We start from the raw sequence: 71,324 nt of genomic DNA, 5'->3' as shown, positions 1-71,324 counted from the left end.
TTGACCTTTTTGCTTTTGTGCATTCATCTTTCAAAAGAAAAAGATAAGGTTTAGTAATCAGAAACAACTAGTATTTTGAGACTATGGAACCACCTTCCAGTCTATTCACTTTGCAAGCTGCTCAAGGATACTAAACATGTACCTGTTGCTCGCGCAACTTAAATGTCTTCATCCAGTTTTGAGAGTCACGTGTCCTCGAATCCTCCTCACCCAGTTGTTTGACAAGTATATCATAAGTTTTCTTCTCATGCTGCCATACCAAGTTCCAAAGTCAGTCCATTATATTTTAAAGTTGCCTACAACTAAACCGCAGTGAAATCATCTTTCAATAGATCAAGAGGGACAAATCTCGGTATGACATCTGAATTTCTGTTCAAGATATATATTTACTCAAAACTCAACCCATCCCAAGCTCCCACAAGTCCAATTGGTTTCAACAGTTGCCATTAACAGGTGATGGCAACTGAATGTTGCTATCAAAACTCACATTTAGAATATACATAATTATGAGGATCGTAATAACAATAAAAGGGTTTCCTACTGCATCTATTAGTGTGATTGTGCAAATTATGATTACTTTCAACATGGACCACTGTCTTAAATTTCAAATCAGGGGTCACTTGAAACTTGTGGAACATGGAACCGTCACTAATTTAATCTTTCTATTAAGAAGCATACCTGGTGGGAGAGCTTGAAGGCGCCCATACAATTAAATGCAATAGCAAGTGCATGATAGCATACAGCAGTTTGGATATGTTCCTCGCCCAGAAGCCTTTCATTCTTTTTCAAAGCCTCTTGCAAATATCGAAGAGCAGTGTCCATCTTCCCAAGATCCTGGTACATCATAGCAACATTAATGAATGTTGCTGCGACATCAGGATGATCTGGGCCAGATGACAAACTTAACAGGAGCAACGCCCGGGACATATGTCGTAAGGCGAGTTCTGTTTGGTTAAGTCCATGATAGAAAAGAGCCATATTCCCATAGCTGCAGTTTCAAAGATGTAGATGAAGGAAGCCAACAATTAGACAATTAGATCCAGAAATAGAGTGGAGATAGAAAGAGAGTCAGAAAGAACAATGATAGGATGGAGTTGACACTGATCATACTCAATTGTGGGGGGTGGGTGGGGTGGGGTGGGGGGGGAGAGAGACCAAAAGCAAGCAATTGCAAGTAAAAATAGAGTAAAGATAATACACACATGAGTTTGTGACATTACATCCACATTCTGTATAAATATATTCACTTATGACCTATGAAGCATGGATACGGCAAAAAACTCACTATGGCGTATCGTATCCGTATCGGATACGGATACGATACGCACTGGGTGCGTATCTAAGACCCTGAAAACGTATCCTTGACTATGCAGCGTCTGTTGACTTTGTTGATACGTCTTGGATACGTTTTGACATGATTTTGGATACGTTTTGGGGTATTTTGGACAGTTTATCAATTATAACCGAAAACTTAACACACCGAGCCGCACAACTCCTCTTCGCGTCTCTCTTGAATCTCTTCGCGTCTCTCACTCTTTGTTCAGATTGAAAGCTTGAAGCTTTAATCTCTGTGGGTTGAGGTTTAGGCGTGAATCTCTGTGGGTTGAAGCTTTAATCTCTGTGGGTTGAAGGCGTGAATGTTGAAGGTCGAGTTCTCTGACGAAGGTCGTTCGCATCTCTGTTCGTTGCTTCTTCGCTTGAAGGTTGAAGCTCTGTGGGAGTGTGGGTTGAAGAGTTGAAGGTCGTTCTGTGGGTATTATTAAAGGTATGTTCAGACTTGTTATGTAATAGTGTATCTGTATATGCATTTGCAGCTGCTGCTAACGCTTAACTGTCTATTACTCTGACAAGGGGTTTCAGCCAAATATAAGAAAGAGTAAAATTTGTTTTAACTGTGTTTGAAGGAATCATTCTGACACCAATCGTGTTCTTGAGTATATTTCTTTTTAGTTTACAAGGAGCTAGTGTTTTGTGTCTCTGTGTATTTTAGATACCCGAATAAGCTAGAGAAAGCAAAGGAATAAAAATCGACCACAGAAACCATAGCAGCTAATGTTTGTTGCTTCATAGTCAATTATACAACTCCTTTTTGAATGAATATTTATTTATAGTGGATTGACTAGGAATAATTTTTATCTTTTCTACTTTTTATATATGCAGTGGGGAAGAAAAACCAGGAAACACAAATACATGTTTTCCATGATAGTTGATTCCAAGCCTTGAAATAGCTAGTGTTGAAAACTCAATGGATACGGTTAATGGAGGTATTCTTGAGGTTGCCAACCTCTCTCTTGATGAACCGGACTTGGAGGGTGTAATCTTTGATGATGAGGATGAAGTTGATTGAAGTTGTGGAAGTTTTGGAAGCTTGTTTGTGCTTAAACTTAGTTTTAATTTATGTTGCTTGAACTATTTGTTAAGTAATTTGATCATTGGACTTATGTTTTGTATGATTGTTTGAATATTATGTCTTTCAATTGCTTGTTTCATTGCAATTCATATGCAATATTCATCAAATATATTTATTAACAATATATATATATATATATATATATATATATATTACATATTATTTTATAAATGTGTCTAAAACGTATCGTACCCTGTTTTTTTGAAAAAAAATGTATCCACGTATCGTATCGTATCGCACCCCGTACCCCGTACCCGTGTCAGTGCATCATAGCTTATGACAACTTTTCTTAGTTACATTCCCACTTTTGGTTTACTGAGACGGAAATAAATAGCAGAAGTTTACCTGTGAGCAGTGTCAGGGTGGTCCAAACCCAGGCAACGCTCGTTTATAATTAGCTCCTTGTGCTGTTGCATTATGGCTCCCGCCATGTCTCCAGCATGATACAGAACCATTGCAAGATACCTGAAATTTAGTACAAGGACACTTTAGCTCAATTTCAATCAGAAATAACCTTTAGACAAGGGTTTAAGTGGTGAAATGTACCGACAGCAGTTAGCAACCTCCCGATGCATTGGGCCTGTAACCTGAAATTCAGAAAGAACGAAATAATAGTTTTTTAGTCATTAATATCACAGAAAGTTTAACATAACAACCCAAGTGAAGTTGCATACCTGCTGAAGTATGGAAAAGGCCTCGGAAAATAATGTGTAGGCTTCACTCAACATTCCCTAGCAAAAAATAATTGGACAAATGATCAATAACAATCCCTGGCAAGAGATTATTTCCATCTGTTTTTATTGTGAATAATTAAACTCCAGAATATTTTTGTATGTTAAAATTAATTGTGTATCTAATAAACTCATATTGCTTTAATCTGAAATGCAAAGTTGCAGATTTTGAGTGAGATTTTGCCAAACCTAGAGATTCCTGCATGAACAGTTCCACATTATAAAATGATAGAAAGACCTTGATAGTTGAACAGCTCTTTACAATCCGAAGAATTCATAACTAAGGAAATGTGTTTTTTTCTTGGTCCTAACCAATTGAATACTGCTCCAGAGTAAATTTTTGGCTATCATTGGAATAGCATTGACATAATGGCGCTAACATATTTCTGGTTGAGACCATTTTCTTTATATCCTGACATTACCACATTTCACGACACCACATGTATTCTTGGAAGACTCATTTATAAACCACAAAGTTGGGTTAATACCTCAGCCAATTGGATTTTCCCTGTTTCCACAAGATCCTTAGCTTCTGAACAAACAGGAACAGAGTGTTTCACTACAGGTTGAAGATTCAAGATATCTGATATTTCAAAAGGTGCTGCAGATTTCAGATCATATCTGCGAGCTGCAATTGTAATGCCCACCTACAAGTGAAATAAAGCAAGTTGTTGACTACTAAGAAGCCAAGGTGATTTTGGAATCAGACTGCGATGAATTCATAATTACCTTTTGGCAAAGATTACGGATAACCGAATCTTTCTTTACATGCATCCTAGCATCCTTTGGCAACTCAAACTACAGAAAAAGAAAGATTAGGTTAACAAATATTTTAATTCACACCACTCAAACATGTCATATGTGGACTACAAGTCAAATTTAGGCGGTCCAATACAATAAAACATGGAAATGACCCATAAATTATATGTAATTAACATTGCAAAAGCACCCAAGAAATCATGTTTTTAATTAAGCAGGATGGGAGAGGGGGTGAACAGAAGCAAATGAAAACAACAATTTTCCTCATGTCAAAAGGTTGTTTTTCTCAACGAGTTAAAAGGTTATTCAGGAATTTCCAACTATATCGGAAGAGTGGAATATACCTCATATTTGAGTTTGGCAAATTCTTGAATGTCAGACCATAGAGTCTCTGAGCTAACATGCATATATGAAGATACACTCTTCCTTGTAGAAGCTCCAGCCTTCCATCTTCCTTGTCCCTTTGACCGTTTTCCCGGAGATTGATGACCTGCTTGTTCCTGAAATTAAAAGAATGTAAATGACAAAACCTTCCTCAAACTTTAAATTAGCTCAACCTATTGGTAATAATAAATTATTGATTCACCAATAGAAGTTCAAATTAATAGTTAACTCTACTTGGTTGCATTTTTTATTACTGACAGTACTTGGATAAAGGATCAAAACAATAAAAAAAACTAGCTGACAATGGGTTGACTATAAAGATGCACATATAACAAAGAAATACTGCTACTATTAATGTTGTATAGGTCAACATTGAATATAAAACATACCTTTTTGGGGGTTCTAGACTGAGAACTATTAGCAGCGACTTTTGAGCCAACAGCTTGATAGCTTCCGAAAAAACAGTTGAAGAAATGGCAGATTGCAGGCCCAATATCATGATCCTCTGTATCTCTTAAGACATCCTGCAGAACATAAACGATGGCCAATATATGAACCAATTCACACCAGCAACATAAAACTGTGTTCTTAGACAATCATAACCTATTGAGTGCATGAGCATAACAAGAATCTGATTGATTTTACAGTTACTAGAAAATGTTTGCAGAAGACACAAGATGACAATCTTGAGATAATCAATCCAAGGCCACTTATTTCAATCAGGACCTCTGATCAAAATAATAGGATCAACAGTACAAATTAGCGACATTAACAGAAGGCAACAAACATATTGATGATTTTTTATGGCCTTTGGTGTTAAAATGAATCCAAATAAAGCATATGTTCTACACTACAACCTGATACAATACTTCAGATACAAACTGCCGGTATCAATCAGTTGAAAGCGGCAGTTTAAGTTCAAAAAGTAGAGAATGATTGACAATGAACCAAGAGCGAGGGCACAAGTGCCATATTTACTTGGCATCAAAGTTTATTTATATACATTGCAAGGAACTTTTTTATTCCATCTCGTCGTATTGGGGACGATACAGATGATGTAAAAGGAAAACAGTTTGTGTATACATAGGAGGAAAAAAGATGATGTAAAAGGCATGTATAACCACTACACTAAATCAAATTCTTGGCCACAAAATAACATATGACAATGATCAACTGTTGGATATGTTTGCTGGTCCCCACCAACACTACACTTAGCAAGGAATTTCATAACAAGAGGTCAAGCAGAAAGAAACGCATATTACCTTAAGAATGTGCTTGGCTGATCTAACCACAATCTCATTAGAACAAAGATCCCAAAGATGAGGTAAATGCCTGGTCCCATCAGCCACCTGTTAAAATTTTCCAAAATATGTCAGAAGCAAAATTTGACTCAGACATTAGCCCTGGCATATTACAAATAAAATAAAGTACTACTTAAAAACCAGAATTCTTACTTTTCCAATATAACGAACATTAATTCCATGAGCATGGAGTGCTTCAGTTAGTGTCTGCCCATCCATGGGTGATACTTCAAGTGTGCAAAGATCTTGTATGAACTTCGGAAGAACAACCTCAGTAAGATACAAACTGGCTTTCCTCACATTTTCTTCATCTGTTGCTATCTCCTGGAAATACAACGGAAAACATATCATATGATATACCTTTGAACTCAGGAGAAAGTAAAACGGACAATCATATAGTCCGAGACTTACCTCCGCATTTCCAGCCAACTTAAACTCAGTGAAGACATTAGGGTTGAAAAGAGTTTCCTCACGTGATTCAGAGCTTTCAGCTGGTGGTGAGACAATTTCTTGTGCATCAATGGTCTTCTCTTTTTCTGCGATGTCCTGTGAAGAGCACAAAATATTCAACCTCTTAGATACATTGTCAACCCCATGTAAGATTTAAAGAAACATGTAGAACTGTAGACACGACTACAGAGATAACAAAACGCCAAACTAGATTTAACAAAATACTCTCATCATAAGCTCACTGTTGCTAATAAAAATAAAGTTCAACAAAATACTGCCATCATCCTCACCTGGTTATCGTTTGGCCCATCAGCGGTGACCTGAGCCTCTCCTTCACATTTAGACTTAGATTTTGATTTCTCTGCATCAAGGACCTTCTCCCCAATAGACCAAAGGCTCATATTAGACATCCATGAAATAACCAAGACATACTACTTGTGTATATATCAGATATCATGAATTCATGATTTACCTGGCAATAGGAAGTAATTAGTTCTGGTCTCAAGATACAAAATCGAGACCCAGATCCAGTGAAGTTTGCATCACGAGGAGTTACTCTCATCAAGTCAAGAAGATAATGCCTGAAAGAGCAGAATTTAGTATTGTGTCAGATTTACTAAGCGAGTGCTATATGAGCGTAAACATCTGATATTGGGGTGCCCCAACTACATACTTGATAAGAGCAGCACTTTTTGTGTGTAAATCAATTAATAAATCAATAAATTCATAAAATTTTGTGAACAAAAGATTTTCTGGACGGAAATTGTCAACAAAGAAGCTATGAGAAGTCAAATATCATATATGAAGAAAAAAGAAAAAGAAAAACTACCTGTCATCACTACCAACAATACCCTTGCATTCAACTGGTGCAGCTAACTTGAAAACATTTCCAGATCCATCAAGGACTGTGTGTTCTTTCAAATGAAGGCGTTTAGCAGCCTCCACCACCTAACACAGTAAACATTAGCATTTGCACAAGAAATTCTGGTATTAAGGAGTGTAATGAGGGTTTTCACTTAAAAGGATAAAATAAAACTGGCAGTGGAGAAATAAGCCATGCTTCGGATGCATCCTCACCTTGGAATGAAAATCCTCATTCCAGCATATCTTTTTCCCATTATCAACAGAACCATATAAAAGAGAGTCTGATTTATCCCCTTGAAGAATGCCTGGCAAAACACTCTGCAACAGAATGCATGAAAGATTGGTCAAGAGAAAACAATCAGACAACAAAATTGTTCTTTTTCAAACATAAAAAATTTAAAAATACGGAGTGGGGCAAAATGGATCCTTTATGTTGTGTACAAAAGACCAGATCTCCAGCTGAGCAATTAAAACCAGTACTCAAAGGTAACTTTCCAAAAATCGTAAAGATGGATTTTTGTCACACTGGTGATGACCCCACAAAATAATATACCTCAGACTTACAAGGGGAAAAGGCATATATTGCGGTGGAAAGAAGGATAGGAGACACAAACTCGGGCTCTTATGTCATCAAACAGACCTCTTTTTTTTTGTGTTTTGGGGGGAAGGGCAGCGTTTTTATCAAAACACGACTTTCGTACATAGTTCTGCCCCAGGAATATAGAAAATAGAAAATATACTGAATGATATCAGATTTGTGACACACCTGAGCTACTACTCTATGGCCTCTGTAATCAATTATGGCCATAGCAAGATTATAAAGTCCAGGGACATCAGCTTCCTGGTATGCCTTGGTGCCTTTCAAATCATTATTTGCAGAAGCATAAGTAGCCTGCTCAGTCTCACCCAATTGTGTCTCAGCAGCTGATTCCATGGCATCGTGGCATTCCCCTGCGCATGACGCGTCACATTTTTCCCCATTGGGGATTTCACTCTCTCTATGCAACAAACTGCCAGTAGACTTTTCAGAAGAACTGCCTAGAGAGCCGGTGCTCCCCATTTTCGAATTGGAAACTGACATATGGTTCTTAGACAGCTGCTCAAGATCCGCATCAACAGCGAAACTGAAGAAGATGTTATTGTGAACATACCTAGAGCCAAAAAAACAAAACCAAAAATTTAGATTTAACTCCATCTTTATTGAGTATACTAACATGATTGTACGAACTAAAAACTGCTTCACCATAAGAATTTAATCTAGAACCAGAAGCATAAGAGTATATTGCATACAACCTACCAAAATAAAGCAATGCCATACTATGTTAAAGATAGAACAATACTACGGGGTCCATGATAATCACAATATTTAGCATAATTACCTATGAAGAAAAAATAAAGTAAAGGATATTGGCAAATGTCATGAAAAATAGTGTCCCTGTTTCTGATTGACCTACATTGATGACTACATGATTTCCGTACAGGAGTGCCCAATGATATACTTTATGCAAATAATAAAAGGTAGCAATAATTAGCATATCGAGGAGCTGAGCATTGTCTTAAAATCATCAAATACTAAGATAAATTCAACACCATCAACGCAGGTCAAAATAAAAAAAAATATTGTTTGCTCTGTTACTAACGGAATTTCTTCATGGAAAACTTGGTAGTTAAAAAACAAAGACTATGTCAGACTAACATGTGGAAGCACTCGGGATCAGTTGGATTTATAGGTGGTATGCATCTGCTGATAACTCCAACAGCACCACTGATTGCTGCATCCACGAAGTCTGATGTCACTTTGTAGAGAGCCCTATCCCGCAAAATTCTGCAAAATATGATATTAAGAAGAGTTAAATATACAAGATACCAAAAACCATATTTAAGTGACAGAGTTACTAACAGATGGAAAAATGCTAGGACATTGCATACCTTTCCTGAGGAGTTGTATGTGGAAATTCCCTACAAGATTGCAACTCCTCATTCCAATCCCTTTGCATACCAATTAGCTCACTACCATAAGAGAGGGTCAGTGCATCCTCTGCTCTGGCTGCATCACGTTTGTGATCTGAAAAAAGAAGATCCCCTTAATTGTATTCATGTGTGTAGATCACACAAATCAGAGTTACAGTAACACCCAAAGAACCAAACTGAACTTATTTGAAGACATGGAGGCCATGACATGGGCAACCAGCCAAAAAAAAAGTACTAGGCAGGTGTAATATGAAAGACATTGTCAAACTTGCTCAAGGGAATAAAGTACATGAGAAAAACCTTCTACAGCTCCAAGATCATTATTTTTAAAGTCAAATGAGGTTGAGCTCACCTGGAACTGGATGTAACCCTAACCACGAATTTGGTGGTAACAGAGATTGCACGTTTTCAAAAGGATGTGCAGAAGCTCTCCGCTCCAAAATTTCACGAAAAGCTGCAAAATAAGAAAATAGTAGAAGGCAATTGATTAACTGCTGTAACTTTGAAAATTAAAGATAAAGACCAATGCAAATACCTTTTTGGAACTTAGAGCTGATCTTTTGCAAAATCCCGACAAGTGTGGTCGCTTCTGGATAACTTTTGCTTGGCCTGGGATTAAGGGTATTATTTACGGAGCTTGAATTGACATAAAACATTTTTGTAGTCCCCGTAATACAAAGCTTATTACCCTCCAACGTTACGACATCCAGATAAATCAAATCTCCGACCAGCCTAGCAACAAAACACCAACCGGCTGTTTAAAAATTTTAAATAGAAACAAAAAAAAAATGTATCAAAATATGTGTGGATTTATGCAATGAAATACAAGCAACTTTCTCGGTTTACCTTCTATAGCTTGGTGGAGGATTGAAGGATGAAAACACAATACTCTCTACGCATTTGATCTCATTTGAGGGTGATGAGAGCAAATTACTCAATGCACCAGCAACATCCTCCATAAAACCCAAACCATCAAGCTCAGGGACCTCAGTTTTGATGGTATCTACATTACAGTAAAATCAAAATTTGTCTAGTTACAAGGACTTCGGAGTGTCGATATAAGGTATGATTTTTAATAATAATGATAATAATAAACAAATAAAACGACTGAATTCATATTAAATGATGATGAATCAAATACAGTATCACAAACCTCCAGGAGTTGCTACTTTGTTCTGAGCTGTCTCATATTGTAATGCAAGCGATGTTGATAGCGACGCATGAAGTGTGGAAAGTGAAAGTAATTCTCTGGTACGATGAACATGAGCCCTTATAGATCTATCATCATATAAAGCTGCCAGACGAAGTTTCAAATTAAAATATGCTATAAAATCCTCAATAGAAACACAAAGTTAGCCTCCCAAGAACCATGATCTTATTATACCTGGAACCATTTCCAAGGAGCATCCACCAATAGTAATGTCAGCAACTTCAGAGATTTCATTAAAATCTTCCAAATGATAGGTTGAGCCATCTTTGGTGTGTAGCAACAAGTCATAGCATGTAAAGAAGCATGTCTCAGGAGCATCAAGCAGAAACTGTCTTATATCCATAACAGAATCTCCTGGGTTCAACTGCAAATCACATAAATAAATCAGTAATCTCCATACTATATTGACAGTATAAAAAGAAAGAGTGGGATTCTGCATTTTGTATCCAACAAAATAACCTACAAGCAAACATATCATCAAAACTAACTCACTTGTAGTTCTAGCTTCTCGCCACCTTGTGTCTTGACAGAGACAGGGTAAAGATGAAGGTCACCTGCACTCTCAGAACAAACCACAATGAGAAGGCAACTTTTCTTTGATCAATGAGATAGACAACTAAAAAGCATTGATAAGTTGGGAGGTTCTGTCGACTTTAGTAGGAAAACAAATCCAAAGATAACAATAGATTCACAGCAAGCATATATATCCATATGTAATCATTTGCTGATATGTTCATGCAGTAATTGTGTCTACTACTATACTCGACGAGGATTTGAAGTGTGGAGCATATGTTAATTTGCATATAGTGCTTGGATCAAATCTTAACTACGTATGGATGTTTACTATTTTGTACCTATCTCAATATAAATACGCAAACATAATTATAGTAAACAACTACATGAAGATTTACAAACACGTGCATATCTATGTAAATGTCAAAAGGTTTATTCATATGGCGGCGTGTACATTGGTTCTCATTGCCGTTACCATCGCCTTAATGTAGTTGGCGTTATGTTTGATTGAAATGGACAAAAGGCATTAATTCTACATTAATACTGCGTCAACTAGCAGTAACGGTTTGATATAGTGGAAGACGGCGTATTAATTAGAAGATCTTTACTATGGAACAACTATTATAAAACCCAAATTAGCAAATTCACCTTGCTTAGGTTGGCCAGCTGAATTTTCAGTTTCAGATTCACCTTGCTTTGGTTCGACGACTGCAACATTAGTTTCAGAATCCTTTACCTCCAGCTTGTCACTAGTTGACTCTTGCACAGTTGGAACACCATTAGCATTGGCCTTGACAGACTCTGAAGCACTCGACTCATCTTTTGAGTTGTCTTTCACAGGAGCATCAGACTGGACCGCCGAATCAGACGAACTTGCAGCATTATGTGATCCTCTCCGGTTCCTCCCTTTGTTCGATTTTCCAGCCATTTCCACCTCCTATTCTGCAAACAATTACCGACAATCAACACTCACCTCATACGCACCAAACACCAAAAAAAAAAAAAAAACAATATAGATATTGCACTTGGTAAGAAATTAACTTCCATAAACACAGCTATTTCATACAAAATCAAAGCTAACCCTCGAATCGTTCCTACTGATTTCAAAAAGCATGTTACACTATGAGAGAGAAACATATACCAATTTCTGAAGATAACTATCCAATCACACATAAAAATATCACTTTCAGACTAAAGTTGTGAACAGAAAATTTTGAATAGACAAGAGCTCAGTCTGGCTATCGGAGATGAAACAAAAACAATCCAGGCTGTGATAAATATTCTTCTTAATTCATTCTGCAAATGATTACAAACCAAAGCTCTTCAATCAAGAGCCCGCTACTGTAACCCTAACCGTTCACTTTCATAATCTTCAACAATCAATTTCAGAACCAAATGAGGAAGAGAGAGAGAGGATTAAATACCTAGAAGAAGGCTGGAAGAAGCTACTGAGGGTTTTAGCGAGGTTAGGAAATGGAGGAGAGTGACGATAAAAAAAATCCTAGCAGCACATATAAAACCAGAGAGATAGAGAGAGTCGGAAGCGATGAATACCTAGAAGGTAGGAAGGAAGCTGCGGAGTGAGTGAGGTTTTAGAGAAGGAGGAGCAGAGAGAGAGAGAGAGAGACTGGCGGCTTCTTCCCCTTTATTAGAGAGAAGAAACAGTATCTCTTGGCCCCGTTTGGTATTTTTGAGTTTCCGGGCTAAACCCTGCTGCTTGCTTTTTATCCCTTTGGTTGGGCTCTCAACCCGTAGATCCGGCCTGAAACCCGCCAAAGATAAAATGTAGCATTCCCAGAATACCCCCGTCTGATTTCGTAACCGACGCCATCGTGTCTTCATTCGTGTGGTTAGTTTGGGGATTGCAAGTTACCTTACACGAAGTCCCAAGCAAAGCTTGTTGAAATGAAGTGCCTTCTTTGTTGAGTTGTGTTCTTGGGTAATGTGGTGTCATTTATATTTTAATATCTAATCAGTGGAGGAGTCAGGTCATTAGAGCATTAAAAAAAATAGTAATATCAAAACATAAAAAGTCCGCATAAAATTTTTATCTATTACAATGGTAATTGTTCTCGACGAAATCTCATATTTTAAGATCGTTTCATGAATAATAATCGCAGCATTTATACTAAGGAAAAATAAAAAAGTGGCCGTGGCAATACTAAATTGTGTAATGAGGCTGCGGCAATATTAAATTGTTTAATGATTGGTTGCGACACTAATCTTCACAAAAAAAAATAATAAAAAAAAAAGTTAATTACATATAAGTGCATCTTTGAATGTTTTTTTAGCCATAAGGCCACCAACTAATTTTTCCCCTCATAAGGTCACTAGATTAAAAAAAGTGTTATATTTTGGATATAAAAACCAACATATTTACATAAATGCTACTAGAGTAAAAAGTCAACAATCATTTTCTCTCTCCTCTCCGACGAGGTCTCCGGCCAACTTCCGGCGAATCTTCGGCGACCACAAAAGCTACTGTGATGAGATTTCCGGCAACCTCCGGCGAGGTCACAAAAGCTACTATCACTAGCAATAAAAGCTACTGTCACTAACAACAAAAGCTACGCTGGTGAGACTGAAAGCTATTCTCAAAGATTAACAAAGATATGAAAATATAAAGGATACAACCAAAATAAAAAAGCTACTGCAATTGAGAAATGAAAACATATTCAATGCTACAAAAAATATGCAGGGTTCAACAATGATATAACTATGTAAAGTTACTACCATAGTTGTAAAAAAAAAACTACTACCATAGTTGTGAAAATATATTACAATAGTTGTATAAATCTACTGTCAAGCTCTACCACACTACGCTAACCATAGACATTATTTTGACACCTTCAGCATCAGACTTCATTTCAACATTTCTTGGTTCGCCGGATAATCTATTAGTCAATGGAGGCTTCAGTACTCAAATTCACATGATTTTCGGAATCTACTACTACAAAGGCAAAGGGAAAGAATTTTGCAAGAAGATACAACAAAATATTAGTATTTGAAATGTAGACTAAAAACAAGCAATCTAAAAATCTACTGACATAGACACAGAAAGCTACTATGACACATGTACAAAGTTACTAAACCAGTAATAAAACGCTACTGACATACATACTGATTGCACAAAACCAGTTGATTATCCATATTGATAGTGTAACAAAAATCCCAAACAAGAAATGCTAGAGATACGAAATCATAGCAAAAAGAAAATTAAATTTCATTCAGAATCATGATTTTCTAAATTTGATAAGCTATTAACAAAAGACCACTTGAAATCAATCAAAATAAAAACAAAAAAGTTACTGACATCATATTGAAAAGATACTAACATAGATATAGAAAGCTATTATCACTGTGTTAAAAAGCCACTATAACAGTTATAGAGAGCTAATGACTTGAAATCAATAAAAATGAAAACAAAAAAGCTACTAACATCAAATTGAAAAGCTACTAACATATGGATAGATTGTTATTATCATTGTGTTGAAAAACCACTATAACAGTTATAGAGAGCTGCTGACTTGAAATCAATCAAAATAAAAACAGAAAAGCTACTGACATCAACTTAAAAATATACTATTGTAGCCATAGTATGCAATTTGACAAAGAAAAACTCATCAAAACTAAAGCATACTTACATCAACTCCACCAATGGCAACACAAACCCATACAACGCCAGCTCGGCCACTGTCACCAAGTAAAACCTGCATAGGTAACGATGCCATGTCAGAACATTCTTGTATGTAAGATAAGCAGTCAGATCCAACATGATAATGGCACACTAACCATAAATACTGGAAAAAAACAAAACACAAAGTCAGAATAAACTTAGCATTTTACCACACCCGCACCAGGAGCGTGATCCACAAGCAAAAGCCACAGAAATCTTAATTGTAACTTGTATTCATGATACGGGAATCTTAAAACACATGAAAGGAAGAGAAAAAAATTAATCAATTCGATAACATGGAAATAGACCCACAGATGAGAGTGTTACACAAGTAAAGGCTAGCTACAAAAATCCAATTTAAGTTATATTCAGGATTCTAAGTTCTTAGTGGCCGACCTAGTTTCTATTGAAGCAAGTTACAGAAGAAACCTATAATATCATGAATTTGACTCGACAGAATTCTTAGAATTGGTCAAAAACCAAAAAGAGAATTGAATCTTAAAACGAATTGAAGAAAAATACAATCAGTTCAACAATTATTCAAATAAGGCCATTCACATCATAAGCTTCCAAGCACAAAACAACAAAATATCACACAATACTACAAATAAGATGGCAAAACACTACAGTAAACAAGATTAAAGCAAATTAAAACTGAAAGTATCCATCTCTGAGTCCAAAACGCCTACAAGCAAATCAAACGAAAGAAACAGTGAATCTCAATACCTACTTGCAATATCTGCCATATTCCCATCACCGCCGGAGTAGTCGTTGTAACGTCTCATATCTCAATTTACTCGTTTACTAGTCATTTGGACGGTAAACGACACCTACTTTCACTTTTTACTTTGTTTCGGTACTTTTAGTGACTCTAAAAAATTGACATTTGTTCGGGTCAAGAATTTGAGAAAATGTTCTTCATCGAAGTCATAGAGGACGTTAAACCGAGCGCGTGCATATGTGGTACGTAAAAATCGGAGTTCGTATGTGAAAGTTATGAGCGAAAATGTAAAAGTTACTGTGGTGAGTTGTCATTTTTGGAAACCTACCTAGTTTTCTCTCTCTACTTCCCCGATCCTTTTCTCCTATTCGGTCTGATTCTTCCTCCTCCGATTTCTTCCTTCTTCGGCCGACCCACGACGGAATCCGGGCACCGGCAAGCTCGCCTCTTCCTCCTTGTCACATCTGTGGTGGTGTTTTGCAGTGATTCAGCCGGAGGAGCTCGATTTTGAGCCGTGAAGTTCACTGTAGCAGATCGGAACTTTCGTCTATTTTCGGCGATTCCGGCCGTCTCCGGCCACCAAACCGGCGTCGAAGGTTCGGTTTTTGCCAAGGATCATTTTGCCCCTAGCCTTGAGCCACGATTTGCAGTGTGGAGGTTGAATCGACAATTTCAAATCCTAGGGTTCTTGGGTTTTTTTCTGGAAAAACTTCACCGGCCAATTTTGATCACTTACAGGTAAAATTGGAACTTGTTGTAGTTGTGAAAAATGTTTGGACTGTTGAGTAGGTGGTGCTGCCAAAATTTGGTGGGCATCGGAGCTGGTGGAGGTGGCTGCGGCGCCGCCACTGTGGGCGGCGGCTGCAGCGTGTAGGGCAGTGTTTTGATTCTAGTTTTTATTAGCTCATTAAATCCTATAAATGTTGTAGAGCTTTGTATGCTAAGTTTGGTGAATTTTGGAGGAGTTTGGAATTGTTTGTGATTTTCCGAAGTTCGGGGTTTTGTGATTGAATTGTGGGAAATCCGGCAGTCAGATTTCCCTCGTTTTCATTGTGGAATATGTAAATCGAGGAATTGGTGTTATGGGTGTGATTTGGGTTGAATCCGAGAAGTAATGGAGATAGGGATTTTCGGGTTTCGTTTAGGTTCGTAATTATTTATTCGAATTGTCGTTTATGGAAGTGTACTTGTGTACAGGACGATATATCGGGATACCGCTTGACGAAGGAACTCGTTTGCGTGGTCGCCAACCAGTACTGTGAGTGGACGTTTGATTTTGAATATTGATGCATGCCTTTATTTCTCTAAAGTAATGCTTTATTTAATTATCATCTTTTATATTTTGAGCATATGATGAATTGCTATCGGTAGTGATTTTGGTTTTCAGACTATGAAGTGATTTCGGATTTGTTTGGGTTTTGAGATTTATGAAATATTATAAATTGATTTCGGGAATGAATTTTTTTCGGATTTTAAATGGAATTTTTGTCGAGGAAACGGTTGATCTAATTATTCTTTTAGCGTGTGGGACACGCTGTTGATTTATGTGACTTTTTACAAGAATTTCCAGGTACGGTTGGGAATCGTACCCATGTTTTATTTTTATTTATTTGCGGGACTTATGGGGAAGCCTTATATATTTACTAGATTTGAATGGTTTCTACCCACCATACCTGGGTCGTCATTTAGTTCTCCTCCTCACCTGAGTGTAGTCGAGCCTTATTAGTACTCCTCCCCGCTTACTGTGTGTTTGCGGGTGAGCTTAGCAGAGCATGGGATGCTCCAGAGTGTGGGACACTCCAACCCGAGCCTGGGAGGCTCTCTTCTTTCGTATGGTGATACTTCTTCCCCATATCTTATCGTTGCTTGACTAGCGGGGCTAGTCCGATTTTCATTGTAGCCAGCAGGGCTAGTCTTATCTTCTTGAGAAACGAGATTTAGGTTTTACGATATATTTTTTTTCTAATGTTGTGACTAGCGAGACTAGTCGGTTTATCGTTTTGAAATTCTTGGATTTAAAGCTAAATGTGTTTTCTTATTGTGCATGCATCAGATTTTTAAGAGAATAAATGTGGGAAAGTATGAAATCCTTTTTCTTTTAAATTGTTTATTTTTGTCCACTCATGCTAACGTTTTTCGTCTACTTTCCCCTGGGCCTTTCGGTTTCTAATGCCCAGTTTGCAGGCGTTATTAGTTGAGGTCGGGCGTACATGGTTCGAGGCATAGTTGACAAATAGCTTCCGCACTTCTTCTTTTGGCTCTGATCTATTGTGGGTTAATGTTTTGGGTAGTCCACTTTAGGGGTGACTCGACCAGTTCTCGGTAGAGTTATCTCTAAGGTGGACTCCGCAGGGCCACCTCTGATTTCAGGGTGAAATCCGGGGCGGGTCATATCAGTCGTTGACCTGATGCGGCAAGTCACTACCTGAGGTCGGCTCCGCTCGAGATATTAGAGATGTCACGGCCAACGACGAACTCGACCTCACCTCACTCTTCGATCAAACTGAAACTCTAATTAACTCGCACAAGGTCGAGTTCACAGAGAAACTAGAGAGAATCAAAGAAATTTGAGTTTGCCTTCAGTGAGGTAGCTCCGATCGGAGCTTCTTCGTCGTTGTCGTCTTCTTTTGGCATGGCGGCGCCGTTTTGAGGTTTTGCATCGCTTAGATAGATCGGAACCTGATTTGATGAAGGTCGTTGATTCTGCTTTGATGAAGGTCGTTGATTCTACTTTGATGAAGGCCATAGTCATCTTGGCCACCGGTGCTGGAAGCCAGAGAAACAAAAGCGACGAGTGGTTCGTCAGAGAACGATAAGGAAGAGAGTCGCAAAGAGAGAGAGAGAGCGAAGAGAGAGAAACTGATTAATCTGATATCAAGTAGTTTTTTTTTAGGTAAAAGGGTAAAATCATCAAGGATGGAGAAATTGGAGAATGGAAGTGGCCTTATGAAGACAAAAAACATTATGTGGCCTTGTGGCTAATTAACGTTTCAAAATGACACTTATGAGTAATTTTCTAAAAAAAAATATCCAAGTTATGGAGGATGCCCATAAGCTTGACCGCCTAAGTAATCGATGATGGGAAAGCATTGAAAACCTCTATTCTTGTTTACAACCACTAGCGGCATTAGGGTTTTGAGAAGAACTCTCGCTCATCTCTCCTATGTCTCACGGTAGTCTCAAGAAGCGACCACCCCTAAAAAAAACGTAGGCGGCGCTAGGGTTCCTAGTGCTTCGCACAAACAGCGACTTTGCTTCGCGCTCAACCTTGCACTCATGTTGCAAGGCAACGTTCTAGTCTGGAATTGCAGGGGTGTTGTGTGCAACGAGACTCAACACGCCCTTATCGATCTTGTTCAGTTGAAAAAGCCAAATTTGATCTTTTTGGCTGAAACCCTTGCACAGTCATCACATATTGCATCTCTTGCAAACAAGCTTGGGTTCGTGGGGCACATATGCGTCCCTCATGAGGAGGGATCACAGGGACTTGCGCTGCTTTGGAACAATGAAATTCATGCTGATCTTAGAACAAAATCTCCTCATCATATTGATGTGGAGATTAAAGACCTCGGTAACCCAGAAAAGTATCTTTTCACAGGCGTGTATGGCTTTGCAGCCAGAGGTGAACGTAGCAGAACTTGGGATTTACTTCGTGCCCTAGCTGCAGAAGATTGTCACCTACCTTGGCTCATGGCAAGTGACTTCAATGAAATTATGTGCCAAGAAGACAAATCTGGGGGACCCCCTCGTGCAGCTGCTCCAATGGCTGCCTTCCGGCAAGTGATGACAGATTGTGGCCTGGTGGACATGGGTTTCCTGGGCAGTAGGTTTACTTGGTCCAACAAGTTTACTAAGGAAAGGCTTGACAGAAGCTTTCAGTCAGTTTCCCTCCGAACCATGTTTCCTTATAGCAGAACGGTGATACTTCCACCTAACGACTCAGACCATTGCCCCATTGTGGTGGAACTGAGAACTGATAAGAACAGGTTCAGAAAGCCTCGTCGACGATTCCTATTTGAAGAGATGCGGCACGGGAATGAACAATGTTCTGTCATTATTCAAAAGAATTGGGCCATCCCTACAGTAGGTAATATGCTACAACAAGTGGGTCGTAAGATTTTGGCCACTGGAAAACAACTTATGCAATGGCACAGTACTGATTTTGAGCAGAAAAAGGTGGAATTGAGGGAAATCTAAGAGAAATTGGCAGATATCATGCGGCAGCCTTTTGCACCGGAACAGTATGAGGAGCAACGTCTCCTCCATGTAAGACATAGTCAATTGCTTTCCCAGCAAGAAAAGTATTAGAGACAACGATCTAGGGCATGTATGGTTGAAGGATGGTGATAGAAATTCAGCCTTCTTTCATCGAAAGGCTAACAACAAAAGAAGTAGAAATTGCATCAAGGGACTTGCTAATGAGGCTGGAGTTTGGCTGAATGAACCTACTGTAGTTCAGGGCATGTTAGTTGATTATTACAAAACTATTTTTACAACTGAGGGGACAGATGATAGCGCCCTCTCTACCATTTTTCGTGCAACTCCAATGAAGGTGTTACCTCACATGAATGATGACTTGCTACTGCCCTATACAGATGAAGAAATCAAATGTGCTTTATTTCAAATGCATCCCTCGAAAAGCCCGGGGCCTGATGGTATGTCTCCTTTCTTCTATCAAAAATATTGGCATATAGTTGGATTTGATGTTTGTGTTGCAATTCGCAATTTTCTGGAAAAGGGAGAGATATGGGCAGCCTCTAACTTCACTCATCTCTGCCTTATTCCGAAAGTCAAAAACCCTACAGTTGCCTCTCATTTTAGATCTATTGCGCTCTGTAATGTTCTTTACAGAATAAGCTCCAAAGTCATTGCCAACAGGTTAAAGAAGTGGCTACCTGAGATTATTTCTCCCCTACAAAGTGCTTATGTCCCAGGACGATTGATATCAGACAATACATTGGTAGCAACTGAGGCTGCACACTTTATGTATAAACTGCGGACTCAAAAGGAAGGCTTCTTTTCTCTCAAGTTAGACATTTCAAAAGCATATGACCGCCTAGAATGGTCCTTCTTGCGAATTATGTTAACCAAGTTGGGTTTTGATGTGAGGTGGATCAATACAATTATGAAATGTGTGGAGTCTATTACCTATGCTATCCTTGTCAATGGTAAGCAAACTGAGATCATTACACGGACTCGGGGGATTAGGCAAGGTGATCCACTCTCACCATACTTATTCATCCTATGTGCTGAAGGGCTTTCGGCTCTTCTTTCTCAGGCAATAGAAGCAGGTGCTATTCAAGGTTTGAAGATGTGTCCTGAAGCTCCTACGTTGCATCACTTGTTCTTTGCCGATGATAGTTTCCTTTTTGGAGCTGCAAATATTCACGAATGTCAGACTATTCGAGGAATTCTCAATGTTTATGAAAAAGCCTCAGGACAAAAGATTAATTTTCATAAAAGTAGTGTGGTTTTTAGCAGAAATGTGCCGGTTGATATGCAATTTATTTTGGCATCTATTCTTGAAGTGCAGAGAGTTGAAGAGCATGATAGATACCTGGGTCTACCCCTGCGTGTAGGCAAATCCAAGGTCGAAAAGTTTCAGTACATCAAAGAGAAGTTGACCAAGAAGCTGGTGAATTGGAAGTCAAAGATTCTAAGCAGTGCAGGTAAGGAAATACTTATAAAAGTTGTTGCCCAAACCATGCCTCAATATGCTATGAATTGTTACTTATTACCTAAAGGTCTATGTGATGACATTCACAAACTTTGTGCCTCATTCTTCTGGGGTGACACTAATGACAAGAAAAAGATTCACTGGAGGAGTTGGGAAAGGCTATGCCTAACCAAAAAAGGAGGGATGGGCTTCAAAAATTTATATGCCTACAATCTTGCCATGCTAGCAAAACATGGCTGGAGGATTATTTCAAATCCCGAATCTCTTATTGCTAGACTGTATAAGGCAAAATATTTTCCAAATTGTTCGTTTTGGGATGCAGAATTGGGAGATGCTCCTTCTTTCTCTTGGAGGAGTATCCTTGAAGGGAGACCGGTACTCAAAGCAGGGGTTAAATGGAGAGTTGGGGATGGAATGAATATAAATGTGTGGCAGGATGATTGGATTTCCTAACTGTCCTCAATATCAAGTTCGAAGACCTACAAACTGCCATGTTGAAAAAGTAGCAGATTTAATTAACTCCAATGAGAGGTCTTGGATCACTGCCTCGGTGAGTAGCCTCTTTCCTCCTGAGATTGTTGAACACATTTTATCTATCCCTCTTGGTAGACGTCCTGTAAGGGACAGATTGTATTGGAAACCAGAGCGTAGGGGTCTTTTCACAGTTAAGACAGCCTATTGGGTGGCCAGCGAGCATGAATTGGGTGATGTGTTGGCTTCTACATCAACTAGGGATCCGTTTTCTGAGCTATGGAAAAGACTTTGGAAAACCAAGGTTCCTGGAAAAGTCCAAATATGTGTTTAGAGGGCATATCACAACTTGTTACCTACCAGAGACCAACTTCTCACAAAGGGCTATGAAGGAGACTCAAGATGCTTGTTATGTATGCATTCAGTTGAAGACACTGCTCATCTCTTTTGTAAGTGTCCAGTTGCTGTTGAATTCTTTTCTACTCCTCCTTTTCATCTGCAAAATTCCTTTCTACCTAATGTTGTCTTCAAGGAATGGATGTTAGAAAGAGCATTAAACCTACAAACTGAGGTGTTTGAGAGGCTTTTGATGGGTATATGGTCGTTCTGGAAGAACAGGAATGGTATGTTATGGGAGAATCAGTCAAAACCAGCTGCTGATCTTTTTCTAAGTGCTATGACTTGGCTGGATGAGTTTAGGAAAGCTCATGCATCTTCTGAGGTCAAACGGTCACAGGTCATAGAAAGATGGCAACCTGCACATGGTTCGACAGTTAAGATTAATGTGGATGGAGCTTTTCTGCCATCATTTAATCATGGGGGCCTTGGAGGCATAGTTCGTGACTCAAATGGCCAATTTATTGCTGCCTTAGCTCACTCTGTGCCGCATGTTTCTTCAGCTAATCATGCAGAGCTGCTAGCTATAAGAGAAGGCTTGGATCTTCTTCGACAATTGAATATTGGTAAAGCCATAGTTGAGACGGATTGTCTTGTTGCAGTCCAAGATATCTCATGCATTGAGGCTGCACTCACAGGCTTAGGCAGCATTATAGATGATATTCTGATGATATTACATAGCATGCCAGATGTGCAAATCAAGTATGCTCCTCGAAGCTGTAACAAGGTGGCTCATCGTCTTGCTAGCATTGGATTTGAGTCACCTCAGAATGAGACTTGGCTCTCCCATACTCCTAGTTGTATTGCTGATATACTACTCCATGAGAGTAACCATTTAAACCATTAATAAAATGCTTACAGTTTCTTTCAAAAAAAAATCTCTCCTATAAAACCTTTCTTTCAACTTTTTTCTCCTCATCATGTACACAAATTTAATGCCCATATATATAGAGTACATGTTAATAAAATATTCTTTTTAAATGTTTTCCTTGTTGGGACTTGCACATAGCTATACACCATGAGTAAGAAAGAAATACATTGATTAGAATTAATGAATATCAGAAAAGTTTTATGTTAGAAATGCTTTTTTGTTTGACCAATTAAGGTGAGGGTTTTTTTTTTCCTTTTATTTAGTCTTTTGTTATAAAAAGATTTAAATTTATTGTCATATCATTCTTAATATTTTTGAGATATATATACATATCTCAAAAATTTTAGTTAGCGCACGAGACCCACCTTGTCCCATGCTCCCTTTGTCAATATATTTGACTATCTATCATTAAATTTCTAAACATTTAAAATTAAACATATTATTCTAAGACTTTTGAACAACCACATACTAAATCTATCAAACTAGCAAACCTTGGATTTGCGTCTAAGGGTGGTGACATCAGTTAATTGAAGTCGATCTCATATATTCCAAGCATGTGGGTGGTCATTCGCGTCATCAACGTGGCATAGAGCCCTAGTGATGTTGGTGTGTTAATTTGTGGTGATTTGCAGCCTTGCAGATAACGACATATTAAGGCGGCAGATCATTCGTCCAATGTATTTTAAGGTCAATAGCTTGGTGATCTTGATTGATTTGCTAATCAAAATGGCCTGACTAGTTTGTACAATTGTAGAGTCGATGGTGATTTACGCAAATTAGCCATCAAATTTCAGTGATAGTTCGGTAGTAATTACTGAGATTATTAGCATAAGGGAGAGACTATTTAACTTTTGATTTTGGTCGGCAACTTGTTACCAACGGGTTTAGAAGATGAGAACGATAAATTATTTACCATATACTAAACGTCAGTTAACTGTTCAAAAGCCATTTTACTGTTCATAAGCCGTTTGCTGTTCGTAAGCCGTTGTGGTGTATCGCTGGAGCTGAACCGAGCCAAATTTATTATGCGCTTCGCCCTCGGTATATATGACAGAAGCCTCTATCTACACCAATCTGGAAGCCTCTATCTACACCGACATAAGCCTCTATCCACATCGACATTCACTATTCCATATTATCAGGTTTAGTGATCGATCAAAGCTTGATAGAGTTTGGGTTCTTCTTGCAAGCCATAAGCAGCAACCCAATTTGGTCCAAAAGAAAAGGCAGAGCCCAAAGCCTAATAGGACTGGCCTAGCCCAGTTCCAGCCTCCACCACCCTATGCATAAACATAAGTAGATAGTCTTGTTTGGAAAAACACCAACCCCTTGAAGGGATTTTCAGTAATCACTACACCAATTTCGGAATCAGACAACACATATCAGACGACAGCAAACATTTTAACTGTCATCTAAAATAATCAGACGACAGCAAGAAATATTCCGTAGTCTAAGTTTTCGAATCCAGCAACAGTTTTTTCTTGGCTCTTGTGCAAAAGCATTTCAGACAATGGTTGATTTTTTTTATGTTGTCTGAATGAGTCAATTCAGACAACAGTTATTACGTGATGTTGTCCAAGGTTCATTTATACAATGGTTTATTTTTGCTGTTGTCTGATTATTTTCAGTCACACAATTGTTTTATTTTATTTTAGGTGTCTGTTGTCTGATATCTTTTAAGTCAATGTCTGCTGAAAGATGTTGTCTGAATGTTCTGATTCACACAACAGTTTTTAGTTTTATGTTGTGCCACTCTCTTTCAGACAATGTACTTGAGTTGATGTTGTCTGAGTTTTAGGGTTCAATATGCTGGCGCTCTAGAATTGGCTTTTAAGGCTCGGTTAAATTTTCAAAATTCACTTCCCTCCGTTCGACCAAATTTTGGTGAAATGTTAGAGCAGTATATAAAGGAAAGGGAACCCTAACATTTCCTCCTTTTCTCCTTCTTCCTCTCCCTGGCCGCACACGCCTCTCTCTCTCTCCTTTCCTCTTACCTTCTATTCTCTTTCCCTTCCACTTCTCTCTGCCATCGTCGGAGACCACCATTTTTTGCAACCAATTCATGACACCACCCTTGGATCAGCTCCTCTGCTCGAAGATGGTAAATGGAATCGGAGTTCTGCAATTCAGGTTGGGTTCGTGATAGGGAAGCTCAACTACATCTACCCAAAACTTAATCACTTTCTCACCCATCCTTGCTGAGAACAGAGAAGTCAGACATGGCCATGGGATAGAAGCCATTGATATTCTCATCTCCATTCTAGTATCAAAAATCAAAGGTTTGGGCTTTGGAGTCTAGATTGGGATCAGTTCACCGCTATGGTAAGCTCTTATACTATGCAGTTGGTATTTTCGAATTGATCTAAAGGTTGGGGGAAATTGATAAATGTTTTTGAATCAAGGTATGGAATTGAGGAAAGATAGAGGAGTGGAGCTAGATTTTGATCGAAAAACTCTGGCAAGTGAAAGGTTGGAGTTGTGCAGTACGTTAGGTGAAGGAGAGAGATTTTGGGTGAAGGCTCCTTGACTGGGTATTGATCAAATTCAGGTAATTATGCCTTCTTATTATGAATTCAGTTCCTATTTGGATTCAATTGGAGTTATTAAAGGGAATTGGTGTTGTGGTAGAGTTGTCCGAAACGTTTGAATTCATAATCATGTTTTGAGTTCATCAGTTGATTTAATTATAGTTGGTTTGTTGATTGAGAGTTGGAGTTGGAATAAGTTGGGTTCTATTGACATTGGAGAATTGTTACTGAAGGCTTAATTAACTTAGTTGGAATTGTTTTGATACTTGAATGAGATTGATGTGTGGTGATTGTAGATTACGTTGGAAAGCTTGTATGAAGATGTTGCTGGGTCTTTATTTCTTGTTGAGATGATGACGTTCTGTTTGGACTTCATGAGACAAATTAGCTCAATTGTTCAATTGTTTGTTAATAATTAAAGTGAGACAAGTTGGCTGGTTGTTTAACAATTAGAGTGTTATATGCTCTTTGTTGGAGTATGGGTATAAGCTTTATTAAAGGTTGCCTGGAGGTAGGGTCATTCAATTGTAAATTTGCTTTGGTGTTCTTGTAATTGTAATTCTGGAATGAATAAGGGATACATATATGTATAATTTTCTTCAGGGATACATATATACATATCAGGACTTGAACAACTTTGAAAGTGATCCGGAGGAGTTTGCTAAAACCTTGTGTGCATATTTAGGTGTTCATGACCCTGAAGATGGTGTAAGTCGCTGCATTCTATATCATTCTTGTTTAACAAATGCAATTTTTTTTTTCATTAGTAAATGCAAGGCGTTTTGGTTAAGGCTTTTGGTTTGTGTCAAAGTTGGAACCTTGATCACTTTTCAGTGTGCTAAAAGAAGTAATTCTTATTGCAGCCTGCTATTGCTTTTGCAATTAGAGAACAGCTGTATGAGGTTAGATTTTATTGCTTTTTTTGTACCTCACATGAGGTACATTGTATGTGCGATTAATTTAATGAGTATTTTAGTCTTTGTTCAGTTATTGTGGGGGAAGTGGTGAAATTGAGGTTGTGTCCTCTATGAATGAGGGCTTGGGGAAAACTGTGAGGAATAGAGCTTGGGGAAAACTGTGAGGAATAGATAAGGCAAGGAAATTTTGAGGGACTGACATTTTGTGCTAATCTACTTTTTATAAGAGCTTTAGTATTTGATCATAATGCTCTCAATACCTTGACAGTTTATTAATTGCATCTACTTTTCTTTCCTTGCAGTGATTTTGCTTACAACTATCTTGAGAGATCGAGCAAATTGTATTCTTTTTTCATTATCATGTAAAGCTCATGAAACTTGAAAGCTTGTTAAGCTAATGAAATAGATATAGGCACTTGGGCAAGCTTAATTCCTGTGTAAATGTTAGGATGAATACTGCTGATGGAATGAAATGGTTTTTGGAATCAAAGATATGTTGTTCAATTGTGTATATCTTCTTTTCTATCTCAGACAATTCAATACCAATCGCAAACCATTGTCTAACAAACGAACATAAAGAAAAAAGAAAGAAAAAACTGTTGTCTGAAGCATTGACATATAATAGCTTTAATAGTTTTCCTGTTGTCTTGTTCAAAGTCAGTCAATAGTATTCAATTACATTGCTGATCTACAAGCTTCATTCAGACAACAGTTTTTGTACAAATCAATGTTCTCTAAATATTCATTACACGTTAACATTCTTCCAGGGTCTGCAACTGAAATTACTTTGCACAAGAGTTCTGGTACAAATTGCTGTTGTTCTTCATGGTATTCAGACAACAGACGGTGTAGTAGCTGTTGTTGTAGTAAACTTTGTTAGACCACAATTTTGTGGTATTGTCTGATTCATGTATCAGACGGCATTGAGATAGACAACAACAATGCCTATTATCAGACGACAGTGAAAAACTGTCGTCTGATTGAAAAATTGGTGTAGTGAATTTGACCCTGGATTCCCTCCATTTTCTACTCTCATACTCTCGTACCAAAAAAAAAAAAAAAAGACATTTATAGAAATTGGGAATATGCCACTGAGCAATTTGATTTCACTTGAGACAAGTGCATGTACCTAAGTGGGTCCCATCATTTTGCAGCCCCCAAAAACATAGTCAGACTGAGTGAGTGAGCCAACAAAAACCACACCCAGTCCCCAAAACGTCGTCGCCTCGCTTCCTGGAACTTCAGGTTCTTCAACCAAGCCTTAGTACGAATATAAAGTTGGTAAATTTGTAACCGGAAAGAGAGACCAAGAGTAGAAAAGGGCAAAGGTTTTATCTTTTGTTTCATTCAAGTAATTTTCATTGCTCAAGCACAATACTTTACTTTTACTTCTTATTTTCATTGTTCTTATACATTGGTTCTGTGTAGCTAATAGATTGCCAAGGATTATGAGAAAGCAAAGGAGGCGCTCGAAAAAGCATCAAAAGGACAAGAGTTGATCTCCTTGTATCCTCATTTATATAATTGATTTTTTTTTTCTTTCGATAATCTGTGTGACTGTTCTCTTGCTGTATTCCTTTACTATGAAATCAAACCCTGGATTGCTGCAAAGCATATGGAGTGACAGGACCCGCCCCAAAATTTCACCATGAAATCTGAGCTGGCCCTGCGAGGCCCACTTATAAAAAAGGTTTTATCAAAAATTCGGCAGAACCTTCCCTAGAAGTAGGCAACCCAAAACCTATAAGAACACATTTACACTTCTAACGATTCACCCTTAATCTCCTGGAGCCACCTTGCTCCTGAAACACAACTCGACATCCATGTAAAAGTCAAACCAAATATAACAATTATCCCAATAGGTAATCAGAACATTCTAGGAAAACAAATCGAAATACATTACAAGTAGGTTAAGCTAGTAACCTACACAAAATGGTAGCAGCGGAAGGATGTTATGCCTCAACTCCTAAATATGCCGAACCAGCAATACTGCAAACTAGGCATTTGAAACCAAAGGGCCGAGGGAAAAGTATTTGAAAATATTAGAGTGAGTGGACAAAAAATAACTAAATCAAAATAAATGAAATGAATAATTTAATACTTCTCCTCTTCAAAAACACTTTTAAAAATCAAGCATGTGATTCACTATAATAAAAGAAAAAGCTTTAAATCAACATTTATGAAAACGTTTGTCGAACAGAGAAGCCAACAATTCAAGGCTCACACATATATTCGCCCAAGTGTACAACAATAGCTCAAGGGGTCCACAAACATACATGTATACATCATTACATAAATCTCTGAAAAAGACAATCATTATCTAGGCCTCCAATACATCCCCTCTCTCATGGAGCCACTGCTACTTCTACAGCCACCAGTACATCCCTCTCTCATGGTATCTCCATTTGAAGACTACTAGTTCATCCCCTCTCTCTTAGCGTCTCTGACTCAACTATATAGCTTCAAGTACATCCCCTCTCTCCTGGTGCTACACTCCTATGAGACCACTAGTCCATCCCCTCTCTCTTAGTGGCTCGAACAAAATAAATCACAATTCAACAAACAAACAAATATAGCAAGTTAGACAATAACTAACATCATCATAGTATCACCAAGAGTATAGTTCTCATAGTCAAACCAATTTTAGAATCGAACATACCATTTATCGAAGACAAATCTTCGAAAACTCAAAGTCAAACAAATGGTAAAAATGAAATCTTTCCCAAAACTCCGAAAGTCAACATAAAAAACAGATCACAATTAATTCTCCCAAATCATCATATGCTCAAATTATAATCCAACACCAAAATTATAATATAAGATCCAAAATCATTTTCCAAAATATTAAAGAACCATTTCACAAATATTTAATTCCGAATACTTAGAATCGCATGCAATTCAAATATATATATATATAGCTAAATCCGTCAAGTGTGGGTATCTTTGTCGAGCGATGGCTCGGCATGTCGTCCTCGAAAGCAAAAGGGGGGATTTTGAAACCCTAGAATTTCAATCCTTCGATTTGTGCTCCACACTTCAAATTGGACCAAGAGACTTTGAGGGATAGTTGTATGATCCAAGAGCTCAAAGACTCAACAAGAATCGTCGCCGGAGGTGGCCGAAAACTTGAGTTCTGACCAAAACCTAAAGAACGGCGACGCATCGATCTTCTTCTCCTTGCTGCAGCTCCCATGGTCCAAACCAAGCCACCAAATTGAAGAGGATGGCGAGAGCTTTCCAACGGTACCTGTGGCGTCACCAGACGGAGGAGAAATCGCCGGAAGAAGATAAAGGGGTTGGGGGGGAGGGGAAGAGAGAAGAGAGAGAAACTCAGGGTAAGTTTCCTGAAATGGAAATTGTATATACCACCTATATCACATATCGCCAAGCATAAGCAACGACCTCGTAAGTGGCCCCCGCGACATGGTTAGTCCCGCCTACGACATGCCTCTGGTAGACCAACACCCGAGCTACGTTGCCATGGTGGAGGTCGGCCGGTATTTAGCCGGGAGGCCACTCTCCCATGCTCTCCAAGAGGCTTCAAGAGAAGCAAATATATGTATTATTATCCCACATCGGAAATATAGAATAGAAGGAGACTTCCTTTAGCTATAAGGGGAAGTCCTCCCCTTCTTGGAAAGGGATGGGATCCATGATCCCCATACTTGTATTATTACAAAGGCTACTTGGCCTCACTCATAGTGAAATATCTAAGTGGACGTAGCCTTGCCTCAAGGGCAAGGTGAACCACTATACATGCTTGTGTCATTTCTCTCTCCCCCTCTACCTTGCCTCATACTTAGTTCTTGTTTCGTATTCTCACACAGAAACATAAACTTACCACAGTAACTCCTCCTTTTATAGAAAACTTACGATGAACAGTAACTTTTACATTTTTGATCATAACTTTCGCACACGAACTCCGATTTAAGCATACCACGTGTCAACAGACTCAGTTTAACGTCCTCTATAGCTTTTATGAAGAAAATTTTCTCAAAAATTGTAACACCTCAAACTGCACCTCATCAGTTTAAGCACATCACAGTGTCACATGTCTCTAAGACATAAACCGAATGTTCAGTTTACATCCTAAAAACCTGCATGGCATTTTTAATAAATAACCTTTCTTAAAACGCGTAGAGGAAACGTCGAAATACTTTTGAGGTGAAAACTCTTTAAATCATTTATTAACTCATTCGTCTAAAGTGGTTCTGATTCAACACTAGGATAACAAGACTTGCCACATTTCAATACAAGATGAAGTAAGGACTTCTCAATTTCCGGAATAATGACATTCAAGAGATAAAGGTCAAGGATCTACATGGAACCTGATTTCCGTTACAGCTGTTCACTAATATCCATAAACCCAGCTCCGTTTGCTACAGTCTCATCAACAATGCATAGTACCTGCATCCACACTGTTGTAGGGGTGAGCTTTTGTCCTCGTTGCTTATTGGGAAAACATCTCGACTAGGTTTAAAAACAATATAGTATTGCTTTGTGGCCATTGTATAAAAACATACTTAAACTTTTTCATTTAAAGAACGACAAACTTTATAATGTTTTTCAACTTGAAAATCGATGCATGATGCTTAAATAAATATGGCGCCAAATCCAAGTATTACCTGATGGCCGGTCCCATTGACCCACTGCATGACCTTACCTTAAATTAATTTATAACCAGGTCAGCGTAGTGAGAGAGTCCACTACCTAGCTACACAAACGGATAGGGTTACCCTTGCGATCGCGCACCGTCCGACCAGTGTAGCTATCCCTCTGGAGGTTAAGGGGATAGAACCCAAGGAAGTCAGTGCCACCCTTCGCTCTCAAGCCATCACATCTCTCACGGTTTGGTTAGTACGTGTTGCATTTTAACATAACCAAACCACACAACTTAACATGCATCGTTTTATAATTAACATAATATAAGAAACCACTAATCGAGGAGAGTCTCGAATCCCTACTTGGATTTCGATGCTCTTCTTCACGTACTTTGCGAGTCGCAAACCTTCATTTCCCCGAGTAACTAGAATCCTAATTTATGACATTTCGATTATTAATCACTCATTGGATAAATATTAAAATTTCGACGATTAAATAATCGTACGATCAATCTTTCCTAGTTTGACCAGGAGTTGACCAATCATGACTAGTTTAAAAAACAATCCTAATTATCGAGTAATTTACTTGAAATCAAGATATCAACCAATTATATCAGATGCACCGAAGTTTACTAATAAAGGCACCCAATAATCTTCTTCTCTACTTACTATTACTTTCTTTCCTTTTTCAACATCAATTTACTTGGTTTCAATCCAATCATTACAACAGTCCATTACCTACGCTTCTCAAAATCATAATAACAACTTTGTTTCTATTTAAGGAAAACTGAAATTGGGAGAGAATTGAGTCGTGCTTTTGTTGATAATAAGGGTCTCTTTATATAGAGGATTACAAGCATAGAATCAGAGTCGTAAATGGAAATATAATTGTACAATGATTGGATATCTACGAATATCTCCGAGAATATATCTAATATTAACCCTATTACAACTTGCGCAAGTAACCTAAGAGAGTTTCTATTGAGACCTCCAAATCTGCTCACTTGACCTCACTCTATTATAAATTATTAAATGACATATATAACCTACTATAAAATGACTATTAAGGACAATAATTATACTAAAAATATTATATTTATTTTATGTAGACTTTCCAATTCAATAATATTAGATTGTATCCCTTATTATTTTCCTTATATATTTTCATTTTCCAATTTCACTCCATACTCATTAAAGCATTCATATATATATTTAATAAGAATTAAAAATATGATTAAGATCATGTGACATAAAAATGTATGATATATATGTTGAACGCATATTGGTGAGGGAAAACAAAATAAATCCTCTTATGATTTATGACCTAAATCTAAGTCAATCCATTATATTTTGGAAAAAAAAAAATTAAATAATTAATCATGTGGTACAAAAAATACAGAAAAAAAAACATTAAAAAACAAATGATTTTTTTTTTAGAATAAAAACAAAATGATTTCTTCATTTTTTTTTGCACAGCTAAAATAGAAAAAAAAAAAACATAATAGTTCATGGCATTTTCTTATTGATTAGACATTAATTTTTTTAACTCAAGTTTGATTAAGAAATGTATATTTAGTTAAGATTTATAGAGTGATTAAATCATTGAAATGACTAAATTTTTTATTTTAAAGATAATTAATAATTTGTTTGCAAATTATATGAGTGAGGTTATTTGAGGAAGTTTAGTGAGGTTTAGTGAGTAAATTTAGTATTTGAAAATTTGATAAGAGGTGTAAAAAGCATAGAGGTCAAGTGAGCAAATTTGGAGGTTCCAATAGAAAAACTCGTAACCTAAAGTTTGAGCCAGACACATCTTCTGGATTTACTTGAACACTCCCTCTTGTGTCGTCCAAACGCGGTACTCCTCTTGTTGCCTCATCAAAAACCTTGCCGATAACAAAAACCCAGTGGAACAAAAATAACCTCGGTCGAAGGAGAAAAAGAGTATAACACCATTCACATGTAGACATCTTCCCCTGATGTCTGCGTCTCCCCCTGATGACTACGGTCATGGGAGTTCGGATAACTTCCACAAACGATGCTACCAACATATTTCTCGAAAGTGGAATTAGGCAATGACTTAGTGAACAAGTCTAACACACTGTCCTCAGATCAAACATAGTTCACTCTGATCTTGAGGAGAGTTTGTTGTTGCTGATTATGCTTGGTGTCATTGCATTTGATGTAGCCTTGCTTCATTTGTTTAAAGCAAGCAGCATTATCCTCATAAATGCTCATAGACTTATTTGTGGTAGACTTCAAACCACAATTGCTTCGAACATGCGTAATTATGGATCCAATCTATATACATTCACGAACCGATTTGTGAAGAGCAATAATCTTTGCATGATTCAAAGATATAGCGACCAGGGTCTGTTCTATAGACCTCCAAGCTATCATGATCTTACCCATGGTGAACACTTAACCAGTTTGAGATTGACCTCTGTGTGGGTCAGAGAGACACCCAGCATCAGCAAAACCTTCCAAAACACTAATGTTGTTTTGGGATGGGGATAGAGGACGCAAGCTAGTGTTGGCGGCGTTCCTGGTGTGTGATGGGTCCAAATCCATTATCTCTCTGTAGGGATAGAGTATGCCCATATCAATTGTACATCTCAAGTATCGAAAGATATATTTTACACCAATCCAATGGCGCCGCGTTCACACAAAGGTATACCTAGCGAACAAGTTCACTGCAAATGAGATGTCCAGTATTGTGCATTGAGCTAAGTACAATAATGCGCCTATTATACTTAAGTAGGGCACTTATGCCTTTATCACATCTTCGTCATCATCCTTCAGATGAAGAATATCATTTTTAGGATCAAGACTATGGATGACCATGGGCGTGCTTGAAGGCTTGACCTTGTCAAAACGCCTAAGCATCCATCAACACGATGCTCAAGTTCCAAACCGAGACATAATCGTGTTCTCCCAAGATCATTCATCTCAAATTCGGATTTCAATTATTCAGCGGTTTCCCTTAACTCTTTAAGGGCTTCCAATGAAGACCATGTTACCAACATGAACCGCGATAAAATCCCGGACTTATCATAGAAACACGAGGGCATTCATATGTCCTTTTCCAATCAAGTGGTCAGTTTAGTGAGTGTTTCAACCTCTTTGCAAACGTGCTCCGTGGTATAGAGCCATTTGACTTGGGTGAATGAAGTTCACTATGAACCTTCATGTATATTCCTTATCTAGATCCTCATAGAGATACGTAGTGACCACATTCGTAAGCTGCATGTTTAATTATTCAAAAACTACCAAACTGACAAGGTAGTGGAGTGCAAAGACATCTGTTACGATAGAATAATTCTCATCGTAGTCTATTCCATGGCGTTTTGTGAGGAGCCTTGCCCCATAAGGCGAGATTACCATCTATTTTCCTCATCACGCTTTCTAACGAAGACCCATTAGTCAATAGGTTTTATGTCAGGAGGTGTCAGCATCATTGGCTCGAAAAACCTTCTTTTTTGTTTGAGAATCCAACTGAACCTGGATCGCATATTTCAATTTAGGCCAATTTTCTCTACATCGGCATTCATTCATCAACGGAGCGTGGTTCGATATCATCAGACACAACAAACTCATGTATGACCAAATGCACAAATATATCATTAATTATGATGGAGTTTATATCCCATGTCTCATGTCCACTAGTGTAATTTTCAGAACGCTCTATATTCACAGGATAGGTTATGATGTTGAGGCGTCCCCCAATGATAACCTTAATCCAGAACATTCTCATGAGATGGATTTTGAGTGTCAATGATCAAAGGATTGAATTGTGCCAAAGTATCCTTCAAACCCATGGGCCTCCCACACATCCTAGTTAGGGCCATGACCTATAACGCCAGAGTGCCACTCTCTACGGCGTCGGTGCCATACCTACTTCCATGTACGGTGGCATTACGTCCTCTTATAGGGACGTCCATTCTTGCAGGCATATTTGCAGCAGGTATATGTGATCTCGTCACTTTAACGGAGATCGAGATAAGACATAGTGGGGACAGAACACGACAGTAACCTAGAGTTTGGGTCAGACACATATTGTGGATTTACTTGAATAGTTTCTCAATTTTGCATTTCATAACTACTATCCAAGAATGAAACCAAGTCTAGTTCCTCATTCTCATAACACGGTTTACAGTAAGCATCAACATGAACAATTGGAAATTCAAACATTGTCATGATCCTCAGAATTTCCAAACATAACTCAACTTACCTTAATACCAAAAGAAAGCCAAGCAGTACTTTAAATTTACCTTTGATTTCAAACAGGACCTTCGAGCGGAAGCATCCTAACAAAAAATCAAAAACTCGGCTACTCTTCGATATTCCACTGCCCAAGTCGTGAAATTAACTTGACCCAGCATTGATTAGTGTTCAAGGATGAAGACCATCATCGGAAATGGACCCAGAAGCATAAGGACAGCCACTGTGAATAGTATCCCCATCAAAGCCGAAGACACCAAAATCATCCATCCATCAAAACTTAATCCAAATCAAAACCTAAATATACACAAACGTAGAGCACTACGAGAGGACCAATTTCCATACGTCATACAACCCCGAAGATCGTCGGAAATTGCATAAGCTTTGCCAGGAAACTCGAAGCTTTCGGGCTTCAATTCTTCTTCCACGATCAACGATCGGACAAACCCTTACCATAGGGACGTCGGGGAGGATGAGATGAAATGTTTGGCGCTGGTGCGACGATCAGAGGTGGCCAGACGGCGAAGAACCGTCCGGGTCGCCGTCATGGGTCTCGGCCAGAGAAATGGGTCGTGGGTCGAGGTTTCTGATTGTTTCTGGAACAATCTGGGACGCTGATTCAATCTAAGGGCTATTTATAGCCTGATTTTCAATTAAAACGGATGGTGCTCAAGAAGCGGTGGATAATTTAGTGGTCCAGATCACGTCATGACATTTTCTTTTCATTTAAAAGGAATTTCCATAATTCCCAAACTTCAGAAATTCATAATAAATAGTTTGGGTGTCCTAAAAATTCCTCGAAAATTCTCACAGACTCGTCGCGTTGTGTACTTTATTATAAAGTCGAAAATTTGAAGATTACACTTTGCAAAAAATTTCAATAATTATTCTCGATGACCTTAATAATTACCGAGATCGTAAAATTTATTCCGAACTATCTCACTTTATCTTGATAAAATTTTCCGGGGCTCATAAAAACTGACCTGAACAAAAAGTAAATTTTTGGTCCTCTAAAAGTATCGAAACAAAGTAAAAAGTGAAAGTTGTTGTCTTTTACCGTGCAATTGACTAGTAAACTGGTAAATTGAGATATGGGACGTAACATGGAGTCTGCTGCTGCTTTAGCAAAGGAGTTAGGCAAGTGGAATGAAGTGCTGATTTTTCCATGTTTGTTATTCTCTCATATTGTGCATACCTTTGAGGTACGATCACAGCTTGAGAGGTTTGGCCTCTTTTGTGTTCGGTACGGTTTTGTGTATCTTACAGTTTATATGTGAATGTATTTCCTAAATGATTTGAAATGTTGAAATTTACTATAGTGCCCTCGAAGATTCTGTGCTCGAAGAAGCTATTCAACTGTACATTAAGGCATGCAGTATTCACTATTCTTGAAGACAATGGCAAAGAGCAAATGGCCTTTGATCTATATTGAGATGTTACTAGTGCTTATATAAACTTCAAAAATAAGTTTTAGAATGAAATACCATATGTTATTTACCATTTGTTGTTTAAGTTATGCAATTATTATTTTAATCGATTAAGAAGATGCAATACATAATGGCCGTTAGCAAATTCATTATGGTAATTATGATTTGGTGTTAGCCAAATAGCCACCCTTAAGTATAAGGGGTACAAGTAATAATATAGGGATTTAAGAAAGGTTGTCGAACCCACGAGGATTGAATTCCTTTCACTAGCTAGGGTGTTAACCTAAGGAGAGCTAGAATATGCAAATGTACAATCACACACCTAAATTCACAAGGAAATCTAGGCTCATGGTGAGTATGTGCATTGTGGTGGTAGTGAAATTATTTGTTGGATAGAGTGGTGAACCAAATTAAAATAAATGCTCAAATGTAAACTAAACTACTCTAAACTAAACTAGTAATATAATGGATAAAGTTAGGGGTTGTATTGAAATTCAAATTCAAGTGATGATATTCTAAGTTTTCAATTACCCTCTTTGCATCCGGATAAGACTACAAAGGCGTAAACTCCTTTAATGTTATCAATTCCAACCGGATAAGTCTAGAATTAACTACCTAAGAAAAAATTAATCCTATTACCGGTTAAGTCTCTATTCATTGTTCCTAGATGCATAAAGCTTTGAGTTTGGATAATCATCCAAGCAAACCAATCCTAGATCTAGGTGATTTTAACTCACAACCTTCACGTGCATATAGAGGATGCTATCATGCTATCAAAGCTCAAGGTTAACTACTCCTTAAACATTTTTTCATGAGATGACAAACACAACACATTCAAAGTAGTTAACTTTGAATGAATGCATTCACTTCTTGAATTAGCATATGAAGATGAAAATAACAAATAACTTCAAATGTAAATTAAAATATCAATTCATACAAGTTTGACTAGGGCTTTCAATTCAACCCTAGCCCCAACAAAGTAACTATTCACTCATAATCATACAAATTAACGTCAAATCTATAAAGTTCATCAAGCTAAATTAAAGAGTTGAGGAAAGAATGAACTAGTTGAAGCTTGACAAATCAATGAGTAGCTTCTCCTTTGTTTTCCTCCTTCAATGCTCCTTGAATCCTCCTTGATGGTGGAATGGATGGATGATAAGCTTCTTGATGGTGATGATGAATGGAATGATGATGAAGATATGATGCTCCTTTGACCAATTTTAAACGGAACTGATGGAGTAATGGTGGTGGTGATGGAGGTTGAGGAGTATGGATATTATGAGTTTGGATTTTGAGAGATGAAGATATTGATGAAAAATGTGGTTAACAATACACAATGACCATATGTAACGGGCATGATCGATTTGCGTCACCGCTTATGAAGCCTTAGAGTAACTGACATAAAGGTGATCAAGCATTTTTGAGGAGCACAAAGTAACCAGTAATCTTATACTACTTGGGTTGTATTCGAGCAATTCAAGATCCAACCCGAATTTATTCATAAACCTTTGGGACCACTCTACGCAGAGGGGGCTGCCCCAAAAGCAGCTAACATCAGAACCCTAGGACTAACAGCCCAAAGCCAATGATAAAATTTGGGTTTCGATGATCTGGGACACAGGCTTATGGTTATGGTTCTTAAGAGTTCGTCTGCTTTGGTCCAAGTTTTTGACACCCTTGACCACCTTCGATCTCTTGGGAGTATCACCTCGGTTTGGCATGGAAATCCTCCTAGGGTGTATCTCTCTAGTTACGACCACGTTTACAGTTACATATATAGTTACAGTCATTACCACATTCGCACTGCTCAAATGACATATACAGTGTAGTTATGGTTATTCATGTCTTGATTACTTTTCGTTTTAGATGCACTTGTGCATTTTGTTTTGTTTCACTACTTTTCATTCAATCATCTTGCACTGTATAATGTTCATTATCAGAATGGTCGTCATTCCTTAAACCAAGAAAAAAAAAAAAACGAATTCATAAAAAGAATTATTTTTTTTTGAGTGAAGTAAATATTTATTATTTGGTGAACTGTTGACTCTTGAGTGGTAACTTGGTAAAAGTTACATATGTTGAGCCCTACCAATTACCAATGGCACCCAAGTCTCTGGCACAAATGGTAACATCTGCAAAACCATTCATAGAGGTTCATTTCTCAAAGTATGATACTGAAGCACTCCATCATCTAATTGATCTTTCTCTTTCCTTTGTTTATATGACTTTTTTATATTTTTTTTATATTATTTTTTATCGAGATCACACTGTTCCTCAAAGGCTTCCTAGGCCCAGAGACTAATCCGTGCCGAGGGATCATGTCAGAACGCTTCATTCCCCTGGCCACTAAGAATATATTGAGATTTAACTCCAATAAGCGTCGGCGGGATTCGAACTCGGGTGTGGGGGTTCCACAACTGGAGACTCTTACCAACTCGACCACCTGTAGTGGTTTTTGTTTATATGACTTATCAATCGTTCCAACCAAAATTAACATAATTATTTGCATTCATTTCTCACCGATTCAATCCTGTCTTTGCTTTCTGAACCATAGACCTCAATTTGGGTCTCAAAGCATCAAAACTCCTGCATTGGTACTGAAGGTTAGACCCCAATTCGGGTCCAGTAACGGTCGGTTCCTCTGGGCTCGACGGCTAAAACCCACTCACAGGTTCGTACTTAGAGCCATTGACGGCTCAGGTAGCTCTAATAGTGAAAACCCTAATGCCCACAATGATGAGAACTACAAGTATACCATATCAAAGACCCAGTTGACAAGTTCCACGGAATGACCAGCTCAGTCTCTCCCATTGTTTTCAAGGTAACCTTCATATATCAAATAGGGGTTTATATAATGATGGGTTTGTTAGAATAATAGTTCTGGGTTTATATTTATAGCCAGTGTCTGCACATTAACGACAACTTGATAATAATCAGATACGACAACGAGTGGGATCGAATTTGGCAATTGGTTTATGTATTGCAACTGCATTTTTGGTGGTTGCTCTGAGAGTATTCATGGTCAGGAAGTCGAAGAACAATCGTCAAGGCTCCGTAGCTGATCTTGTCAGACGTGGTCAGCTTAGGTCCGATAGAAGAGGCATGTATGATTCTCAATCCTTTCAACACACATCTCTACAGAAGATTACTGTGAACACTGTTGAATTCTGATTGTTTGCGTATGTTGCATTGTTTCGATACTTGGATGATGCTCAATCTGACAGTTCGAAGCCTCTCATGTACGATGACCCATTCAATAATCCATTGGTTAAAGTTGGTAAGGGAAATTCGACTATAGAGATGTGTGGAAAGGTTTATCGCCTTGCCCCAATTACTCTTACGAAAGAGGAACAAGCTATCCATCGAAAGAGGAGGTCGCGGGCATACCAGTGGAAGAGACCGACAATGTTCCTTAAAGAAGGGGATTCGATGCCTGCTGATGTTGACCCGGACATAATTAGGTGGATTCCTTCCAATCATCCTTTTGCAACCACTGCCGGTGACATTGATGAAGACTTGGCACATACCAATGTGTATCAGAAACATGGTGTACCGTATCGAATTCAGGCTGAGCATGAAGCACTGCAGACAGTAAGTAGTACATTATGGTTGTGACTCGAAAAAGAAAAGAATCTTCATGACTCTGCCTATTGCAATAATGCTCTACTTCATAATTTTTTTGTGATTTTGTATGGTAGGAGCAAAAGGAGAGCAGGTTAGTGATGGACTCTAGCAATGCTACAGATCCTGTGAAAGCATTCAAGTCGGGTCCCAAGTCACCCGAGCATGGGGAAGAAAACCTCATCAGTAATGAAGGTGGTGACTCCAAGCCACCCTTATCAGAATGTGCCTCAAATTCCTCCGGTAGCATGTCATCATCCGAGGAAAGGCATAAACCCTGAATTTAAATCTGGGCTTCTATTTCTGCCATTCAGTGATGATTGGAATTCTGAGTTGTAGTTAGCAGGTCAAGATGTCAATTGCAATTGCAACTTGATGTAGCCACTTTAGATATCCGGTTTTAAAAGTTCAGGTCGGCCTGTAAATAGGATGTAGTTTCATCTCTGAAATAAACTGCTTTATAGATGACAATTTAATATTCTAGAATGGTGCACTCTGTTTATCTGATTTCACTCTCAAATGCCCTGACTTAGTATCTATCATCAAACTGAATCATGCACCTGTTTGTTGACGTTGTTACCATGATAAGCATGTTCTTGATGGTACTTGGATGATTTGATTTGCCCTTTTGCGGTTGCTTGTTCTTTCTTGCTTACAGCACATGGTGAGCAAGAAAACATTGTAGTGATTTGCATACTCAGTTGGGTAAGCCATGTGCTATCTACTACTTTGCTAAATCCTGGTGATAATTTCATATCATAAGGGGATTGAAGAGGTAAATATATATTGATGATGTCACTTGATCTGCCGGTGCCTAAACATTTGGCAAAAACTTCTTTTTGCAACAGTAATTTCAGCTGCATTTAGCCGTCGTCAGTGTAATAGATTCATTTCTTGTATATTAGGCTCGATAATTGAGGTTTGTAGTTGTATGACGCTCACAGGTACCTGCTGTTACATTAGTTTTTGGCATCCAATTTTCAGACTATGGTTACATAATTTGGTCGGTTTAGTCCCTCTTGAATGTAATGGAGGTCACATATAACAGTCGTGTTTAGGTAATCAAGGGTGAAGAATAATGAGACGAATAAACTTTTCTCTCATATAATAAGAAGCGTGTGATGAGGCACCTGTGGATAACTATGATTATCTATGATGTACTCTACGAGGATATTTGTAATGATGCTAGAGGTCAAAGTTTTACGTCCCCCTCTATGCATCCTTTATTATCTAATAAAATAAATCAGGCGTGAGATGAGCCTCCCAACTTAATTGGGTTTCAGACCTCTTTAAAAAAAAAAAAATAAGGCACGTGTGTATTTATTTTCCAAACAGTGTGATTGAACCAGCAAACATGCCTACAAAATCCAGCATATTTGACTGTAGAATGCCTTATTTAAATAAGGGCAGTGTTGGATGTGTTCCCACAGTTATAAATCAATCATCTCTTCTAAGCTTTAAGTATAATCTCCAAAATAATCTAGTTTATCATACACAATAAAAAATGGAAGAATCACCCATCACCCATTATGAATATTCAAATGCGTGGAACAAAATCTCCTTACAGAAGACGGAGAACCGCCAAACTGGTGAAGTCACTAACTGTTCTCGATTACTCATTTTTGGCGGCAGCAATTTGTCTTGCACCAACAGAAAAGAATTCAGTAATGACTTCAAGGGGCATGCCTTTGGTTTCTGGAACTTTCAAGTAGATAAACACCAAAGAGATGACACAAACAACAGCATAAATCCCAAAGATACCAGCTAGGCCTATTGAATCAAGCAGAACTGGCAGCGTGTAGGTGACGATAATGTCTGAAATCCAGTACGCCAGGGCACAGATGGCAATGCAGAGGCCACGCACCCTTGTCGGAAAGATCTCGGAGCAGAGGATATTTGGGATTGGCCCATAGGCCGTGACTAGGCCTGGCAACGTGCGGGTATAGTGCGGGTACGGTGTGGGTTCTTAACGGGCCGACCCGGTAAGAACCCGTTAGCTTAACGGGTTTTGCGGGCCAAACCCGGCGGGTTTGCGGGTTTTCCATTGGAACCCGTTAAAACCCGTAAACATTTTTTTTTTTTTTTTTTTTAAACTTTTTATCAAAGCAATTAAAACCAATTAAGACTTATGTATATAACCTCTCATTTGCCATTTTCTCTATATGAACTTTTTTGGTTTTCTATTTTGAAATTTTTTATTTTCTATCTTTTTAGATTTTTTTTCCTTTTCTTTTTGACAAAAAATAATTCACAAATCACAATTATACGACGATCCAACGGTCGGACCCTCACAGATCATCTAGAGGATCATCTTTACTTATTTATACGATGATTCAACGGTCGGATCCTCACGGATCGTCTTTAGGTTCATCCTCTCAAAATTATACGAAGATCCAACGGTCGAATCACCTAGAGGATAATCTTTACTGATTTATACGATGATCCAACGGTCAGATCCTCACGGATCGCCCTTAGTTTCATCCTCTCAAAATTATACTACGATCCAACGGTCAGATCCTCACGGATCGCCCTTAGGTTCATCCTCTCAAAATTATACGACGATCCAACGGTCAGATCCTCACGGATCACCTAGATGGTCATCTTTACCAATTTATACGATGATCCAACGGTCAGATCCTTACGGATCGCCCTTCGGTTCATCCTCTCAAAATTATACCAAGATCCAAGGGTTGGATAGTCCCGGATCGCCCTTAGAATCATCATCACAAAATTATATGACGATCCAACGGTCGGATTCTCACGGATCGCCTTTTGAATCATCTTTGCACAATTATACGAAGATCCAACGGTTGGATCGTCCCAGATCGCCTTTAGAATCATCCTGACAAAATTATACGACTATCCAACGGTCAAATCCTCACGGATCTCCTTTTGAATCGTCTTTTCACAATTATACGAAGATCCAACTGTCGGATCCTCATGAGGAATAAGAAAAATTATAAAAATGCCCTGGTTGAAAAAAAAAAAAAAAAAAAAAATGGGGAACCCGTTTGGGTAATGGGAAATTGGTTTTTGGGAATGATTTTGAGTTAACGGGTTCTAACGGGTTCCAATGGGTTTAACCCGCAAAACCCGTTAATTTGCGGGTTTTTTGCGTGCGGGCTTTTTTTAGCCCGGATTAATAAACGGGCGGGTTTGTGCGGGTTTTTTGCGTGCGGGTATAGTGCGGGTTTGCGGGTTACGGGTTTAAATGCCAGGCCTAGCCGTGACAAAGACACAAATAGATTATCACACAAGTGGTTGATATTGCGGCTTCAATGACTGAACTTAGGGTCACTAAGTTGGCAATGACTAGAAGAATGAGTGACACAATCAATACAGGAAGTGTAGTCAGTAGCAGGATCCTGCAATAAGAAGTGCATTAGCTAAGATTTAAACTTCAACTTTTCCTCTAAAGCACAAAATAAGCTAGGGTTCTGGATTTTTAGTAGATTGTCAAGAATCCTATCAACAGCACAGTTCACACACACACACACACATTACTTTTATATTTTTATAAAATAGAACGTTAAGTCAAGAAATAGACGCAGGCTGGCTTATTTTGACAACGACCAATATTTGGTGTGATGGCAAGGCAAATTCTTCCTTGTTGAGTTGAAAATCTATGACAGTTCAGCTCAAAAAGAAAAAACCATGTTAAGAGTAAATCACCTTCTACCAGTGATATCCATGAGCTTCATGGCTAGACCTATACAAGGAAGCATCAACAAAGTTGTGAATGCACTGATGAGGAAAGATGCAGATGTTGTACTGAGACCAAAGCTTTCAAGAAGAACTGAGACTCCAGCCTCTTCAAGAATTTGAGGAGTGTAATAGAGAACTCCATTTATCCCAGAAAACTGCAAAATTATATTAACATTTAGCCGTTAGCTTTACCCCAAAGAGCATTAAAGACAAACGCCACTACTTACAGAAAGAAGATGAACCTTGACCAAAAGGAAATATATGCAAAATATGACTAATAATAGTGAGAGCGAGAAAATTTGATGTGCCATTTTTTTAGCAACCTTTGGACTGGCCAAGCAAATATCATGACTAACATAGCATAACATCAGAGAAACTTGACTACTAATAATATTTCTCCATAAAGTTGAACTAGGTAATTAGCACATTTTAGCTATCCTTAAGGACAAAATTTAGATCAGATAAAAAGAAAATTTGGTATACCAAACCTGCTGAAGAATCTGGATTCCAATTCCAACAAACAATGCGTGCTTAACCCCTGGTTCAAGCAGAGCAGCCCATATTGGTCCTTTCGAAGCTGTTTCTGATGGATGAACCATTGCAGGTCCAACAGGATGCTGATCGATAAGTCACTTCGAATACAGAGCAGGCTGACTGACCAGAGCAGCTGCCTGGATGAACTCGCCTTCTGCAGGAACATCACCACCTGGAAGTGACACAAGGGACCCACGACGTGAGCCAGGGACTCCTTCCTGGTGCAAATATACCCTCTCGAATCCTCATTCCTTCTTTCCATCCTCGCCTTGTCTCTCAGACCACTTCCATGCCAACTGCCACCCACCACCAATGCCTGTGCTACCAACTGTCTCCCCAGTTCCTTGCATGAGACTGCTGTTGCGCCTCATGCCTAGAATACTACTATGGGAAGGAGGAGGTGGCACCATATCCTTTTCCATACTTGTCGTCTGGCGTGAAATCAAAGGACTATGCAGATTGTCATCTGAGTCTCCTCCAGATGCATAGTCCTCACCTTCCCTATGCAAGCTCTCTTCATCCCATTGTTCAGTTTTACCCCGTGGATGATCTGCTGTGCTGAACATGCTGCCAAAGTTAGAAAAGAGCATGCTTCCCCGCGTACTCCCTGCCTCTGGGAAGTTTTCATGGACACTACCAAAGAGAGTGACAAGAGGATCCATTAGAGGCACATTCTGGGTTGCCAAGCTTCCTTGGCGAGAGACAAGACTGACAAAAGAACCCTGCCCAGTTACAGGTCTGGCAACCCAGGAAAGGCCCTCTTCGGGTCCATATAACCTGATTTTGTCTTTGTCAGCTGTTTCCTGACCATCAAGATCATCAGCTGGGCCTATGATGTACTCTTCTAAAGATGTTTCACCTCCAACTCCAAGACCTTCGACAAGCAAAGCCATCTCACCTATAAACACCGTGCATTAGCGAGATCCACATGATAAAGTTTGTGCCCTTGAAGATGCACTACTCGGCAGTCGCACATATTCTCAGCCCTTAGATGCCTAGAAAAGCCTATTGCTAATTGGCTTTAAGCACTTGTGCAAATGCTAGTATGGATCTGATATCAGTGTACTTCTCATTAGTTGAGACTATGAACCCCCATTTTGCACGTTGGATTCATGTTCTCAACATCATTTATGAAACCCACTGATAATCCAGACCCAGAATAGAGAAGTATTAATGGTTCTTGATAAAAAGAATTATTAATGTGAAATAAACATATAAGAATCTAAGCATAATCTATATGTAGTCAGTAAAGTAAACCCTATATAAAAGTTAAGGTAGAGCAATACTGAAGAAATAAGTCATTCCATAAACTTTTGTTTGATAAACATGTGCATATCTTACCATACTTGTTTCCTTATTTAGATTATCCATCACAACCAAATCACTGTGTCAGGATGATTCTTCTAAAGCAATACATTACACGCATTAATAAAAGTTTGACTAAATGCTTAAACCTTTTCTTCAGATGAAAGCTATTTGTCTGAAGCAAGTCAACATTAATGCTTAATGGGAAAGGGAAGGAAGAACGAAAGGGAACTCCACCATCCTTTACTGGTAAAGAAGCTACGCAGCTTTTTGTCGAAGATATTGCATTTATATATGACGTGTAGTATGACAAGTCAGTGCGTGAGTCCATGCTAAATTATGGCGCTATGCATTATAAAACATAGATCACTATACATATACAAAATATGAGCAAATCAGAGAATAAGCAACAAACCAGAAACATCTTCAGTGCCACGCAAGCTCTGGAGAACCTTCTTTGCCTCGAGCATCCTGCCCTTAATCACAAGCCATCGAGGAGATTCAGGTAAGTAAAACACGGTTAATACAAAATATATAAGAGAGAGAATAGAAAGAATCCCAAGCATCAGTCTCCAGCTTGGCAAGGCTAACAGCGACATCCCAAAAACCATACAATATGACAAAAACATGCCTCCTGAACCAAGGAACTGTGGAAGAGTATTCAACGATCCCCTTATATCTGATGGGGCGGTCTCGGATATGTAGACTGGGACAAGAGTAACCGCTAAACCAATTCCAAATCCATCTAATAGCCTTGCAAGACATAGTACATACACATTGGGTGACCACAACATCACCAAGCCACTCACAAAATAAAGAACTGATGATGCTATTAGCATTGGCCTCCGACCAAGCCAATCTGATATGCCTCCTGAGCATGTTGTAATAACTGTTGCCCCAATGAGTGACATGGCCACAACAAGACCTTCTACCGAGCTACTTAAATCAAAATCGTCCGTGATGTAAACAATAGCCCCTGAAATATGAGCACTAAATGAGAACAAGCAAAAACATGAACTGAACACAACAAAATGGACAAACTCTGATTGAAATGCGTAAACCAGATAGAATTACTGGAAAGATTCAATGAAGCACAAAGCACAGAGCCTACGAAAAACAAGAATTGAAGAAAGCTAAAAAATTTCAAATAAGTACCAGCAATTGTAGCATTGTCCCATCCTTGCAGAAAGTTACCAATTGTAGCAGCAAAAGCCACAAGCACAGCTTCCTTCATGTTTTCACCAATGAATGAATGTAACCCCCAACCTCAATCAAACCTGAAGGAAGCATCAATACTCAAATCAGAAAACTAAAAATAAAAAAATTCCCACTATAGACCCAGATCAGAAACCTTTTCCTAACCCAAAATTCAAACCCACATGACTAAAACAACTCGAACACAAAGAGTTCAGATTGCTTACCTCTTCCAGGTGAGGCTAGGCACAGTTCAGAGCTTCCTAAATGTGAGTGAGCATTGAGCACCCACAACTGAAATGGAATAGAAAGCAGAGGCCTTTTGAAGACAATACAGCTAACAGCAACAGGTCAGGTAAAATATCTTAAAACGGCAAGTGTTGTGAGGACTAGCTTAGGCCGAATCTTGGTAATACAGACAAATTACAGCCTCAACTTTTAGAAATTTAGTAATATAATCTGGCAGATTAAGATCCAGAGCAACTCAGAAACTCGATCAACAAATCTCAATTGCAAAATACAAAGCATTATGGGCGTTAAATAACCAAACTTAATCTGTGCAACAGGACAACTGTAACATGATGAACTACAATAAAAAGACAGAAGGGATAAAATCCAAGCTATTTGTACCTTTGAGCTGCATCTCCATCCAATTTCCAGCAGCAGTCCGATAGAAGAAGAGGATGGTAGCAGGTTCAGATTTCAGAATCTATTTGAGATTCCTATTAATGAAGATGACTGATTCCACTTGTAATGTTACAACCATAAAAGTCAAGCCTGGAATAATATTTCCCAAAGAGATGTGAAAGAGACTCTATGAACATTCCAGGCCATAGTAATTTCTCACCCGATGAGCAAACAAAAGTTGGAAGCATGATCAAACAATAACCGACCAGTACCTAGACTCATGAAGTCCTCGGAAGAGCACTTATGCCTTTGAACTTTCCATTTATAAGAATATCACAAGTAATGTCATCAGGTACGAGGCCTTTGTCTAGCATTTCATCGTGCAACCTAAACGATTCTTGCAAATTCCCCTCCTTGAAGTGCCCAACAATCAAAGCAGTATAAATATGAACCCTAGCAGTCATTCTCCTTCTATTCATGTATTCCAAGGTTTTGCGTGCCTTCTCCAATTGTCGTTTGCAACAAAGGCCATTTATTAGAACTGTATATGTGTTGATATCAGGTGTGATTCCCTTCGAAAGCATCTTTGAGTAAAGATCTGATGCAGATTGTAAATCACCCTTTCTTAGCAGTCCATTGATTAATGCAGTGTACGTTTTCACATCACATGGAATGCCTTCAGTTATCATTTTCTTATGTAAGTCAATAGCTGCTTCCATGTCATTTACATTCCGGAAGCCACAAATCATGCTAGTATAAACACCTGTATTTGGAGATAAACCAACTTCCAGAAGTTCCGAGAAAAGTTCGCGAGCACTTTTCATGTCTCGCCTTTTGCAAAACCCATCAATGATAGCAGAGTATGCTGTAACATCCATTTTGATGCCCTTACTTTTCATTTCATGCCACATTTCTAAAGCAAGATCTATCTTATTGCTTTTGCAGTTTTGCATGACCCATTAATAAGGCTGGTGTAAGTGATAACAGTTGGAGTGACTCCACCTTCACACATTTCTCTATAAACATTCAGTGCAGAATTCATGGCACCCTCCCTGGTAAACCCATGTATAATACTATTACAAGTCATACATCCAGGAATAAAACCCTTGTCAAGAAATTTCTTCAAAAGATCACTTGCCACAGATGTCTGGCCAACTTTTCACAGGCCATCAATGACAATGTTAATTGTGTAGCCTGTGGGGATTTTCTTTGCATCCACCATATCATCAAAGACATTAAAAGCACGTTCGGCATTACCGTTCCTGAAATACCCATTCATCAAAATAGAGTAAGTAAAAACAGTAGGTTCCAAACCCCTTTGTGTCATCTCCAAAAATTCATTATTTGCACAATCCATATCCCCTATTGTGCAATAGCCATGTATCATGTTGTTGTAGGAAACTGCATTAGGTATCACACCATTACGCATCATCTTATCCCATAAACTACGCGCTTTGCTTACTTTACTCTCCCTACAACGCCATGCTAAGAAATTATTGTACAACAAGACATTTGCAATACCGTAGTCAACTGCCTCGTCAAACAACTTAGACGCATCTTCAAGTCACCGACATTTCAAAAATCCACGCACCAAATGATTCACAATGAACTCATCAGGCAAAATACCCATCCGTTTCATTTTGGTGTAAAGCTCATATGCCCTTTCCATGTTCCCATTCTTACAGCAGCATCCTATCACAGTTGCATGAGTGATTCTGTTAGGAATAAGTCCATCCTGCATGATCATGTTGAACAAATCCAAAGCAGCATCCAACTTCCCTTGCGCACAATAACCCTTCATCAAGCTGGTAGCAACAACCAAATCAATCGATTCCCCAGAACTCACCATTTCATCCTTGAGCCTTAGCGCCTCCACCATATTCCCCTGCTTCACACACGCCCCAATCACACTAGTGTACGTACGCGCGGAAGGAACCCACCCCATTTCTCTCATTTCAGCCAACAACACCAAAGCCAAACTCGATTCGGGAGTCTTACAAACAGCCCCAATGGCCACATCATACAATGCGGCATCAGCTGCTATCCCTCTCCCCCTTGCCTTCCGAAAGTACTCCTCCGGCTTCCCCTCCTTCAAACAAGCACGCATCATGACATTTAGAGTGGCGCAATCACCGCCAACTCCTCTCTCAACCATTTTACCATACAAGTCTCGTGCTTCCTCAAACATATTCCTCCTAACCAATGCCGTCAACACAATGTTCATATATTCAACACCAGCACCAGCATATATCTCAAGCTCCACCATTCTATTAAAGCAATCAACAGCATCCCCTATTCGGTTCGCTCTAACATAGCTATTCAACAAGTAACTGAAAACCCAAGAATCAAAATCAAATCCAAACCTCTCTGCGCAGTCCAGCAAACGATCGAGAAGGACTGCCGGAGGAGGAGGGCCGGAGTCGCCGGAAACGTAGCGGTTAAGCAATGTCTTGGCGCGCCCGCGAGTCTCTGGAAAGCCCATTAAGATGTGAAGCAAGATGGCGACGGTGTCGACGCCGTTGACAAAGCCTGGGTGAGCTTCGGCGCGTTTGAGGAGGTCAAGAGCGGAACTGGGATCGGTCTTGTGGGCCAGAAGAAGAGTGTTGAGGAGTTGGGTTTGGGTTTGGGTTTGGGTTGAATCGAAGGGTTGTGGAATTGGGTTCGCCGGAGAATGGATCTGCGGCGGCGGCGGCGGCGGTTTGCCGGAGAGTGGATGTAATTTTTACATTAGTTCTAATGGAATAAAAATTTTCAAGGATTCTCTTGATTTCTTACTTAAAGATTATTCTATTTTTAGTTCTTGTGTTATTGTGAGTGATTATTTTAGATTGAATTGTGAATTAATAAGTCAACAAGAGACTTTACTTGGTGAAAATAACAATAATACATCAAGCATAAACACCATTACTGGTGTAAAAAGAACCCTGCACAATGAAAAATCTGCATTTTTGTGGCACATGAGACTTGGCCACATACCAAAAGATAGATTGAAAGTACTTGTGAAAAATAAAACACTTCCAGAATTAGATCTTGGTGATCTTAAAAACTGTATTGAATGTTATAAAGGAAAAATGACAAACTTAAGAAAGAAAAATGCCAACAGAAGCAAGAAACTGTTGGAATTAATCCATAAAGATATATGTGGACCTTTTAGACACAAGACAATATGTGGAAATATTTACTTCATTACTTTTATAGACGATTTTTTCAGGTATAGCTACATCTACTTACTGTCAGAAAAATCACAATCACTTGAGGCTTTTAAAATTTTCAAAACTGAGGTTGAACATCAACTGAACTTGAAAATTAAGGTTGTGAGGTCAGATAGGGAGGGGGGGGGGGGGGGGGAGAGTTTTATGGCAAATATACTGAGCAAGGACAACAAAAGGGTCTTTTTGCAAAGTGTAGGCATAAAGGCTCAGTATACAACACCATATAATCCCCAACAAAATGGGGTAGCTGAAAGGAAAAATAGGACTCTATTAAACATGGTAAGAAGTACAATGTGTACTTCTGGATTGCCAAAAATGCTTTGGGGAGAAGCCTTAAGAACTACAAATTACCTTTGCAACAGATCCCCATGCAAAGCTGTAGATAAAACACCATTTGAATTATGGTGTGGTAGGCAACCAAGTTTACATCATTGTCATGTCTGGGAATGTAAAGCTGAAGCAAGGATTTATAATCCAAATTTAGGAAAGCTTGATCCCAAGTCTGTAACTTGTCATTTTATTGGCTACTGTAAAAAGTCTAAAGGCTATAAACTTTATTCATCTCATCATTCACCCAAAGTTTTTGAAACTAATCAAGTTAAATTTTTAGGTGAAAGTATCTGCAATACAAATTTTGAGGACTTGTCCTCAGATTTTGAAGAAATTGTAGAAAATGTGGATAATATAGCAGTATTGCCAAGCATTCAAAATAATTTATTAAACTTAGGATTGGCTCAAAATCAAAATCTAGTCGAAGATCAAAATGCAATAGATAATGTCTTAGAGGCTAGTGACCATGATTCTGAAATGGCTTAACCAAATTTAGAGCAGGAGCAAGTACAAGAAATTCCAAATGAACCTCAAACTGAACCACAACTTGAGCCTCAGCCTGAACCTCAACTTCAACCTGAGCCACAACAAAATCAAGTAGTGGTACCTAGAAGATCACAGAGAATAAGGAAACCAAGGTTTGGAGGGGAGGATGATATTTATGAAGTTTATTTAAATGAAATCGAGTCTGCATTAACTGATGACAATGATCCCACTAGTTTTAGACAAGCAACTGACACTAAAGATTCTGATGCTTGGACTCAAGCTATGATTGCAGAACTTGATTCTATGTACAAGAATGGAGTTTGGGAGCTAGTGAAGCCAAAAGAAAATAAAAAACCGATTGGCTGTAAATGGGTTTTTAAAACCAAGAGAGATGCTAGTGGAAACATAGAAAGACATAAAGCTAGACTAGTTGCTAAAGGTTTCACACAAAAGGAAGGGATAGATTTTACATAAACTTTCTCACCTGTTTCAACTAAAGATTCATGCAGAATCATAATGGCTCTAGTAGCTCACTATGACATGGAATTACAACAGATGGGTGTAAAAACAGACTTCTTAAATGGAGAGTTGGAGGAAGAGATCTTCATGGCACAGCCTGAAGGTTTCATTGAACCAGGAAAAGAAAATATGGTCTGTAAGCTTAAGAAATCTATTTATGGACTCAAACAAGCTAGTAGGCAGTGGTATAAGAAATTCGACTAAGTGGTTTCATCTTTTGGATTTTCTGAAAATCTTGTCGATGAATGTGTTTATCTTAAAGTTGTTGGAAATAATTTTATTTTTCTTATCTTGTATGTAGATGACATTCTCCTTGCTAGCAGTAATGTGAAATTGCTTATAGATACTAAAGCCTTCTTGTCAAGTAATTTTGACATGAAGGACCTGGGAGAAGCATGATATGTGCTAGGAATTGAGATTAAGAGAGATAGAAAGCAGGGACTGTTGGGATTGTCTCAACAAAATTATATTTCAAAAATTCTGAAAAGATTTGGAATGGAAACCTGTGCTAATGGTGAAGTTCCAATGTCTAAGGGAGATAAACTAACTAAAAATCAATGTCCTAAAACTGATATTGAGAAAACTGAAATGGAGTCAAGACCATATGCTAGGCTAGTAGGGAGTTTGATGTATGCACAAGTCTGTACAAGACCAGACTTGTCTTTTGCAGTTGGAATGCTATCCTGGTTTCAGTCAAATCCTGGACATGAGCATTGGACAGCTGGTAAGAAGGTTCTAAGGTACCTGCAAAGGACCAAAGACCATATGCTTGTGTATAAACGTGTGAAAAAGCTTGAGTTAGTTGGCTTTACTGATTCTGATTTTGCTGGGAATTATCCCACATCTATGAAGTCGACTTGTGGCTATGTTTATATGCTAGCAGGTGGTGCAGTAGCTTGGAAAACAATGAAACAATCATTGATAGCTACTTCCACCATGCAGGCAGAAGTGATAGCTATATATGAAGGAGTGTGTGAGGGATTGTGGATTAGAAATTTTATTTTGGAGACTAAAGTATTGAGTGATCTTGTAACTAGAAGTTTGAAGGTGTTTTGTGATAATGAGGCTGCTGTGTTCTTCAGTAAGAATAGCAAAATGTCAAATAACTCTAAGCACATAGATTTAAAATTTTATAGTATCAGAAAGAGAGTTAAAGATGGTGAAGTTGAGATTTCTGGAATCAAGACAGGTGACCAACTTGCAGATCCATTTACTAAGGCATTATCAGTAGCAGCTTTTAAGGAGCATTCCAGGAACATGGGAATTCTGTTGAGTTTTGAAGATGCTTAAGTTCAGCGGGAGCAAAATGTTGAGAAAATTGTTTTCAGTTTAGTTTTATTTGGTTTAGTTCTTGATTTCTGTTTTGAGTTATGTAACAGAAACATTGTACTTCATGTTTTGTTTTAATAAAATGAGGTATTTTCAGTTAATATTTTGACATTTTTATTTATTCATTTTGGTAAATTTTATGGTTGCTGTATTTTTATCAGTTCAGTTCAAGTGGATTGTTATATATATGCATATATTCAGTAAGAAGCAAACATTGATCCACTGTGTGTAAAGAAAATTGTGTTTGCATTGTGATTTTGATATTCAAAATACTTAGGTTGGACTGTTGTCAAATAGCAACTACAGATTGATATATAATGATATTTGATTGCATCACATTAAGTTTGACTTCATGTGAAGTGCAGTAGTTATTGTTTGTGGTCTAGAACGAGCATGATCATGTGAACATGACAGTTTCTTGATTCTGCAATGATTCTGCATTTTGACAGAATTGAATGGATTTAAGGTACACTTATATCTCAGTGCACACTTAAGCTATTTCTGGCAATTGTTTTTGATTCAGTTTGTATAGACGATGTTGGTCCAAGTGGGAGAATGTTAGAACAAAATGGACCTATCATCATCTATTATTCAGTTTACAAAATGGATTAGAACTATGGTTATAAATAGGAGATGTATGTTAAGTACAAAACCTAGAAACCTATTGAGTTAATTATATAAACTCATACGTTAGGAATCCATTAGTCGGATTACAAATGTAATCCGATTTAGTGTTGCATTAGGTTTTCTAGTTGTTGGTGACTTGGTTTCTAAGAAACATCTTTATGAGAGGATTCTTAGGATCATAACCAGTATATATAGGAAGTGTTGGTCCTTGCTCACTCTGTTACATAGCATCAAGTCCTGCCCCATAGAAAGGAGCTTAAATCCAGAGCTGAGGAGAAGATCAATACGTGTTCATTATCAAGATTGGTTAGCGCTTCTGCAATGGCTCCCAACACTGAAGAAGGTTAGCTCATAAACTTGTATTTTGGTTCATGTAGAATTGGTTAATATTCGGTGTGTTTATGTTCTTGTGAATTGATCATGGTATTGTTTTGCTCATTCAGTCTAACAGATTATGTTTGGAAGATGACCATAAGGATTGTGTGCCTTCTCTAGTGGTACCAAATAGAAATGATTCCCAAGCTCATAAAAGGTCTATGGGGATAGACCTCCTGGCCCCAAAAACTCCAGCAGCTTTAGAGTTTAGAGAACCCAATGTCCAGCATGAAATTCCTAAATGGACAATCAACAACTTCTTTCACTGTTTGACTGCACATAAACGAAGTTGATCAATTAAGGAAGCAAATTCTTCACGTAAAGCAAAGTAAAATCATATGATATAGAATCCTAAACCATATTCTTGGCCGCAGAAAGTTTAAAACTTTGGCATAAAAGAAGATCCGGGGCTAGAATCTAAAAGGGCTTTAAACCGATCCAGCCATTGCATACGGAATCTCCACATAAAAGTTATGTAAAATTGCTTATGGAAATGTATTTCGTGAATAAAAAATGCACAAGAAAAATATTTTTTCTACAGTTTCGAAACCAACCTGAGAAGAGTCGTGAATAAACAATCCAATTCTAATGACAAAAGAAGCTTCAATTTTTTTCTATACCAGAAGCTCAGTGACACAAAGTTACAAACAAAGTAACACAAAACACCCACACATTATTCAATCTCCAGGCATAACATGCTTCTGAAATCAGATAAGCACAACAAACATGAAGCATTTCTAGTCTATTAATCAAAAGTTCAAAACCCAACTCAAATTTTCAATCCAACATGGATACCGAATCTTTATTACAATGCAAACTGCTAAAGTGGCATTCAATCCAACATTATTACATGCCAATGCACACAAACTATACCAAGTACAACATCAGAAACAGAGTCACAGTGTATATTTCAATTTTTTAAAAATGATGAGGCAAATGATAAACCGAGATCTTGCATCTTCCTACGTGGACAGAAATGATTCTTCATCAAACTGCGTCAAATCTTCTTAAATTTATACTTCTCAAACTTGAATCACTTGATCGATTCTACACAAGGTGTAACAAGAGAAAAAACAAATATTTGGTAAATCTTTCTTTCATTGCATACATAATACATTATGGCTGGGAACACCAAATTGGACACATTTAGTTTTTATTGCTGTGTACCATTTCTTGTTTAGTATATGATAAAAGTCGTGCTTATGTTCAATGTAAGTACCTTTCAGGAGAAAGAAATACTAGGCCAAGTTTTCATATACCCTCTTGGATGATCGTAGGAAAAAATGTTTGATCTCAGGGATGTGTTGTACCTTAGAGCGATTTACACCTCCTTTCCGAATAGGCCTTATAACTTCCATGGGAACATTTTCCAGACCCAAAGTTTGTAAATTAGAAAGGTATTCAAGGCCCAATGGCACTGTCTTCAACTGCATGCAGCTGTCAACCCATAAGTACCGAAGATTTGGCATCACCCCTTCATCTATAGTTATATTTTTCAATGAGGCAAAATTGAACAACTCCAACCTCTCCAGCTTTACAAATCCTCTGCGGAAACACAACTCGTCCCCAACATATGCATTACGAAGATAAAGCTTTGTTAGATTAGGCAGTGCTTCAATTTGAAGTAGTAAATCCTCTTCAAGTCTAGACCAATGCAAAAGCAGAGTTGTGAGGCTATGCAATGAAGAAAACCAAGGTATTACGTTTTGCAGTTTGCCAATCAAATAAAGCTTTTGAAGGTGCGGAAGAGGGGGACATTGTGCTTTCACCGGAAGAATTTCCTCTTCATTACTTGCCATTAAAATCAAACTTTGAAGCAGATTCAACTTTTCAATTGAGACCCAAAGGTCAATCTCATCTCTTTCTTTCACATTCGATATGCCGATGCTCCTAAGTTGAGTCATGTTGCCGATAAGTCTACCAGTGTCCCCTTCTGATTCAATAATTGATAAACATTGCAATTTCTGCAACTTACAAATATTTGATGGCGCTCTTGTCCCACTCGCAAGTTTGAAGGCCAGACGGTTTTCAGTGAAGTCCAGATGGTTTCCAGTGAAGCGATACACAATTAGATGGCGCAGGTTCAGCAACTTTGCAATTGCTGGTGGAAGTGACTCTATCTTAGTACGCCACAGGTTCAAAAATTGAAGGTTGCGGAGACGCCCTATAGACTTTGGAAGTTCCTCGATTAAAGTGCCCTTCAGATTTAAGTATCTCAAGTTGAACAAGTAAACAACTGCACCTGGCAGTTTACCAATTTGGACATCCTCCAAGTCTAGAGTCCTCAACAATTTGAATTGACAAACCAGTGTGTTTGAGAAAGTCAATGAGGACATGTCAGTTGCAAAGCCAAGAAGAGAACGAATCTTTGACATACCCGGCCATGATTTAAATTCTCCTTCCAATTTGTGAATTGACAAGCGACGGGTTGAGATGTCTTCCATTACTTCTCTCCCGTCGTATACAAGACCAAACTTTTCCTTCTCGGCAGTCAACAAAGCAAGATCTCGCATCAGATCATGCATCTTAACTTCTTTTGGCCTTCCTGTTCCATTTCTCTCAACAACTTGTAACATGCTACGGAAGCAGAGTTCCCAGAGATAGCCATCTGCAACTTCTTCGGGCGTGATCCCTTTCACATTTTCAACAAATCCTTCGGCTATCCACAATCTAATAAGCCTTTTTCTCTTAATTGAAAAATCTTCTGGGAAAAGAGAACAATAGAGGAAGCAATGTTTCAATTGAGATGGCAAATCATTGAAACTCAGCAACAAGATGTGTTTCACATGGTCTAGCAATGGATTGTTATCTAGATGCCAATTCAAGCTGTTGCAGACTTGCTGCCATTGATCCAGCAACTTCTTGGAAGACATAAGACCCCCTAAAGCCACAATAGCCAGAGGAAGGCCTTCACACTTCTCCACAAGTTGGCAAGCTAATGACGCAAAATCAGGTGGACAAGTTTTGTGCTCATTAGATGAGAATGATTTTTTGCAGAAGAGCTCCCAAGCCTCATTCTTTAGCAGGGGTTGAATATGGTGAACATGGCTTCTAACTCCAAAAGAATTGGATGCTACATCTTCTTTTCGAGTTGTAACTATAATTCGACTTCCGAGTTGCCTCTCTTGAAGTGATACCTTTATTTCTCTCCAAATTTTTATATCCCACACGTCATCTAGAACAACCAGGTATTTTTTGGACTCCAAGTAGTTAACTAGTAACTCTAGCAATTCCTTGCGGCTCATGGCATTCAAATTTGCAGGGAAATCTTCCTTCCTAGATTTGTGGAATTCCATGATCAAGCTTCGAAACAAGTCTACCACAGCATACGTTTGGGAAACGGTAATCCATGCATAACAATCAAAATGTCTCTTCACCCTTTCATTGTTGAAGGTCTTGGCAACTAGAGTTGTCTTTCCAGAACCTCCCATACCAACCACAGATATAACAGTTTGGTGTTGCTCTTCATCCATGAGCCATCCCATTAGTATTTGCTTCTTGCCTTCAATCCCAACCAGTTCGTTTTCCATAATGAAAAACGAAGACTCAGCTTGGTTCTGCACCAATTTGTGAATATCTTCAGATGTAGTTGCTCCTGCTACAAGGCCAACACCGTACCTTTGATTCCTCCCTGGAATGTCTTTGATCTTTTTAGTGATTTTCTGTAACCTCTTTGCAGTTTTACGTCTAAACCAAAGACATTTTGGAAAGCAAATGGTTTTGTGTAGCCTCCTTGAAAATCGACTCCCACTTTGCTTCTCATACATGTGATACATGAATTCATCAATGATATCTTCAACATCATAGGCTAAGTCTCTGATGCTTTCAACCCGCAATTTCTCTCCTTCAGTTTTTGCTGTGCTGGCCTCTGCATCCACTAAGAAAGCTTTCATGCTTCGAAGCTCCTCCTTAATGCTATCAACTTCATCACGAACACTGGCTATGGTTGTTCCTTCGTTCTCAAGAATTGCCACAATTTTTCCAATTAAGAGGTCTGTGACAGATGAGGCCATCTTGGCCTTCAGTCAGTATACTCGATCTCTCTGTAAAGAAGAGAGAAGGTTTAAGTATTTCCAAAACTAAACAGAGTATTGACAACAAGTAATTCCCAAAAGACTAAACTGATATTGAAATAATGCAATTTTTAAAGAAATGATACATGTAGAACCACGTACCAAGTGTTGATGGATCTTTTTGATAAGATCTGAAAGCTCACAGAAGAACTGCAATGGTCACGAATGCTAGAAATCACGGTGGAAGCAGAAAGGCAAAGAAAATGGCTATGGAGTTTGCAGAAACCCTAGAAATCTAGGCACAGAGATGAATGAGGAAAGAGAGAGAAAGAAAAGGGCAAAACCAAGAGGGACTAGGGGGCAAAGCTTCGTCGGCGACTCCAGTCACGCACCCAAACCCTCAGCGGCCGCTCTACCCGCCCACCGAAACCCTGGCGCAGAAGATCTGTAAATCGATTCGCCGCCCCGGCGCCGCCTCCAAGGCCCGGATATACGAAGCCCTCACCGTCCAATGGGGTCAGTCTCCGTTTTTCTCCTTTCTTGTTAGGTTTGGATTGTGTACAAGTTGTTGAATTTAGAGAAAATTGGATGCCCCAAGTGTGTTTGATTTTCAATTTGCAATGGAATTGTGCAGGGAGCAGGACTATCATCAAGATACAGTGAGTTGTTCGAGGGGGTTCACCGTAAAATCATCAAGATTCTCAAACTGTTAAAAAGAAGAAGGTGAAAGTTTGAAAAAGTGTATTGCTTTTTGTATTGTGCATGGTTACAATATTCATATTTTCCTGTCATTTGGTTGAGACTTCTGTACGGCACCTGCACCACGTGGCGGTGCGGCAGCCCCTATGCAAGAATTTCTCTGGTGTATGATATGTAATCGTGATTGCTGGTGAATTTAAAGCAGGGGTCTTTGACTCTTTGTATAAGTTAGATTAAGCTTGAGGTGGCGGTTTGCTAAACCACTTGATGGTTATTGTTGGCGCTCAACTCGCATTTATTGTGCTTGGTTGCGGGAACTGAGCTCAGTGTAGATATGTTTGTATCATGCAAAAGCAAAAATCTTGTTGTCTAGTGCAGTATAATCTTTAATACTTGAACAGGTAAATAGAATTATGTCATGATAGTTAATCTGCACTCATGAGTTGCTTATAGAATTATGAGATATCCTTTTCGGAGGAGTCTGGAATGAACCAAAACAATTGTAGACCAACAAATGCCGTCTGCTTTTCCGTTAGACTGACCGGGTCAACTCGCATAGGACAAGTTAGATGAAACTGTGATTCGAATTGTTACCAGAGGGGCTTTTAAGGGAGAATGGGAAAGGCATGTGCATCTAGAGGAGGTAAGGTTGGAAGACTAGAGAAGTCTTCTGGGTCATCCTTCATCTCTACAAAATATCATTGAAGAAACCATAAATGTGCAAACAGAGCCTAGTTTCAGGAGTGCGTCTTCTGTGAACTGTCACCGGAGTCAAATCCCGCCTGTGAGCAACACGGCACACCCCCTCACCAGATTTAATTCCTGATTGTTGTCCAACAACAAATTTTGCTGGGCAATTGTAATTCCGATTATCTTTTCCATCCTGACATTATTGCTTACTAGTCGTGTGTGTCATGAACCGGTCATGGTGGCTTTATATATTCTAGAATTGCTCTTGCAAAATTATATCCCATTCAATCAGTTTCTTATCAACTATTGTCCTCTTATTTCCAACCATAGCATTCTACTTTTCCAAATGGGTTTAGCGACTCTAGCTCAAATTTTACTAGTATTTACTATATAATTATGCCCATTCTATTCCAGAAGTTCTTATCATGGTTGATTGAAGCTCTAGATCACCTTAAATTCATGAATATGAAGTCAACAATTTCAATTCACACACAATCAAACAGCAATTGTATTTGTACCCCCATCAATTCTTCCTCATGTCAGGCTATAATTGATTCTTGCTCTTAAAAGAAATTATCTTTTGAAGATGGAGCTTTATATGTTGAAAACTGACAGAAGACATATAAAGCTGCATGTAAATTATATTGCTGGAATGAGTGGGAATCATTTGTTAACACAAGCTATGTTTTTTTCATTCATTTCTATCAGTTCCAGAACATTTTGTTTCTCCTCAAGTTCTGCTTTAGTTAATACTTGGAATTGCACAAGTTAGTTCAAGTTTTCACTTCTCATTACCTGGAATTATAGGCAATTTAATCTGACCCATTTGTTCATTATACGCAGGCTGCTAGAGTCTTTGAAAATCTATTGGCAGAGTCCATCTTGGAAGGTGAGGGCAACTTGCATTTCAAAAGCTTGCAACTACAACACTTGAAAAACTAATGCCGAGGATAGAAGGGAAGGGAAAGTTTGACCAGGCAAGGTGGAGGCTAGTGTATGCACCACAGATATGTTGATCCTACTGTGGATCCTCTCAAATCCCTGGCCAGTAATATTTTGTTTGGTACAGAAGTTGAAGTCCAACTTGGGAAACGTCTTACAGGTATTTTTCAAGCAAACTCCTTAATCTGCTTTCTATATTATTGCAACTCACATTTGATTCGACTTAATTCTTATTCTAGTTTTGCTATTTGTTATTATTTAGAATATGGTGTCGCTTTAGCAAGGGAGTTGAGATGATTAATTAATTAACCTTTCAGAGGTTTACTTGTATAGTATCTTTCATTGTCTTTTGTGAACTGAGTTTAGTAGCAGTTTACCTTGTAATCCTATAGTGTGGGTAGAGAGAATGTTGAATAGATGAATACTAACCACATTTTTTCTGTCCTTAAATGGTGTTGAACATAGACACTTGGGAGATATTGTTACTTTTTACCTTCGAATGTTGTTTATGATCGATCCTATAGGAGATATTTGTCTCCTCCCGGCCTCAATTGTTTGACAAATGAAGGACTCAGAAATGCAATGAACATTAATCTACCAGCTTACCAGCCGCCTGCACGTTCAAAATGCCTCATTTTTGAATATTCTACTCCAACTTGGGATTAATCTGCTAGCCATTGTACTTTTAGTTATGAACCAGATTAAGTGTTCACTTGTAGCTTTTAAATTTCCTCAACTGTCAATTGTACATATGACACTATTTGCTCAAAATTGAATGAGGCCCCTTTGTAAGTTCACAATGTTACTTTGTAGTTTGTACATAGTTCAATAAATCATCAATGGAAGGAGATTACTAGTTCTAACTTCCAATTGCAGTACATCAATGACTTCTACTAAAAGGAAACTCAAATTCTTGCATTTCATCTCTCAAGTCAATGTTTGATTTCTCAGAAGCCCCAATAATGGGAGCCAAAATTTGAATGGTAATAGAATAAAGGTATACAAATTTCTCAAGTTTTGCACTAGTGGGACAAGAAATCAAATAGACAGTCACCAAAATCTCCACTCATCCTTGCATAGAGGAACATAGTTTTCTGTGGGAGGGAGAAGGTGAAATGAATCTACAGTTTCTGCATCACAAAAAATTTCATCATTCATAAGTAACAGTAAATTCAATAGCTGCTTCTGTGCTTCATAAGTGAATTGGGCATTGGTCTATGTTAACATGTTTCCTAAAAAAATGCTGGAGTCATCAGGCCATAGTACAACAATTAATAATATTCTGCAAACAGAAAGGCTAATGGAGGGCATCAAGTAAGGCTAACTATGCATCAAGAACTGAACTCTCAGCCATATACTGAGTTTAGGTAACCCGCTGCAAGAAATTTTAACAGGGCACTTAAATGGCTTAGTACCGAATTTCTCTTCAACTCTTGAGATCTCCATAATTGGAACTTACCCATACTATCGAAGCCAAAATTAGCCTTAAGAAGAAAAAAAAAAGCTGAAGAAGCAAACACCAATTTCTCAAACCAAGTGTTTAAGAACCTTAAACTTTAATATCATACATCTCACAAAAGATTCAATCTTTCCTACCATCAACTCAAGCACATACACGCTGCCAGCTTTCTAATTCAAATTTCTATACAACACTGTTTATCACATAGATGAGCAGAGCCCATAACCCCTTTCAGTTCATCATTTCAAATACCATAATAAAAATAATCGAACTTGATTAAGCAATCGAAACATCCATGCCAATAGCTCAAAATTTGTGCAAACAAGACCAAGCCCATATATCAGGCATCCAAAAAAAAAAAATCAGTAAGAAATCGAAATGATAACAATTTCAGATGGATAAAGTAGTAAAAAACTAAGTGGTGAACAAAGCCCAGGTCTTTTGGACTGAAAGCATGGAAAATAGGAGACTGATAAAGCAAAGCAAAGAGTAACCTGCTTGTGGGATGACTATTGAGCCAAGCCGTGGCACCCCTGATTGTGTTACGGATTCTATTGCCCAAGAACAACCAAACTGTTGTTAGGACGACGGGGACGATAGGGAGTCCTCTAATCGAACTTGTATTCTAATTGTTCTTACCGAGCTGAGAGCACTGAATTAGAATGTTCGAGAGGTTCACCAATCACCACCACATCATTGCATGGGAAGGTCGCTCGATTCGCAAATTGGTCCGATTCGTAATTCACTTCTGACCCCGTCTGAAGCCCAGGGGAGGAGCTGCCAAACGCCCAAACCAGACAAGTTTTCATGGTTTTGATGCCAACCCAGCTGTAAACCTCATCCCAGATGCCAAAATACCATTAACCCCTGCTGCTTTCACCATGACGGAACTAGAATTACATTTAACGTCCCATTACCAGTCAACAAAAAGTAATCAAGTTGTGAGGATGATAACTAGCCACGTCAGTGGGGCCCCTTTGGTCTACAAATGCATTGGTTCATTGCAGCCTACTCCGTTCGCAAAAATAGTTTTGAATCTTTTGATAAACGGCTCCTACGCCCGACATAAGTAGCTAGAGAGAGAGAGAAAAAACACAGGCTAGAATGAACCAAAACATTTTTGCACCAAAGTGGGCCCAATGACGCGGCCTCTTCTCCTCCACACAAAGTGCAGATATTTTGTTGACCGTTAACCTTGTGTTAACTGTAAATCTCGTGCCGTCATGGTAAAATGATGAGGAGTTTCTGGTATTTTGGCATCTGGGATGAGGTTCAAGAGAAGACAAGGCCAGTCTTGGAACAGCTTCTTCATCAAGAACACGGAGAAGCGAGGACCTGGATGATCCCAGAGCTCCGCCACAACAACTAGGCCATACGGCATTCACGGCCCTACTTTGATATTATAATCTGGGTTCTACATTGAAGTTTGGACGTATTCAAAAAAAACTTGAATGTCACTCATTCATTTGAGAAGGGTATCTCTGCACTAGTGATCTGTTATTTCAGGTCAATTGTTTTCCAGTTTTTGGGTCAGAAATCATGAGCATCAACCACTTGGTGGAAAAGAGAATGATAATAGAATGGTATAATAGCGAATCATAAGAAATAAACAAGAATCTAGAACCAAAAAAAAGAAAAAGAACAGACTCAGCAGCACGAGCTTTGTCGCTGGCCTATTAGGACTGCCATCGCTAATCACGGCACCTTCACAACTATCTGCCTCGTTGAATAACAATTTGATTGTATGAGATTGTGATTGACGACAGCAAAGCCCGGCCGATCTACTTCACTGGCAACAACGCGGGTTGGAAATTCGCCCTGTTTTGATACATCTGTCCCTTTCTTTTTATTCTTATGGTGGCTCTGCTTTGTTTCCAGCTTTATGGTTTTTGAAGACTTCAACGAACCAGAGACTTACCAAGTTTTCCAACCTTATCTCCTCAACGCACATGCCTTTCTCCTTCTCCCTTAAAAACTCATGTGGTAACTTAATCAATCACGTACACTTTCATCTTCCCTGTCGTATGCGAGTTGACGGGGACAATTTCACCGCTGACCGCACGGCGTCTCTTGGTCTACAAAAATTTTGGTTCATTCCAGACAACTCCCCAAACACAGAACTTTTGATATTTTCTTTGAAACTGTTTTTACAATTGAGCTAAGCCGACCATTATGAGCTGATTAGTTCCTTTTATACCATTACATGAATAACAAACTCTCTCCAAGAGATCAATTAGCACCGACTAATTGCTAGCTGTAGTGCTGTACTAACTAATTACTAACAGTACCATGAGATATCTGACACGTATCCTCCTCCAATCTATTTCTCTCACTTGATCTTTGTCTGGATGAGTACCACGTGTGCATTCTGTTGATGATGAGGCTTGTTGACTGAGATCAAATCCTAAGCCTTGAACTGGTTGACTTGATATTTGTCTAATCCTTGATTGTGCTGACCTTGATGAGTTACATTCTTCACTTTATCAAAGAACTCAAGAACAAGACTCCGGTCACTCGGTCAGGTCTACTTGACCCAGACTTCCAACGCGTAATTTGCTACCAGTACAGCATCAAGTAAATCACACACGTGGTAGTCACGTAATGACTATAGTTGGGTACTTGGGTTACGGCCGTCCGGTACAACCTCTCCAGGGATTGACGGCTAGATCATGCATGATCATCGGCTCGTCCATTTCCGGTAAACGATCGAAGGGATATGAAGATGTGTTCATGCGATGATAGACGGCTGAGAGTTAAACGAAAATGGGTTAAGTTAATGTGGGAGTGATGCGAGGGCGCAAAGCCCCGTCGTCTGCATGAAATTCTGGAGAGCGAATCGATTACTGGAGACGAAGTAATCAATGCTGTACCTCATTTCTCATGTTTGTTAATTATATTAGGCTTCAAATTCCTTGTTCTTCAACAAACTCGTCAATCTACCCAGAACGTGTGTGTCATCTGTTTGAAGTGTTGTTTCCCTAGTTTTGTTGTACGTGTTATCTGGTTTCGAGTTGTAACCTTTCTCAACTGTACGTGTAGTTCTTGTTAGTTATAGACTTCGTTGGCTACTCGATCATGTGAAGGATTAGTAAACTGGACTATTCGTTTACTAGCTTTTCTTCTTTTTCCATCAGCTTATACCAACATTTACTTTTCTTCTGTTGATAGCGGGTTTCCAGACAAAGGGAAGAAGCAGGCGGTGAGGGCGGCAGAGATCATTGCATCAGTTCATGGGGTCGCTCGAAGGTATGCAAGTTAATATTCGAATAGTTTTGAGATTTCTTTTCGACATGAAACTATGACCACTCGAGTAATTCTTTTAGATTGGTTTTGGGACTTTGGAGTTTTGACACAATGACTACTAAATGCTTACCCAATGATGTACATGCCTGTGACTTTTGATGCGGGCCTGATTATCATCAATGTTCCGTATTTTGTTGAGCATATATAAGTTGTGTTGTTCCCTATGATGATCCCTAAACTGAATATATGATTTTCAATGTTTATGGTCTGCCCCATTATATAATCGGATGAGTACTGTGAATCTTTTGCAACGTGACTGTACCACAAGAAAAGAGCTTTTTCTATCAGTCATTATTCTATCACTAGGAACCTGTCCTCAACTTCCAAGCCATTTTCATTATAACATAAGTTCATTTCTGGATGGTATTTAAAGTTGATTAGTGCTGGTGTCCACTCTAAAGTGAAGTTCGCGTACGTAGAAGGCTTGGAGACCCTCAATTATCTGGATAACCTGCAGAACAGGAAATGTTGCACTGAGCAAGGTGTTGCTATAACATTTGAATCGGAGGTAATTTTACCAGGCTATTCATTTTCTAGTTTTTGCATAAGTTAATATAGTTCTAATTATTTATTTATTTTCAATTTATGTAACACTGATCAGGTGGACAAGATATATCGTAGCACTCCTACAAAGACTGCAATTATGGATCATGAGAAGAAGAGAACATTTGTAATACGCAAAGATGGTCTTCCAGATGCCGGTAAGGATGAATAAATCTAATACATTTCATAATGATGTTATTGTTGCTTGAGGTGTTGCGTTTGCAGTTAAAATGCCTGGCTTTACACCATTTAACATGAGCCATGAATAACGGAAGCTCATTGTTGCATATACCATTGTAACATTATTACAAAGGAGAAGATATATCTTGGCACTTTCTCTGCCATAAGATGCCTAGGATCTGTGTAGATAACACTTGGTATTTCTTTCTTTGGGTTATTAAATATATCCTTGCTTTGGATTGATTGATTTAATAGGTAGTGATAGTAAGGATAGTGGAAATTTCATATCAATCAACTGCCACATAGCCTTGTCCCAACCATTTGTGGTTGACGATGTGAAGGCTGTTCCTACATTCTGTCCAGTTATTTATAAGGAACATTCTTTTACACTATGCCAAAAAGGCCTTCAAACGACAGAACTGTTCTGTGTTCTGTAGTCTGAACGAACAAAAATATGTCGTCTAGTACGGTGTCGTCTCTTGGGGGCATCAGACGACAGAAGTGTTATGTCGTCTGATTTTTCAGATGACATAAAAAAATAAAAGTCTTGTGTTGTCTGATGAATTTTGCATTTTGGGAACATTGTGATCTGTATCTTTAAAAGCATTCAAACAACAGTTTTGTATTGTCTGATAAACAAACCAACCACAGTCTTTTTTAAATACTATTGTGTGAAGCGTATTTGCAAGACTTATTTGTGTGGTCTGAATGCCCTTAAATAAGAAATATGAAGACTCGTATGTAGTGTCTTCTCTCATACAACAGCAATTAGAGGTTGTGCTAATTTACTTTAAACGACAATTATCTGTGGTCGTCAAGTATTTCAGACTACAATTAAATGTCGGTCTAGGGTACATTCATACGCCACTTAAGTGTTGTGTGAAAGGTCTTTTATTAGGTCTTTTATATTGTCTGTGATTAATTCCAACCACACTTATTTGTTGTTATTATACGCTTTAGCCAACACTTTCGTCTAACTTATATTGTTGTTTTGCCATTTAGACTACAATTTTCTGTCGTCCCAATGCCAAAAAGACAATAGACTTCTAATTGTTTTTTGTGTTGATTTTATTCAGCTGCAACCACACATTTTGGTGTGCTTTGTTGTAGCTTGCAATTTGAGATAACACATATTAGTAGTCCCCTGTTACAATTGGTATGCATGCATCTGAAAATTAAAATTGCCCATTCATAAAACCATAAAATACACATCCAAAATCATTCATTGAAATTTTCACTAATCCACCATTGTCTCATGTACACAAACCTAATCATGAGCATCAGTTCAAAATGGCCCATATCTACTAATTTGAATCTGCAGACAAGTCCAAATACTTAATGAAGGAAGAATTTCTACTAGACACAAGTTAAATATACGAACTAGCTAGCTGTACTACTGCATTACACCTGGTGGCTTCCCCTGGGGATCACGTAATCTCCATAATTGTCCCTTGACAGCTTCCTACACAAAAGCATGCATGATTATCACCAAAATAGGGGAGAAACAAACATAACATGTTAATAGATCTGGGAAACCATATGATGATACGGCTAATAGATCATTGGATTGACAGTGTGAGCCTGAGTCAGAACTGAAATAATGAGAGATTTGATTCAGGATCTAAGCCAGTACCACGCGGATTTGGATGCAGCCTCAATTGAGAAACAAAAGCACAAAACAATGACAGGCATGTGTGATAATGACTAGTAACTCATATACATAATCAAATGTTCAATATACTGAAAGTGAGCTAAGATGCACATAATCACCTGCTGTTTGAACTGTCAAGGGTGAAGTTGTTGGCAACTAAATTACTGCAAATAGATCCAAAGAAATTCTCAAAGTTAATGTCATCGTATAAAGTATATAAATGCAAGGACATCCTACCAAAACAAAATCGTTATGATTGCTGGAAAAACTGACACTGATAAACTAACAAATTGATATATAAAAAAGTAAAGCAGTTATTAAGCTAGGAAAAAAAAAGAATCATGTTGCAAACAGAAAAATAAATATGTGCTGCAATATCAGGACATACAGCTGTAAACTCGTTCCGTTGACCCAAGAAGGAATGCTCCCAACTAGATTATTGTATGATAAATCTCTGCATACATGTCATGACAAATACATCAATTACATAGTTCATAGTTTCATACAATTAAATATAATAATACCATGACCATTATCAAAATTCAGGCATTGGTCAAACCTATCGATACTCTGATATATGATTTTGCATCATATTAATTTGAAGCTGATATTGTACAGTTCAGATAAAGTCGAAGTAAGTACATTATATTTATCAACAAAGAGATGACTCAGATGAGTTCATCAAATATAGAACATACTTATCAGAAAAATCAGAAAACTCCAAGTGTAATGAATTATGATGATGTTTAAGGAAAACATGCTGAAGTACTTACACATTGAGAAGAGATGAGCTTTTCGATTCAGAGAGAGCGCCATAGAACTTATTGTTTCCAAGAAACCTAATCATGAAGACAGAAATACATGCCTCAATTAGTACTTGAAGAGTACATTTAGGAGGAAAATAAAACAAGTAAGAGCTGAACAGAGTGGAATTTTACTGAGTTGCAAGAAGAGAAGAAGACCATCACTTTCTTTGATAGATTCCTCGTCAGGAAAGAATATAGGAGAATAAAATCTCTTGGCACTTGGCACAAGACAATAGCCCTGTTGCAGTCCTATATTCATGGCCTGTAGTGCACATAATCTTGTCAGGTTATAAAGATTACGGCTAAAATACAAGAATAAATAGGTCTATATGAGTATGAAGTGGACTTAATATTTAGTGTGGAATCCAAAAGACCAGTTGGATTCCTACCTTAGTTCTCCCATCATCCACATCTATATACATAGGCGTTGTCTGGAAGGAAAAGTCAGCAAGATCTTCAACCTACAGGTTTAATGGGAAAAGTATTAATATATAGGGTTATTATCACAAATGGTACCTGAACTTATCCTCTATTTTATCGATGGTACCTGAACTTCAATTTTGATCACAACCAGTACCTGAACTTTTCGATTTCATTTTAAATGATACCTAAGACCACCTTCGGTCACTATTCCGGCCAAATCTAAGAAAACAAAAAACAAGTTCAAGGCAAGTCTATTACCAAAAAATCATCACTATATATGATTGCAACCCTTGAAATCATCAAAAAGCATCACTATGATGGCCTCCCATGCCCTTTTTAGTCGGAATAGTGACCGGAGGTGGCTCTAGGTACCATTTAAAATGAAATCGAAAAGTTCGGGTACTGGTTGTGATCAAAATTAAAGTTCAGGTACTATCGATAAGATTGATGTATAGTTCAGGTACCGTTTGTGATAATAACCCTAATATATATAAGAAGTAACTCATGTAACATATGGGCAATCCAGTCATGTAAAGAAGAGACAAAAACAGTTTAGAAACTACTGAACTATGGCAGCATATTAAGTTAATAAGTTATGCTAAAACAATGAAAAATAATGTGGAAAGCAAGAGATTGACTAACTGCTATGAGTTTGAGATATAATGCACAAACCTTCTTAGTCTGGGTTGTAGAAAATAAAGTTGTTTGCCTATTCTGCACATTCAATAGAAACTTGATCAGCTAATGCATATAACAAGGTTAAAGTCCAATTGCAATTGCAACAAAAACCATAAAAGAAAAAAAATCATAAAAGTTATTTTGAACTGCTGCAGTCCTGCTAAGTACTACCCAAGTACCCAGTTTGCTCAAATTATTTTTCTGTTAAAGAATATAACAAAATATATTAAGACGGTTAATGCAAGCTGTATAAACTCTGCAAAGGCAAGATATAAGTACTAAATCAGTTCAGACAAATATTATCTGTCACAGGTTATCATCCAGACAGTACAAAAGCAGTGTATGGGATTCAGGAACGCATTAAAACAAATGAAATACATTGAACTTCAAACTACATGAGGGATAGCAATACATATGTAAATGGCATCAATGAATCCCAAAAAAGGTTTAATCAGTACCTAAAGGGTAATTAATAATCAACCCAAATGGTACAAACGGCATACATATATTAGAAACAAAATAAACCCAAATGGTACAAATTGCACACTTGTATTAGAAACAAAATCCCTCAAAATCAGAAACATAACTTTGCTTTATTTTTACTTCAAACCTATTCAATTGAAACTACTAAGAAATTATTATTCCATTGAATTCCATTTGTAAAGAACTCAGCAAATGCATCGCCAATAATTCAACTGGCCCTGTTCATTGAAACAAATAGGTTTCACACGCAGAAAAGGTTTTGTCTTAAAGTTATACAGATAAGGCTTTGAACTACTCATAAACCAACAATGTACCCGTGAGTATATCTGGCAAAGAGTGTCTGTGAATGAATACGTCACTAGCAGAACATAAACTAAACTACATATTCATTTATTCTCACCTACACAACACTCAATGAGAAGATGTTGAGCATCTCTTGCGACGCGTACATCTGGAGGCAACATCTCCTTAATGATCTTGGTCATGCTTTCTGTGAAGAAACAGTGAGCTAGTTTACATCATTCAGTATTCAACTTGAATATGAGAACTAATAAGGTGTAACACATAAATGCTGATGCCCTGATTTGAAATGAAACCAGTAAAAGTTCCAAGCATGCTATAGAAGATATTTGGAAACCTCCAAGATATTTGATTGAGGAATTGTTTAATCTATATGGTTAAAAAATGCATCGAGTGAAGTATAAAAGGTAGACATAGAGTGAAAACAAAATTGCAACCAAAACCAATGAGCAAACCATGTAGATCTACTTAAACATCTGTTAGGCTTCAACAGTCCATGTCCATCCAATTAAAACTACAGGGCAAATCCATCGAATTCAAGTGGGAAATACATGACGCAGTTTGAATCAAGAAAGTGGGAAAGCTATGAACTGATACATGTTTGGCCAAACCAACCTCAGTTGTCATATCAAAACAGCCGGAGTTAAGATTGCTAGGATTCAATTGATGGTTTGGAATATTTCTGGAGTTCTTCGTGGACACAGAGACTAGAAAATCCTGTTAAGAATCCAAGGGGTCCTCTTAATCTTAGAGTTCTGCGAGTATGATGTCTATCAGTCTTACTTTTTGGTGAATGAAATCATAATATCTGTGTGACTTTTCTGTGTACCATTACAGTTTACAGATGCTTTCTCTTTACCTTGCATATATGATGAACAAACTAAAATAACTTGACGAGGTAAACTTACGTAGTAACTAATAAAGATCATGGTAATAGTAGTAATAGTGAAACGATAATCAAATGTGCAGTAAAACATTGACAGATTTCACAACATAAAGTCTACTAGTGAAGTTTAATCTTGAAAGCCCTACAGCCAAATGACATGATATATTCTCAATTAAAACACAACTTTCATTAATCACTTGTCTAGTTAGAAATCAGAAGAGTCACTCACAATTGGAAAACAACTATAGATACTGAACAGCCCGAATGGAAACCCTTCACTTCTGAAATCTTCCTCCCTTTGC

At 38.3% G+C, this 71,324-nt stretch overlaps 4 protein-coding genes, 2 long non-coding RNA genes and 1 pseudogene across 11 annotated transcripts in view; 2 read left to right on the top strand and 5 right to left on the bottom strand.

Annotated features, from left to right (window-relative positions):
* The window catches only part of LOC112196709 (clustered mitochondria protein), a 13,461-nt gene extending 1,158 nt beyond the window's left edge, over positions 1–12,303 (bottom strand). Inside the window, exons 1-29 of one of the 3 annotated variants that reach the window (XM_024337126.2) lie at positions 12,148–12,276; positions 12,018–12,041; positions 11,242–11,535; positions 10,573–10,634; positions 10,255–10,444; positions 10,024–10,164; positions 9,717–9,873; positions 9,406–9,602; positions 9,223–9,324; positions 8,829–8,964; positions 8,596–8,724; positions 7,666–8,050; positions 7,113–7,217; positions 6,865–6,983; positions 6,508–6,616; positions 6,326–6,409; positions 5,997–6,131; positions 5,739–5,909; positions 5,547–5,633; positions 4,674–4,808; positions 4,245–4,400; positions 3,871–3,939; positions 3,630–3,788; positions 3,085–3,141; positions 2,957–2,997; positions 2,756–2,875; positions 679–988; positions 143–250; positions 1–27 (exon numbers count right to left, since the gene is read on the bottom strand). The exon at positions 1–27 is cut by the window's left edge and continues 45 nt beyond it. In XM_024337126.2, coding sequence (XP_024192894.1) covers positions 1–27; positions 143–250; positions 679–988; positions 2,756–2,875; positions 2,957–2,997; positions 3,085–3,141; positions 3,630–3,788; positions 3,871–3,939; positions 4,245–4,400; positions 4,674–4,808; positions 5,547–5,633; positions 5,739–5,909; positions 5,997–6,131; positions 6,326–6,409; positions 6,508–6,616; positions 6,865–6,983; positions 7,113–7,217; positions 7,666–8,050; positions 8,596–8,724; positions 8,829–8,964; positions 9,223–9,324; positions 9,406–9,602; positions 9,717–9,873; positions 10,024–10,164; positions 10,255–10,444; positions 10,573–10,634; positions 11,242–11,521 — 3,771 coding nt within the window. In that variant the 5' untranslated portion in view covers positions 11,522–11,535; positions 12,018–12,041; positions 12,148–12,276. Of the gene's footprint in view, positions 28–142; positions 251–678; positions 989–2,755; positions 2,876–2,956; positions 2,998–3,084; positions 3,142–3,629; positions 3,789–3,870; positions 3,940–4,244; positions 4,401–4,673; positions 4,809–5,546; positions 5,634–5,738; positions 5,910–5,996; positions 6,132–6,325; positions 6,410–6,507; positions 6,617–6,864; positions 6,984–7,112; positions 7,218–7,665; positions 8,051–8,595; positions 8,725–8,828; positions 8,965–9,222; positions 9,325–9,405; positions 9,603–9,716; positions 9,874–10,023; positions 10,165–10,254; positions 10,445–10,572; positions 10,635–11,241; positions 11,536–12,017 lie in introns of all 3 variants that reach the window. The other 2 variants (XM_024337125.2, XM_040517896.1) reach the window with 2 other exon arrangements.
* A 12,272-nt stretch (positions 12,304–24,575) lies between these two features.
* Positions 24,576–25,493, top strand: LOC112200606. Its single transcript, XR_002936386.2, has 3 exons — positions 24,576–24,727; positions 24,808–24,953; positions 25,230–25,493. It is a non-coding gene; the product is annotated as an uncharacterized LOC112200606 (long non-coding RNA).
* A 13,114-nt stretch (positions 25,494–38,607) lies between these two features.
* LOC112200190 (protein MULTIPLE CHLOROPLAST DIVISION SITE 1) lies at positions 38,608–40,201 on the top strand. The gene is made up of 4 exons (XM_024341213.2): positions 38,608–38,923; positions 39,040–39,206; positions 39,327–39,693; positions 39,801–40,201. Exons 1-4 carry the CDS (start codon positions 38,891–38,893, stop codon positions 40,002–40,004), a joined length of 771 nt encoding a protein of 256 aa, XP_024196981.1. The 5' UTR covers positions 38,608–38,890; the 3' UTR covers positions 40,005–40,201.
* Positions 40,202–41,265: 1,064 nt separating this feature from the next.
* On the bottom strand, positions 41,266–49,824 carry LOC112198578 (annotated as a pseudogene).
* LOC112199165 (pentatricopeptide repeat-containing protein At2g39230, mitochondrial) lies at positions 48,014–49,570 on the bottom strand. Its single transcript, XM_024340221.1, has 3 exons — positions 48,661–49,570; positions 48,252–48,489; positions 48,014–48,140 (listed from the first exon to the last, which is right to left on the bottom strand). The coding sequence occupies exons 1-3, from the start codon at positions 49,568–49,570 to the stop codon at positions 48,014–48,016; spliced, it is 1,275 nt and encodes a 424-aa protein (XP_024195989.1).
* A 4,376-nt stretch (positions 49,825–54,200) lies between the features above and the next one.
* On the bottom strand, positions 54,201–58,740 carry LOC112196198 (disease resistance protein RPM1). Of its 4 annotated transcripts, none has more exons than XM_040519333.1 (3): positions 58,142–58,739; positions 55,277–58,009; positions 54,201–54,239 (listed from the first exon to the last, which is right to left on the bottom strand). In XM_040519333.1, exons 2-3 carry the CDS (start codon positions 57,977–57,979, stop codon positions 54,216–54,218), a joined length of 2,727 nt encoding a protein of 908 aa, XP_040375267.1. In that variant the 5' UTR covers positions 57,980–58,009; positions 58,142–58,739; the 3' UTR covers positions 54,201–54,215. The 4 variants fall into 4 exon arrangements, with proteins under 4 accessions (XP_040375267.1, XP_024192275.1, XP_024192274.1 ...); XM_024336507.2 differs by lacking the exon at positions 54,201–54,239 and adding an exon at positions 54,723–55,013 and having other exon boundaries at positions 58,142–58,740; XM_024336506.2 differs by lacking the exon at positions 54,201–54,239 and adding an exon at positions 54,723–55,013 and having other exon boundaries at positions 55,186–58,009; positions 58,142–58,737.
* An 8,306-nt stretch (positions 58,741–67,046) lies between these two features.
* Positions 67,047–68,285, bottom strand: LOC121053028. Its single transcript, XR_005810538.1, has 4 exons — positions 68,220–68,285; positions 67,835–67,900; positions 67,566–67,610; positions 67,047–67,257 (listed from the first exon to the last, which is right to left on the bottom strand). It is a non-coding gene; the product is annotated as an uncharacterized LOC121053028 (long non-coding RNA).
* Between the last annotated feature and the right edge of the window lie 3,039 nt (positions 68,286–71,324).

This window comes from Rosa chinensis, chromosome 4 (genome assembly GCF_002994745.2).
Source record: "Rosa chinensis cultivar Old Blush chromosome 4, RchiOBHm-V2, whole genome shotgun sequence".
NCBI lineage: Eukaryota > Viridiplantae > Streptophyta > Magnoliopsida > Rosales > Rosaceae > Rosa > Rosa chinensis.
This window is presented reverse-complemented; position numbering and strand designations above follow the sequence as displayed.

Coding starts and splice junctions, on each gene's coding strand:
- LOC112200190 (XM_024341213.2), top strand. CDS start 38,891: ATGACCAGCTCAGTCTCTCCCATTGTTTTCAAG. Junction 38,924..39,039: donor TCTCTCCCATTGTTTTCAAG/GTAACCTTCATA, acceptor GATAATAATCAG/ATACGACAACGAGTGGGATC. Junction 39,694..39,800: donor AGCATGAAGCACTGCAGACA/GTAAGTAGTACA, acceptor TTTGTATGGTAG/GAGCAAAAGGAGAGCAGGTT.
- LOC112199165 (XM_024340221.1), bottom strand. CDS start 49,570: ATGGGCTTTCCAGAGACTCGCGGGCGCGCCAAGACATTGCTTAACCGC. Junction 48,490..48,660: donor GGTGCGTGGATTTTTGAAAT/GTCGGTGACTTG, acceptor TACCTAATGCAG/TTTCCTACAACAACATGATA. Junction 48,141..48,251: donor AACATTGTCATTGATGGCCT/GTGAAAAGTTGG, acceptor TGGGTTTACCAG/GGAGGGTGCCATGAATTCTG.
- LOC112196198 (XM_024336506.2), bottom strand. CDS start 57,979: ATGGCCTCATCTGTCACAGACCTCTTAATTGGAAAAATTGTGGCAATT.